The sequence below is a fragment of the Phyllobates terribilis genome, unplaced genomic scaffold, assembly GCF_046119375.1.
Source record: "Phyllobates terribilis strain yellow unplaced genomic scaffold, ASM4611937v1 Scaffold_5__5_contigs__length_657084704, whole genome shotgun sequence".
Classification (NCBI taxonomy): domain Eukaryota; kingdom Metazoa; phylum Chordata; class Amphibia; order Anura; family Dendrobatidae; genus Phyllobates; species Phyllobates terribilis.
This window is the reverse complement of record NW_027362765.1, coordinates 213410382-213471329: the sequence shown is the minus strand read 5'-3', so window position 1 is coordinate 213471329 and position 60948 is coordinate 213410382. Positions and strand designations below refer to the sequence as shown.

At 47.3% G+C, this 60948-nt stretch overlaps 1 protein-coding gene across 1 annotated transcript; it reads right to left on the bottom strand.

The window, feature by feature from the left end:
• Positions 1-2488: 2488 nt before the first annotated feature.
• Positions 2489-34675, bottom strand: ZHX3 (zinc fingers and homeoboxes 3). The gene is made up of 3 exons (XM_073683781.1): positions 34543-34675; positions 5312-8168; positions 2489-2978 (listed from the first exon to the last, which is right to left on the bottom strand). The coding sequence occupies exons 2-3, from the start codon at positions 8049-8051 to the stop codon at positions 2947-2949; spliced, it is 2772 nt and encodes a 923-aa protein (XP_073539882.1). The 5' UTR covers positions 8052-8168; positions 34543-34675; the 3' UTR covers positions 2489-2946.
• Positions 34676-60948: the final 26273 nt, after the last annotated feature.

Sequence of the window (60948 nt, the reverse complement as noted above, 5' to 3'; positions counted from 1 at the left end):
CTTTGATGTCTTTTATCCTACCTAAACTACTGCAGCAAGGAAGATCATGGTCCTCTCTCTATAAGTTCAGCCTTTACTGATCGCAGTATCCAATAAACATTTACTACAAGTGATTTACAAAATTTAAAAAAAGTTATTTTTTCTTTTCTTTGTTTCTATATAAAACACAAACCTAAAACTCAGCAAACCCATTCCTCTAGTTTACACATTTACATGATGTTGCCCTCTGAAAGTGCCCCTATTCCCATGAAATAAAATTTTCTAGATAAACACAAAAATATATTTCCCCCATACATGGCTTCTTAAATATACAATCCTATTATACTGCCTATGTCTACAACTTACACATGGGGAAAAGACACATTCACCAAAATGCGAGTAGCGTAATTAGCAAACTAATGCAAAAGCAATGCAACATGAAAAATATTTCTGCCCTAACTCCATCTACAACTTTGCAAATCCACTGACTCCCAAGTTGAAGAAGCCTTAACATTATTTATTTATTTTTTTTTATTAGACCTGTGTATATGTGCTTGTAGTATAGTGTGAGTGTGTTAATATACTCACCTACCGCTGCTCTCTACGGTGTCCAGCACCTTTCTGCTTCTCTTCTCAGTGACATCACCGGCTCACTTGTATGCTCTATGCATGAGCAAGAAGTCTCTTATAATGTAAGTCTATGGAGCTTTGTTCTGACACTCCATAGGCTTACACTGTAAAAGCCACTACCCGGAAACACAGAGAACAGTGACCCAAAGAGTCTGCAGAGGGGTGATGTCACTAACAAAAGGACAGAACAGCGCTGGATAACGGAGAAAGTGGCAGTAGGTGAGTATATGACAATACACACACTACATATACATACGAACAGATTTAAGGAAAAAAAACTTAATGGGTGTACTTTAAAATATGTTCAATATGCCTACCTGATACTGAGATCAACATCTCCCAATCACTCGTCAAGTTTCTGTACAGAAAACAGTCGAAATTTTCAATATAAAAGTGATAGTCTTCACCAGGAGTCTCAAACACGGGGGCTGCATGCGGCCCCCAAGGCTCCATTGTGCCACCCTCGGGCCCCTGAGACTATCGCGGCCCAATCCAGGAACCGCTGATGTCTGTGCTTCTTTTCAACTGAATGTGCATCATCGGACGCAGATTAAATTGAAATGTATTGCGGCTCAGAGACAGTCTCTCTGCACTGCAATACCAGTACCAGCCAATCAGAGGTCAGCAGCTGACGTCAGTATCTCCGTCGCAGCCGTGCATGATGTCACTTGCATGCGCCACCCCGACTGGAAGGGAAGGAGCGCCATTTGACTTTTTGAATGTAAAATTTGCTTGAATAACTAGCATTCACCATGTCGCATTTGGAGAGGCCCTGATGTGCCTAAACAGTGGAAACCCCCCACAAGTGACTCCATTTTGGAAACTAGACCCCTCAGGGAACTTATCTAGATGTGTGGTGAGCACCTTGAATCCCCAGGTGCCTCAAAGAAGTTTATAACGTGGAGCCGTGAAAATGTTTTTTAGCCCCAAATTTTTTTATTTTCAAAGGGAATAACAAAAGAAAATGGACCCCAAAATTTGTTGTACAATTTCTCATGAGCAAGCATATGTGGGGGAAAACTATTGTTTGGGCACACTGCAGGTCTTAAAGGAAGGAGTGACAATTTGAAACGCAGCCTTTGATGGAATGGTCTGTGGGTGTCATATCGAGTTTGGAGAGCCCCTGATGTGCCTAAACAGTGAAAAACCCCACAAGTGACCCCATTGTGGAAACTAGACCTCAAGGAATTTATTTAGATGTGTGGTGAGCACCTTGAACTCACAGGTGCTTCACAAAATGTTATAACATATCTGTAAAAGTGAAAAAAATATATATTTCCCCACAAAAATGTTGTTTTAGCCCCAAATTTTTTCAATTTCACAAGGATAGTAGAAGAAAATGGACCCCAAAATTTGTTGTGCAATTTTTTCTATGTATGCCGATACCCCATATGCGTACTATTACGCTCCAAGTCACAAAGGTGTTAAAATATACAACCTCTTTACAAATACAGGCTCCTATTGCTAATGAGCCCTTATAATTAGAGTGATCTGATACTGGTGGAGTGCCCAATAGAAAAAAAAGACCGTTCAAACAGTAGACAACTTAATATTATGCACTAACTTAACTTTCGAACCAACATTATCCAGTGTGGGGCAGCACGGTGGCTCAGTGGTTAGCAGAGTAGCATTGCAGTGCTGGGATCCTGGGGTCAAATCCCACCAAGGACAACATCTGCAAGGAATTTGTATGTTCTCCCCGTGATTGTGTTGGTTTCCTCCGGTTTCTTCCACACCCCAAAGACATCCTGATAGGGAATGTAGATTGTGAGCCCCAATGGGGACAGTGATGGTAATGTCTGTAAAGCGCTGTGGAATTACTGGCGCTATATAAGTGAGTAAAATAAATATTGTAATTTCCGGATCAAAAGGCAACATGTTTAGAACAAAATTCTATTTTAATGCTTTCTTTTGTATCCCGTGCATTAGCATGAGTAAAGGGAGGGAAAAAAACACTATTTACAACCAGTTAGTCCAAACAAGATTCTCTCTAGAAAGTTCTGTATTAAATCAGTTTAAGAATACTAAATGGTTATATTATTCTGTAATATAAATAAGCATCTGTACCGATACACATAAACAATAAACAGAACAGGGCATATAAAAATACAAAGCACTATAGGGGGGGCACAAAGCCAGAAACTGAAGTAAGAATGCAGGGTCTTCATTACGGTATATACACTGAGAAAATGGCTTGCACTGGACAGTTCTGCTCCTGGCACCAGGGTCCCTTTACTTCCTATGCAATGCCATTGTGGTAATTACAACTTGTGGGCAACAAACATTTTATAGCCAAAAGAATTGCCATGGAGTTGCTGCAGATCAGGTTCTTCTTGGCTAATTGTTAATTCCTTGTGTTCGGTCTGTTTCTAAAAGACAAAATTCAGTAAGATTATTGTAAGAAAATTCCTCATACTATTCACTTCCAATTAATTACACAATGGGACACAGAGCCCAGTTCCCACTTTTACCAAAACTGTATCACCCAAATTTGTTAAAGCAGATTTAGGCAAGTCTATAGAAACCAGGACCCCCACCATGTGGGGGGCGAATCCACACATCGGAGCAAACTAGTAAAAAAAAATATACAAAAATTCAAGAGATGTGAGGCAACAATGATGAGTAGCATTGCACAATATTTGATTCCTACTAGACTAAATAGGGCTCTTATGTGGATGGAACAGTGCGTAGTGTAGCCACTAAACATAGTGCTTGGTACTTTAAAGCGACCCTCCAACCTGGCACTCAAAAGTGACTATATATTTCTAAAGTGCAGTCACACTACCTAGTGCCCTCTTGTCCTCACTCTGCTTCCTTTGCAGAGACCAGCGTTTCAGACTTCATGCATCCAAGATGGCAGCGGCTGTGGCAAGTCTGAACCATGCCTCCCATGCCTTACCGATGCTTTGGTCTGACTTACTACCACACCTATTACACTGTGGCAGCAATCTTGGATGCAGGAGAATTGGAACGCTATTCTCAATGGAGGGCACCAGGTAAAGTGACTATACATGGCAAACTGTATAGTCACTTTTCAATGCCAAGTTGGAGGGTTGCAGGCAACTATCCTCAACCTCCCCTCTAAGTTACAGCAAGACTAACTAATGGAAAGGTGAGTATTACAAGACTAGAAAGAGCACTGGTACTTTACCAATAGGAACTCTACTCTGACTGGTGAGGTAGAGTTATGCAAAAACTCTTACTGTAGCTCTTATTCATCCTCGTCTGGACTACTGCAACGCTCTACTAATCAGTCTCCTTCTCACTAAACTCTCCACACTGCAATCCGTCCTGAATGCAGCAGCCAGGATCATATTACTCGCCAACTGCTACACCGACGCCTCTACCATGTGCCAGTCGTTGCACTGGTTGCCCATCCGATATAGAGTTCAATATAAAATCATCACTCTGACCCAAAAAGCGCTCCATGCTTCAGCACCACCCTACATCCCCTCTCTCGTCTCTGTCTACCACTCTACCCGTGCCCTCCGTTCTTCTAATTTCCTAAGATTAACATCCTCAATAATCTGAACCTCCAATTCCAGTTTCCAAAACTTCTCGAGAGCATTCTTTGGAATGTGTTACCCAGGACAAATACCCACAGTTTTAAGCGTGCCCTTAAAAACACATTTCTTTAGATTGGCCTATCGCCTCATACTTCTCTAACTATTCCCGTTTAGCCCATACAAAATTTTCTTCAAAACCAGGACCCTCGTATCATCTGTTCACACACCCTACATGAACTCAACAGCCCTCTGTGTCCGTACACATACTGGTTGGTAACCGGTTCATGCAGCATTACGTGAATACCCTAATTATTATATTGATGGCTGGACCGTACAATACAAGCAATTGTTGCCATACACCTTTCGTGTCTCCCCCATAGATTGTAAGCTTGCGAGCAGGGCCCTCACTCTTATTGTCTGTACAAGTTCCCTCTAAAATGTAAAGTGCTGCAGAATATGTTGGCACTATAGAAATAAAATATTTATTTAGTTATAGGGGAGAAAAAACTTCAAGCAAGCTGCGATATTAAGATTGCATATACAGCGGATGAAATAAGTATTGAACACGTCAATTTTCTAAGTAAATCACACCTGAGCAATGCATGCGACTAGTTTCTCCATACAGGAGGCATCTTGAAGCTGTCATCACCAACTAAGGACTTTGTACGAAGTATTAAATACACGTCTGAAAGCGTGTTCAATACTTTTTCCCTGTGTAATTTCTCATTATCACACAATTTATGGACATCTATAGTTTGATTTCTTTGCCAGCGTGGATTGGATGGGTTGTTCCCAACATCTGGTGAGAATGTGACGTCAAAAGCACCTTTGGAAATATATTTACTTAGAAAATTGTTGTGGTGTTCAATACTTATTTCTCCCGATGTATTTAGATGCAATGATTTTGTGGCTTAAAAAAAGGGACTGGGGTGGGGGAGAGATAAAGTTTTCCTCCCTATTGCTGTAACTACTATGTTCAGATTGTCAACGCTGAGTCAGCACAGAAAATAAGAACCAAAAAGCAGTGAATATGACCTTAATGTTAGGAAAGGCATTTCATTTACTTCTAAAACAATATGAAAGAGGAAATCCAAGCTACAAATGTACATATGTTTTCTGCTGGTAAACCACACTTATATGAGAATATCCTGCTTTATGAGGCATTTTGAAAGCGACAAACGACTGCATTTCCTTACCTAGCTGGACATCTGATGGCTGAGATGATACTAAATCCATACTGGTTTCCTGAGGGCTGGGCTCCCTGGACTTGCTGTTTTCTGATGGCTCTAAACACCTATCCTCCATTTTTATTGGCAGCTCTGTCTCTTGACAGACAGACTTGGTCTCATCACTACCCTCATCCAATGGAAGCGGTTTGTCTTCAGATTTTTCTGCAATCCAAGATCTGATTTCAGCAGCAGACATGCCAGTCTTGTCACACAAATCCTCAAGATCATCCTCATTCAAGGCATGCCTCTTATTGTAGTAATCCAAAAGTGGTTTTACGTACTGACGTTTAACACTCGCATAGACCTTCTTATAGTTGTCATACCACTTTAAATTGCCATTTTTATAAGAGTACCTGCTGTCCCCAAACCACCGTACAATTTCTGAGCGTGAAAGTGCCGTTTGCTCCACTAGACTATCATACTCCTCAGTTGATGGCCACTGGGTTTTAACAAACATTTGCTTTAAGTAATCTCGCTGTTTGGCGGTTTTTTTCATGGGTGGTCGACCTTTGTATGGTGTTGACGCCCTACTGCTGCCATTACTTGGAATTGTATAATCATATTTTGAGCTTTCGGCGTTGTCCACCGATTCAGTGACACGAAGAGCTTTTAAATTGATCTTGATTGGGTTCACTTTTCTCTCAGACGCTGGGGAACTATTTTCTACTACACGTGACACAGAGTCATCAAACACTTTATCCGCGATCTCCATCTCTTCAGCAGAAACCTCATCCTCCTCTTCTTCACACAGAACCTGCTCCCTCTTGAGTTCTTCAGCTACTTTCTTGCGTTTTTCTGAGAACCAGCCATCTATTTCCCGTCTTGTCATTTTAGTCTCAGTCCGTAACCGATTTACCTCATCCTCAGAAGGCTCACTATTTTGTGCAAAACTACTTTCTAAAGCTCTCAGTTGCTCTGGTGCCCTCTCTTTGTATCTTGTAACTGTGAAGTCTGGTGACTGATGCCATGACTGTCTCCTTGGGGTATGCGATGGTGTATGACTTGTTGGAAGTAGAAAATCTGTATCTGAATCTTTTACCATGGTATACATCATATCAGAGTTAGGGTCCCCGACTTGGTCGCTTGTGCCAGCCCCATAAATGGGTGGTTTGTTGCGGAAATGGTATCTTTTATCACTAAACCATTTCCTAACGTCTCTTGTTGTCAAGCCTGTAATTCTCGTCAGTCTTGAAACTTCACCTTGAGAAGGATATTGGCTTTTACAAAAGCTGCTTTTCAGAGAGCCAAGTTGCTGACGTGACTTTTTACAACGCGCCACTGGATCGTAAGCATTCGGGGATGGCATACTGGGAGATGTAGTCGTAACGGTCTGGTAATCAAAATCTAGTCCAGATAAGGATGCTGTACTGGCCTCAGTTGTGCACTCATCTGAGACTAAAGAGGACATGGTTATGGGCACTGAAGTAGCATGTCCTTGAATTCCATTGGTTAGAATGGGCTGAGCTACAAGTAAACCCCCAGCTCCCTGTGGCTGACTGACAAACTGGCCTGGAAGAGCAGCTTGGATGATCTGTTGAACATTACTTGCATTTGCTACAAGTGGTGCATTTAGAACAGTTATAGTTGGCTGTGGTACAGGCTGAGGAATGGACTGGATTACAGTATTAAACATTTTCTTTCTTGAGTCTTCGATCTCCTCAGGTGACCAACTAATGCCCTGTTTAAGTCTTTGTGCCGTAAACCAGATTTTGATCTGCTCTTCTGGATATTTTGTTACTACTGTTAGATAGCAAAGTTCAGCCTTTGTAGGGTAAGGGAACTTATTAAAAGAGTTTTTTAGAAAACTGTTTGAGTCCATGGATGAATTGTATGTAGGAATGCTACTTAAGGGAATCATTACTTTAGGGAGGGATTTGGCAGTGGGAAGTTGCGGACTTTGAGTTTTCTGGATAGAAGATTGTTTAGGCATCACTGGAGTAATTATGGTTGCTGGAAGTTTTGGCTGTATAACAGACTGTGGAGAGTTTAAAGATACTAACTGTGTCACTCCTGTTTGCAATACAGGAACTGTTCCTATTATGGAGCCATTTAATATTGTCGAATTGACTATGTTGTTCACACTACTTGTAGAAATAGACCCGTTCCTAAGTGACATGCGGCTTTTTTTCTCAAAATCATCCCCCGAGTGGTTTGCGAATGCTTTCTTTGTGTCTTGCTTGTTTTTCATAATTTTCATTATAGGCGTTTTACTAATTGATATGTCAGAATAATCATTGACATGTCTGTCAGCCCGATGGACACCCATATCCTGGTTGGTACCGACACTTTGCTCCACAACAGTGTAATTCTCATGCCTCGCCACAGTCCAGGAGAGATCACAGCTCCTAGAATGACTATCAGAGTTGTGAGATTCCAATTCCTTAGGATCTTTGACTAGAAAGCTGCATGCAATACAAACATATGAGGGATCATCTCTAAAGTCAAGGTGCTTGGTATTCATGTGTTCAACAAATGGCCTAGTCTCATTGGAGCCGTAGTTACAGTATTTGCAAAAATAGCTCATGCCATCAATGTTTTCATGCCCATTAGTCAGAATATCAGTTTCACTATCTATTAGATCTGTAGCTGGTAACATTCCCTGGGGGTCATCCTTGGAGTTTTCTTCAGATATTTCTGCATTATTGTCCAGCGCCAAGGTCTTGATGGGGATCATACATGGTGTGGTAGACTTTCTTTTGCTGGCCATAATGTTCTTTTTTTCCCCACAAAGCCAATAAAAGGGAAAAGAGAAATGACGATTTCGCTCAGAAATCAGGTGGATGGTCTGTGAGACATTACACTTGAACCGAGATGACACATAGACCTAAGATAGAAGCAAATATATTGGTTACCATTTATTAACCCTTCATACAGTGCAATATTCACATATTAGTAAATTAGGTAATGGAATCAATTCTATATTTGTACCTCTTATATTTCTTATAAGATATAAGTGTCTTGTTATTCAGAACATTAAAATGATCAATGAACATAAAGAGGTGGGTGGGTAAGTCCATGTTCACACATCATCTTATAAATGTTCCCCTGTGTAATGGCCGTGTCTGACCGTGCAGAAACATGGTCTGATCATACCGCATCTCCTGGGCAGGGGAGGAATCAAGAGTATACAGATATTACAGTATGGTATCACAGCTGATTCTTTCTCTGAGGTAAAACATTGCTTAAAAACAGGCAGGGAAATGTTTTACCTCACAAAAAGAATCAGCTGTGATCCCGGCTGTAATGTCTGTATATTCTTTTGCTTCATCTCCTACACAGGAGATATGGTATGATCAGACCATGTTCCTGCATTACACAGTACACAGCAGGGGCACATTTATAAGATTATCTCAGCACAGGAACATTATTTTTTTTTTTAATAACACTTATGATTGCGGAATTATGTCCAAAAACATTCTGATAGGAAGTTTAGATTGCAGCCCCAATGGGGACAGTGATAAGGTCAGTAAAACACTGTGGAATATGATTTAGCTATATAACCAAGTACAATAAATAAATTAATAAGTGCAACAAGTAACCGGCTGGTACCACTATGGCATCCTAATGATATATAAATATACTGTATATATAATTAATATTTAAAATATTTAATATATAATACACACACCTTTATACATAGAATTAGAACACACTTTTTTATTTTGTAAGTGTTATGCCACATGATCTGTTCTTTGGTCCTTTGCTTAATCATGTAAAGTCCATAGAAATGTAATGCACTACTGGGTTCAAGGATACAGATGTAAAGTACAGTCAATGTCCTTAGCTGTAGGCATCAGCTGCTTCCTGACAGTCCTATCAGTCCACATGGGGCTAATCTCAGTTACTGTCTGCAGGTATGGCTTCTCCTCGCTCTCCCTGTACACACTGGCAACAAATCATCAAGAGACAACCCTCATATCCCTCTCTCAGCGCAGGAACATGGCTGACTGACTCAAAGCCCTGGATTGCATCGGTGCTCTCATCTGCACAGACAGCTTTATGTAACCTCTGCCCTCACTGCTGGTATATAGTGTATTATGACTAAACACGGACATTTGGCCTGCAGTATAACAGTCATGTGTCAAGCATCTGCCTGAAATGAAAAGAAGGCAGTTCCTATTACCCCAGGTAGTTGTCTCAGTAAGGACATTAGCACCCGTTAACAGGATATGTGATAAAGGTTTTATCATTTGGGCCAACAGTCACTTAAAAGTGGGCCCAAGCCTCTGTTCCTTCTCATACATATCAAGAAGAAACCTTATACCTCTTCTCTCCGTCGAACGCAACATTTTGGTAATTGCAGCATACAACTAGCACTTTCCTCTGATATGTATGACACTGAACACATCCTGGCTGCAGTTCTCTCTCCCCCCACCTCCTACCTGGATGCAGGTTCCCCCCCCCCTCCTCCTCCTACCTGGATGCAGGTTCCCCCCCCCCCTCCTCCTCCTACCTGGATGCAGGTTCCCCCCCCCTCCTCCTCCTACCTGGATGCAGGTTCCCCCCCCCCCTCCTCCTCCTACCTGGATGCAGGTTCCCCCCCCCCCCCTCCTCCTCCTACCTGGATGCAGGTTCCCCCCCCCCTCCTCCTCCTACCTGGATGCAGGTTCCCCCCCCCCTCCTCCTCCTACCTGGATGCAGGTTCCCCCCCCCTCCTCCTCCTACCTGGATGCAGGTCCCCCCCCCCCTCCTCCTCCTACCTGGATGCAGGTTCCCCCCCCCCTCCTCCTCCTACCTGGATGCAGGTTCCCCCCCCCCCTCCTCCTCCTACCTGGATGCAGGTCCCCCCCCCCCTCCTCCTCCTACCTGGATGCAGGTTCCCCCCCCCCTCCTCCTCCTACCTGGATGCAGGTTCCCCCCCCCCCTCCTCCTCCTACCTGGATGCAGGTTCCCCCCCTCCTCCTCCTACCTGGATGCAGGTTCCCCCCCCCCTCCTCCTCCTACCTGGATGCAGGTTCCCCCCCCTCCTACCTGGATGCAGGTTCCCCCCCCCCTCCTACCTGGATGCAGGTTCCCCCCCCCCTCCTACCTGGATGCAGGTTCCCCCTCCCCTCCTACCTGGATGCAGGTTCCCCCCCCCCTCCTCCTCCTACCTGGATGCAGGTTCCCCCCCCTCCTACCTGGATGCAGGTTCCCCCCCCCCTCCTACCTGGATGCAGGTTCCCCCCCCCCTCCTACCTGGATGCAGGTCCCCCCCCCCTCCTCCTCCTACCTGGATGCAGGCCCCCCCCCCTCCTCCTCCTACCTGGATGCAGGCCCCCCCCTCCTCCTCCTCCTACCTGGATGCAGGCCCCCCCTCCTCCTACCTGGCAGCAGTTCTCTCAGGGCTTCTCCACTGATTCCCTAGGAGTAGTGGTATATCTTCTTCCCTCCCTAGTATTGGGATGTCAGTTGCAGGTCCCCCATAATTCCCATATCTGTGCATACAATGGCCACTGTGCAATGATCAATTGCCCCTGTGTTGGCAGTGCAAGAAAACCGAACACTTGCTGCTTGGTTTCCAAATAAATGTAAAAGTTGATTGCTGGGGATTCCTGCTACAATCAGCCTCTTATTGAGAGACGTTTTCAACAAAAGTAGGATTATCTACCCCAGAAACCAAGACAAGTTCAAATATAGCATGAAATAAAAGAAATAGTGAGTCAGTTGAAAACATTAATCCTACTGTTACCAAGCCCGCTGTTGTCACACTAGTCTGCAGGAAATATGCCTTCTATCGCCATCTGCTAGTTTGCCAAGCTTCACAAGTCAGATTGTTTGTTGGTGTATTTAGCATAGAGAAAGTGTACATACAGAAACCAGAAGACAACTGGTTACACTGCTGGCGGTATTCAGTGAACTGGGAGGTGGTGCACGATGGAAATAAAGTTTATGGATCATGCTTACCTCATCCGGTACCTTAGTTTCCCACACCCTTTTCCATATTTTACATTTTCACAGTGATAAAACAGCGCATTCAGTTATCAAGATCTGGAACAAGGAGGCTGTGTCATATAGGATTCAACCTGTCTGATAGTTTTGTTTTAAAAGGAGCTGTCCAGAAAATACTTTTAAAGGGAACCTGTATATATAGATTGATATGTGGACAACATGGTATAGTGAAGGAGAAGCAGAGCAAAATGATATACAGATTTGTTAGAAAAGATTCAGTAAAGCTGGTATTTTATTCATTGACATCCCTGGTGCTTCCATGTATACGAGTCCAGTGGGCGGTCCTACTAGTGACTGACAGCTAAATCTGTATGCAGTCATACAGGGAATTCTGTCAATCACTGGAAAGGACCAGCCACTGGACTTGCATGCATGGAAGCACTAGGGATGTCAATGAATAAAATACCAGCTTTACTGAAACATTTCCCACATATCAGTCTGATCAGCTCCTCCTGCCTGCAGATCAGATCCCATTTTCATCATGACAGGTTACCATTAAGTGAGACAAGCCGTTGCCAGATCAGTTTGAAAATTGCGAAAGGCCAAACCTAAGACATATGCACACTCTGCCGAGCCGAACATGCTTGTGTATAGGGGTTTGGTAGGAATAGTTGACAGTTATCGAAGAGTCAACTTTAAGGAAATTTTATTTATTGCAGTGCAGTCAACTACAGAAGAACATATACTGTAAGCTAGCCATACACATGCGTCTTGCCCGATTCTCTGATATACATGAATACTCAGCTGGGCTGCGCATGCACGCGTTTTCAAAAGTGAAAGAGGAGAAAGTCAGCCAGACACCTCTGGTGATTTCTTCCTTTAATCACTTCCCCCGAGTACAAATGAATTAAGTGTATAGATTCACACTGTGCAGCCTGTTTCTCCCCCGACATCATCTGCTGAAGGAGAAGCGGGAGGCCCCATACACATCAGGCTGGTCACTTCAAAATCAGTGTGAAAGATATCCAATGTGTATGGCTGGCTGCATTTGTAGAAAAACACAATGGGCAATAGTACTATCTAAAATTTGCTCTGTATAAAGCCAATTGTTGTTACCTTGGCTTCACTGAATCTGGCAGAGACAGTATGCCACAAAGACAATGGGAGAAGCATTGCTCCAGAATACAGTATATAGTGAGAAGTGAATCATCTATGCCGCTCCATTACACTATAAAAGCCAAAACACATATTCTGAAGTGAACGTGGCAGCAGAAATAGGAGAATTATCAGGAAGCGATTACTTAACCTAAAACAAAAAGGGAACATTCTCAGAAAACTAAACGTCAGGTCCCAGGAAAGTACAGACGCTTTCACCTGAACACTAAACACAGAATCACATTATGTAACAAAAAAGGCCCAATATTTCTGTAATTCCAAGTGACCAGATTGGAAAGAGATTGACACGCAGCCAAGTAACACCAGAACAGTGTGTTCTGCCATCTGCAGACTTTGCTTGGTTCAGTCATGGAAAAATACTGTGCAGAAATAAGCACGGTCACCGAGAATCTGAAGAGCCGACACTGAATATTATAGGAATCGTCATCAATACATGGATCTGGGGCGCAGGGCTCTGTTACACCAAGTGTTTACGCATCTATAGGGGGCGACCATCATCTTATCAGATCAGGGGTATGTTCGGAACCCCAGGAGGATCACATTAAAGCAGGCTACTAATGTGCGAAAACTGCTCGCAGTCACCCCCCATCCCCCACATCAAATTGTACCTTTGGCTGTGCCAAACAGCAGTGTTGTTTCTATAGAGGGAGGTGTGAATGTGCTTGGCTGACATTTCCTCACTGTTCAGTGGGTAGGAACAAAGTCAAAAGGCAGGATCTGACCAAAAATTCTTAGCAAGCCGGCTCGGAAAGATTCTCAATATAGTCTTATGCTGAATTCAACTATTCAGCCTTTCCTTTTTCATGTAAAATTGACTGAACCTGCAAAATATGGAAAAATAGGAGAAATCTACCAATTAGTTTAGCTACAAAATACACAAATGTAACTGGAGGCGCAAGTGCGCTGACGATCAGCAGACCCCTCTTCAACATAAGATTGTGAGAAGATTCTCAGATTAACCTACACCAGAGGGGGACAAAGTGCGGCTGAAGAGCTGAAAACAGTGGCCCACGGACAGGATCATGCCCTCGCCCACCGCCCGTTTCCCAATGTCACTGCTAGCCGCATCCTCAGGAAGAAGCCAGTGGTGAACACATTGGTGGAGGACGGTGCCGCCGGCTCCTTCTTCCACCAATCAGCGAGTGAGACAACAGACGCGATGACGTCATTACGTCGTGTCTGCTGTATGGAGAGTCAGTGCACCAGAGAGTTTTTATATGTTTGGGATGTTTACATGTATATAGGCGGCTGCGTGGGGGCTCATACCATATCTAGGCGGCTATGTAGAGGGGCTATGTGGGGACTCATACGGTATATAGGGGGATGTCAGCATACTTAATTCTGCTCAATATATAGTGATATCATTAATATTGAGCATAATTAATTTCAGCCTATTTGTTTGGCCCTCCACATCAGTCATGGTTTCTCATAAGACTTCTTGGGAAAATGAATTGCCACCCCTGACCTATAAAGTGTCCAGCTGAAGTCACTTTCCTTTCTAGATTTACACCCATACCTCTGACAACAGGGTGGGATTGTCTCAAATTACCGTTATACTTTGTGCATAGAGTTTTCAGCGAAGCAACCATCTTATGTAAAAGAGAAGCCTGGAAATCTATAGCACAATAAGGCTATGTGCCCACGATACAGAAATGCTGCATATTTTTTCCGCTTCTCCCTGGCAGGAAAAACGCACGCGTTTTTTACATGCGTTTTTCCCGCCAGGTAGAAGCATTTGTCAAGCGTTTTTGCATGTATTTCTGTATGCGGGTTATCAAGCGCTTTTCCAAGCGATTTTAGCATCACTTTGAAAAGTGCTTGACAACTTGGTCACACTATACAGTTATATGAAAAAGTTTGGGCACCCCTATTAATCTTAAGCTTAGTGTTTTATAAAAATTGGTGTTTTTGCAACAGCTATTTCAGTTTGATATATGTAATAACTGTTGGACACAGTAATGTTTCTGCCTTGAAATGAGGTTTATTGTACTAACAGAAAATGTGCAATCTGCATTCAAACAAAATTTGACAGGTGCATAAGTATGGGCACCCTTATCATTTTCTTGTTTTAAATACTCCTACCTACTTTTTACTGAGTTACTAAAGCACTTTTTTTGGTTTTGGAACCTCATTGAGCTTTGAACTTCATAGCCAGGTGTACGCAATCATGAGAAAAGCTACTTAAAGTGGCCACTTGCAAGTTGTTCTCCTGTTTGAATCTCCTCTGAAGAGTGGCATCATGGGCTCCTCAAAACAACTGTCAAAGGATCTGAAAACAAAGATTATTCAACATAGTTGTTCAGGGGAAGGATACAAAAAGCTGACTCAGAGACTTAACCTGTCAGTTTCCACTGTGAGGAACATAGTAAGGAAATGGAAGAACACAGGGACAGTTCTTGTCAAGGCCAGAAGTGGCAGGCCAAGAAAAACATCAGAAAGGCAGAGAAGAAGAATGGTGAGATCAGTCTAGGACAATCCTCAGACCACCTCCAGAGAGCTGCAGCATCAACTTGCTGCAGATGGTGTCACTGTGCATCGGTCAACTATACAAAGCACTTTGCACAAGGAGAAGCTGTATGGGAGAGTGATGCGAAAGAAGCCGTTTCTACAAGCACGCCACAAACCGAGTCGGCTGAGGTATGCAAAAGCACATTTGGAGAAGTCAATTTCTTTTTGGAAGAAGGTCCTGTGGACTGATGAAACCAAGATTGAGTTGTTTGGTCATACAAAAAGGCGTTATGCATGGCGGCAAAAAAAACACAGCATTCCAAGAAAAACACTTGCTACCCACAGTAAAATTTGGTGGAGGTTCCATCATGCTTTGGGGCTGTGTGGCCAATGCCGGCACCGGGAATCTTGTTAAAGTTGAGGAACGCATGGATTCCACTCAGTATCAGCAGATTCTTGACAATAATGTTCAAGAATCAGTGACAAAGTTGAAGTTACGCAGGGGATGGATCTTTCAGCAAGACAATGATCCAAAACACCGCTCCAAATCTACTCAGGTATTCATGCAGAGGAACAATTACAATGTTCTGGAATGGCCATCCCAGTCCCCAGACCTGAATATCATTGAACATCTGTGGGATCATTTGAAGAGGGCTGTCCATGCTCGGCGACCATCAAACTTAACTGAACTGGAATTGCTTTGTAAAGAGGAATGGTCAAAAATACCTTCAACCAGGATCCAGGAACGCATTAAAAGCTACAGGAAGCGACTAGAGGCTGTTATTTTTGCAAAAGGAGGATCTACTAAATATTAATGTCATTTTCTGGTGAGGTGCCCATACTTATGCACCTGTCAAATTTTGTTTGAATGCAGATTGCACATTTTCTGTTAGTACAATAAACCTCATTTCAAGGCAGAAACATTACTGTGTCCAACAGTTATTACATATATCAAACTGAAATAGCTGTTGCAAAAACACCAATTTTTATAAAACAATAAGCTTAAGATTAATAGGGGTGCCCAAACTTTTTCATATAACTGTATAAATCCATGCAACCAGCATGGATTTATAGTAGTGTGACCAAATTAGTTAAAAAAAGAATAAGAATGGTAAAAAATAAAGATTATACTCACCTTCCGATGTCCTCCCGGTGTTTTCTCTTCTGCGTCCGGTGTCTTGGGCAGCTCGCGGTGGTGTGAAGGATCTGTGGTGACGTCATTGAGTCATGTGACAGGTCACATGACTCAATGACGTCATGGCAGGTCCTTCACAACAACGCGACCCATACAGCAGAACAGACAGAGGGGAGAAAACACCGGGAGGACATCGGAAGGTAAGTATAATCTTTATTTTTTATTTTAAATTCTTTTTTTTTTACAGTTTCTATGGCACTCAGGTCTGGATGAGAGTCTCCTCTTCTCCAGACCTGGGTACCATCCGCGCATTGAACAGTGTGATATCCGCATGTGCAGATGCAGTGATGCGGATGTCACGCGGTCCAATGCAAGTCAATGGCGGCGATTACGCTGCGTGTCCGCAAAATTAATGGACATGCTGCGTATTTTTCCGAAATGATAATCCGCAGCGGAAATTTCCGCAGCATGTGCACAGCACATGCGGATTATCATTGGGGACCATGGGGCACATATTACCAAGCGTTTTTTAAGCGTCCTCGCTGCGGAAATTCCACGGCAAAAACGCATAGTGGGCACGCAGCTTAAGCGTCCGTTTATATGGGCCAACTGGCGGCATGATATGACTGTCAATCGGTAAACTTAATTGCCGGTCGTTTAAATGCCTGTATATGATGAACACTGAGCAATCTATACTACACTGCCATGGTTCTCGACAGTGGGAGTAATGTTTATAAAGGACGATTCACCGCTCACAATGATGACTTTTTAGCACTGTGTAAAAGATGATTTCATGATCGGCAGCATGTTTACACAGCAAGAGAATCGGGAAACAAGCATTTTTAATAACGTTCATTCGCGATTATCAGTGTAAATGCAGCTTTAGTTACAATTAAGTCATCAGGTATACTTCTTGTACCATCCTAGCTAATGTTACATTTTTATGTAAGACTGGAGCATCATTTTACTATCAAACACACATCAAATAAAAAGCAAAATTTCCCCTTTAAAGGAAACCACCAGTTTCTGTTCCATTTTGAACAGATCCATTTTTACTAAATCTGTCTCTGAGCACCTCTAGTTTTCTGAGTAAGAGTAGTAATTAAAACCAGGCCTTTTAAATGGATGACAATGGGTGACCAACCATTAGGTCATCTGCTTTCTTTAAGGCCCCGTCACACTTAGCGACGCTGCAACGATCCCGACAACGATATGACCTGTCAGGGATCGTTGCTGCGTCGCTATGTGGTCGCTGGTGAGCTGTCAAACAGGCAGGCTCACCAACGATCAGGGGAGCAGCGACATCGTGGAAAGAATCTTTCCACGATGTCCTGCTCCGGTTACCAGCCTGCTGAAGCAGGAGTAGGCTGGTAACCATCGGGTTACTAGGGGCACACGAGCACCTAGTAACCCGTTGTTTATCATGGTTACCACTCTGCTACAGTGAGCGGGAGGTTACCGCTCACTTTAGCAGGCTCGTAACCATGATAAACAACGGGTTACTAGGTGCGCGTGTGCCCCTAGTAACCCGATGTTTATCATGGTTACCAGCTTGATCACTGCTCCCGCTGGTCACACACAGCGATGTGTGCTGACCAGCGGGAGGGCAACAACCAAAAAATGGTCCAGGACACTTTGCAGCGATCAGCGACCTCACAGCAGGGGCCTGATCGCTGCAAAGTCTCACACATAGCGACATCGCTGGTGAGGTCGCTGTTGCGTCACCAAAACCGTGACACAGCAGCGATCCCGCTAGCGATCTCGCTATGTGAGACGGGGGCTTAAGACTTGTATATGTTTAGTTTTGCAGACTAGGTTTTCCAGTCTGTCCAGAAAACAGATAGCAGATGGAATTGATGCATACTGATGACATTTTAGTAAAAATAAAATCCATTCAAATGATTAGGTTCTGTAAATGAACATTTTATGATACCCAAATGGATCACAAAAATGGAAATAAAACTGCCCATTTACAGCTTTAGGTCACAGCTACTAGGCAAAATATTGCACGCAAATTATGGCAGCAAGCACTAATGCTATATGAGAAAGTATTATGTAGGGATGGGCATTCAATTAGTTTTAGGAGAATGTCACACAAAATTGGATTTTTTGTGACTGCGATAGCGTGGATGCACGACACTGCATGTACACGTGTGATCCCATGGCTATGCATTACATGCGACACCATGTTCTCCAAGGAAGATGCGATTCTTGCGCACGAAAAAATAGGGGTAGGAGGAAGGATCATGACATTTTGTGCTACCATTTTCTGCCATTTGAGATTGGTCACTAGTTTCAATCACTGACAATGGTAGAAAACTTGCCAATTTCTCAATGTTTCCAGCAAGCTAGCTGCCATCCAATATGTTAGAAGGCAGTAAAACGTGGGCAACATCTATCACGAATGACAAAGCTCAGTCTTCCTGGCGCATGGCTTCCTAATACATTCAATACATGCCAAGAATTTATTTTATAGGCCTCCTGTCTTATCAGAGACTAAATGTATCGGGAAAGAAACAGATACGCACTGGAGTCTCATGTTAAGTGTCAGGGGGAAAGGTCACTTGGGACAGAAAATCTAAGCAACGACTTCAATAACCAAATCTCACTTTATACTAGACCCAAATAATATCCTGCTAAAGCTACTGGTGCTGCCGGCTTATCTACCGTCACTCTACTCGTGGGGCTCCGATCTCAAGTTGTGTTTTTCCATCCTTGGTCTCAAACTCCCACAGTATAAATAAATGACAGTGCGCATGAGCAGATTGCTGCAGGAGGGCTGGAAGTAGTGAAGCATGTCGAAAATCTGACCCACAATCAGCCTGAAAGGCAAAAGGAAAGAGTGAAGCGGAACAGATTGAGCCTGGCGGACATCAAGCATTTGAGCGCATGGAGGCCCAGCTAACATGTAAAACTGAGGCACGAAAAGGCTACCATCATATTCCACAGGGGACACGAACAAGAGACTCCACCCGATAGCAAAACACAGTAAATAAAAAGATCACTATAAACCAGAATAAAACAAGAAAAAGAACGGTCAAAACAGCAAGAATTTTCTACACCAGATACTGAATATGTACAACAGAGTAAGACGCCACACGAACCCAACCGTCAATCAGGAGTCCTAAATACCTTCAGGTGTATCAGAAATGCCTGACTATTCACTGCAGGGATCGGAGGGTTCATACCTTCTCCGTCACAGGTGTCTGTGTCCCACTACATGCACTAATGTGGGTCACCTCCCATCTAGGGGCACCCATCCCCACTCCTTTACTATACACACCAGGGGAAAACTTTAAATTTATCAAAAGCGATCTTCAGGTTTTGGAAGGAGAATCTGACAAATGTAAATTTACAAGGTCAGCAGTAATCCATCACAAAATGGGGACATTTGTGGGACAAGAACATTCAGACGTTACGTGCTACCCTCTACTTTAGATTTATCTTTATGGTTTAGTTTGTTGGTAAGGGACCCCCATAGGAAGAAATATACATGTTCAAATGATTTATTGAACTCTTTGAGGGCAAGCCGCATTTTCTATACTTACATGCTATTCTAAGCCTCTAATGACCAAATCAAAGTTTTCCTCAACTGGGCTGGACTGACTGATAGTGATGGAACAGGACAATCTTACATGTATACAGCTGCCATCTATATCCCGCATACTCAGTAGGCTCAGTGTATTTCTCTGGTGGAGAAGGCAGAAACGGTCAATGGTAGGATGAGCAAGTTCATGACCAGATCTACATGACATTTAGACTACATTCACACACCCATTTCAGTTGTAAGGTCACGTTCACACGTTCAGTATTTCACATGTTCAGTATTTGTAAGTCAAAACCAGGAGTGGGTGATAAATACAGAAGTGGTGAAGTGTTTCTATTATACTTTCCCTCAGATTGTAAGCCAAAACCAGGAGAGGAACAAATACTGAGGTAAAATAGTGACCACATACTGAACGTATGAACATGTCCAACTGATTTCTGTATGAATCAACAAAACTCCATAAGTCTATGTGCTGTCCATTTAAAGGAAATCTGTCACCAGGTTTTTGCTGCCTCTTCTGACAGCATCATGATATAGAGGCAGAGACCCTAATTTCAGTGATATATCACTTATTGGGCGGCCTGTTGTATTTTTTTTTTTTTATAGAAAATCAGTTTTATCTGCTGCAGATTTATTAGTTCTTTGAGTACGGAGCTCTGTATAACCCCGCTGATAGCACTAACTGGCAGCTTTCTGCCTATGCACAGTGTACACAGAAAGCTACCAATCAGTGGTATCGGAAGGGATATACAGAGCTCATGAATATGGAGGACTACATGGCAGTAGGTTTACTAGTCCTCTAGTGATAATCTCCTGCTGAAGGGGCAATGTTTCTCCTAGTGGAGAGTGCCAAGAGAGCATGAGGAAATTTACAGGCCATTCAATGCGCCCCTTGGAATTTTTAATATGCAGAAGAGCATTGCTTGGCTTTTAAGTATCTTGATGCCATCTTGGAACTCTCCACATAAAGAAACTGTACCCCTAAAACCACATGTTGGAAAATCTCACCCCGCCAAACCAATTCTCTCCAGCTTTGCACTGATGAGGAAAAAATACCCCCAGATATGTGCCCACAGAGTGTATCTGGTTTGGCTTTTTAAATCTAAAGGCCCCGTCTCATATAGCGAGATCGCTAGCGAGATCGCTGCTGAGTCACGGTTTTGGTGACGCAACAGCGACCTCACCAGCGATCTCGCTATGTGTGACACTTTGCAGTGATCAGGCCCCTGCTGTGAGGTCGCTGATCGCTGCAAAATGTCCTGGACCATTTTTTGGTCTTTGCCCTCCCGCTGGTCAGCACACATCGCTGTGTGTGACCAGCGGGACCAACGATCAGGCTGGTAACCATGATAAACAGCGGGTTACTAGGGGCACACGCGCACCTAGTAACCCGTTGTTTATCATGGTTACGAGCCTGCTAAAGTGAGCGGTAACCTCCCGCTCACTGTAGCAGAGTGGTAACCATGATAAACAACGGGTTACTAGGTGCGCGTGTGCCCCTAGTAACCCGATGTTTATCATGGTTACGAGCCTGCTAAAGTGAGCGGTAACCTCCCGCTCACTGTAGCAGAGTGGTAACCATGATAAACAGCGGGTTACTAGGTGCGCGTGTGCCCCTAGTAACCCGTTATTTATCATGGTTACCAGCCTGCTCCTGCTTCAGCAGGCTGGTAACCAGGACATCGTGGAAAGATTCTTTCCACGATGTCGCTGCTCCCCTGATCGTTGGTGAGCCTGCCTGTTTGACAGCTCACCAGCGACCACATAGCGACGCAGCACCGATCCCTGACAGGTCGTATCTTAAGTTATGTGGCAAGGCTCCTGAAAGGGCTGATGAGGACTTTTAGGATTGCTACTTCCAACATATGGCACTACAGTCCATTTCCTCTCTGTGAAGAGGCCATTTGCTTATCTCTTGCTGATAAAACAGTGATTTTATAAAAAAAAAGAAAAAAAAACATCAAGCAGCCAAGTAAATGACACATTGTATGAATCAGGGTCTCTGTCTGTACATTATGCTGCTCTGAGATTAGGTGGAAAAACCTAGTGACAATTCCTTATAATAAACAGAAAGCACACGGACGTGTACAACAGATGTGTGACTGCAGCCTTATGAGAAGGTTTCTTGAAATGCATGCCGTTTTTTTTTTTTCTCCATCTTTGGCCATGAACCAATAAGTGATATAACACAGGCAGATTATGTCAATGGAGAAGTAAATTGCCTGAAAGGAATGTGATGTGTTTAGATGTGAAGACGTTAACTCAGGACAAACAGACCGGTCAGAATTAAAAAAGTCACTCACATGAATTGTGGGAGAAAAAGTTTAGTGACTGTTAAATCTAGTATATAAATTCCATTATGTTTTAGACCCGTGAAGTAGATTGGAACTGTGTACGTTGCCTACTGAAGACCAGCAGCCATAAGCTTTGCACCAATAAACTGTAAATTTACAGTAATGCTACATTTTTATATACCATTGGGCAAGAGCCAGTGCGTGATGGGCATCCCTATGGTAAACAATTGTATAACCCAATTGATATTGATAATCTATTGTCTTTGGACAGCTTTATGTTAAGCCTAGATACACAGTACATAATTTACGATGTATGTAGCACTGGACCAAAATATTTAGATTTTTTTATGCAGATTAACTTGCAGGTTTCGATGCATATTACAGCGTATTGCAATGAAAGACATTTGTGGTGAAAATCTGCAGCATTTCTGCAACAGATAAGACATTCCTGCAGTCCCATTCACTAACCTTACACTGCTCTGGGAAGTGGAATTTGGTCTGAATCCAGCCCAACAGGGGTGTCTGGTTTGTCAGCAACGTGAGTAAAGGAAGTTGGAGGAGGACTATAGGGTGTATTCACACGCTACAGATTTATTGCAAACATTTCTGCAATGGCCCCATTTACCTAAATCAGTCGCAGAAAATTCTCCAGCAAACCTGCCACATGAGAATATCCTAACTGCTAATAATATCCTGAATCACATCCAATTGTAATGAGGAAAGTATACACTTATTTTCCACAAATGGGAGACTTCTGCAGGATATCCATTCCATGTTTGTGTTATGCAGTAATAGTTCATGATATACTCCAGTTCCACCAAAAACTAAAGCGTAGTCCGCTACTTGGACAACCCCTTCTCAATCACTATGTTCCCCCTTATAAAATAATACCAGCTATACTCACCTCTGGTGCAGGCGATTTTGGTACAAACAGCCAACCAACTGATGTGTATTATTATTAAACGGCATGTATGCAAGTACTTGGATAAGAATACAGTAATTAACCAGAGCCAGCATGGGTTTGTAACTAATTAATCATGTCAGACTAAATTTCCTTCTATGACAATCACTGACTCAGTGGATTAGGGAAACGCAGTAGATATAATATATCATGACTTCAGCAAACCATTTGACAAAGTATCTAATACCATCCTTATTGAAAAAATGACCAACTATGGAATGTACATCCTGAGCATTTCTGCATCGTGGGCACATAGCCTAAGGTGGATTCATAACTGGCTTAGTGATCAGACTCAAAGAGCGGTCATAAATGGTTGCACATCTAGTTGGATGAATGTCTCAAGTGGGGTACCACAAGGCTCGGTCCTGGGCCCTGTGTTCAACATCTTTATCAATGATTTAGATGAAGGAATTGAGGGTAAACTGATTATGTTTGCTGATGACACAAAGCTAGGAGGGATAGCTAACACTAGAGAAGAGAGAGAGAGAGGATTCAAAAAGACCTAAATAAACTGGAACTGTGGGAAGCAACTAGAATGGTTTTTAACAGGGAGAAATGCAAAGTTCTACACCTGGGCAAGAAAAATTAAAAAAGCATATACAGAATGGGAGTAATCGGGCTAAGCAACAGCACATGTTAGGCTGTGTGCCCACGATGGGTATTTCATGCATTTTTGGTGCAGAAATTTCCGCAGCGTAAACGCATGATAAGAGCGTGGTAAGCCTTCTGCCATGGTCCCCTATGCAATTCCGCATTTTCAATGCCCATGCTGCGGACTTTTCTGCATTGTTTATGCTGCGCTCAAAAATCCGCAGCATGTCCATTAATTTAGCGGAAGCACAGCGTTTTCGCCACCATTGACTTGCATTAGAACGCGCCAATGCCGCAAGACTGCATCTGTACTTGCGTAATTGGCGCGTTCTAATGTGCGGATGGTACCCGAGTGTGGAGAAGAGAAGACTCTCCTCCACACCCAGGTACCATAGAAACTGTAAAAAAAAAGAATAAAATAAAAAATAAAGATTATATTCACCTTCTGGCGGCCCACGCTGCGGTCCTTCTCCTTTGCCGGCACATCGCGTTGGACTGTAGGACCTGCGGTGAAATCACAGTCATGTGACGGTAGGTCCTTCAGTACAGGACATCGCGATATCCCGGCAGCCAGGAACGAGCGCAGCAGCACACCCCGGGCCATCGGAAGGCAAGTATACATTTATTTTTTTATTTTTAACCATTCTAAAGGTCACAGTATATAAATCCATGCCGGTTGCATGGATTTATATAGTGTGACCAAGTTGTCAAGCACTTTCCAAGTGATGCTAAAATCGCTTTGAAAGCGCTTGTCAATCCACATGCGGAAACGCATGTGAATCCGCATGTATTACGCAGGAAAAAAGCATGTACAATCCGCATGCATTTTTTCTGCCAGGGAGATACAGAAATTTTCTGCATCGTGGGCACATAGCCTTAAGACTTGGGCATACTAATAGATCACAGACTGAACACGAGTGAACAGTGTGATGCAGCAGCAAAAAAGGCAAACCATTCTGGGATGTATAAGGCTGTGTGCCCACGATGCGTTTTTTAAGCGTTTCCGCAGCGGCAAAAACGCTGCAGAAATGCTTAAAAAACGCATGGTAGAAGGCCTGCCATGTTCCCCAATGATAATCTGCACATGCTGCGGAAATTTCCGCTGCGGATTATCATTGCGGAAAAAAACGCAGCACTACCAATTATTTTGCGGAAGCGCTGCGTTTTCGCCGCCATTGACTTGCATTGGAACACTTGGATACTGCATCACTGCATCTGTAGATGCGGAATCCAAACGTTTCAATGTGCGGATGGTACCCGGGTCAGGAGGACAGGAGACTCTCCTCCGGACCCGGGTACCATAGAACCTGTAAAAAAAAAAAGAATAAAATAAAAAATAAAATAGTATATTTACCTTCTGATGGCTCCCAGTCTCCTGGTCTTCGCTTGCCGGCAGATCGGGGTGGACTGAAGGATCTGCGCTGACGTCATAGTCATGCGACGGCAGGTCCTTCAGTGTACCGCGAGCTGCCGGCAAGCCAGGACGGAGCGAATAAAGACTGCGGGGGCCATCGGAAGGCAAGTATAGATTAATTTTTTTTTTATTTTTAACCATTCTAAAGGTCACACTATATAAATCCATGCCGGTTGCATGGATTTATATAGTGTGACCAAGTTGACAAGCACTTTCCAAGTGATGCTAAAATCGCTCGGAAAGCGCTTGACAGCCCGCATGCGGAAATGCATGTGAAGAACGCTTCACATCCGCTTGTCCCTGGCAGGAAAAACGCATGTACAATCCACATGCGTTTTTTCTGCCAGGGAGACGCAGAAACGCTCAGAAAAATTCCTGAGCATTTCTGCATCGTGGGCACATAGCCTAATAGAAGCATAGAGTCTAGATCATGTGAAGTAATTATCCCCATCTACTCCTCTGTGGTCAGACCTCATCTAGAATACTGTGTCCAGTTCTGGGCACCACATCTTAAAAAAGACATGTGGAAACTGGATCAAGTTCAGAGAAGAGCGTCCAGAATGATGACCAGTTTGCAAACAATGTCCTTCAAGGAACAGTTAGAGGATTTGGGACTGTTTAGCTTGCAAAAGAGAAGACTGAGAGGAGACTAAGGCTATGTGCCCACGATGCAGAAATGAAGCAGAACATTTCTGCAGCATTTCTGCATCTCCCTGGCAGAAAAAAACGCATGCAGATTGTGCATGCGTTTTTCCTGCAGAATACATGCGGATCCACATGCGGATTCACATGCGTTTCTGCATGCAGATTGACAAGCACTTTCCAGGCGATAGCATCACTTGGAAAGTGCTTGACAACTAGGTCACACTGTATAAATCCATGCAAACAGCATGGATTTATACAGTGTGAACCGTAAAAATTAAAACAAATAAAGCTATACTCACCCCCGGTGTGTGCAGCAGCGCTCGTTCCTGTCTGGTTCCCGGCTGCCGGCATATCGCGAGACACAGCGGTGAAGGGCCTGCGGTCACATGACTGTGACGTCACCGAAGGTCCTTCAGCGCTGCTGGCATTCAGAGAGAAGACGCCGGACAGGTGAGTATAAACTTTATTTGTTATTTTATTCTTTTTTTTACAGGTACAATGGTACCCAGGTCTGGATGAGAGTCTCCTCTCCTCCAGAACTGGGTACCATCCGCACATAGAGACGCATAGAAGCCGCTTGTAAAAATGTACAGTCGCGGTTTCTATGCGTCTCAATGCAAGTCAATGGCGGGAGTTCCGCTGCACTTCCGCAAAATTAAATGACATGCTGCGGATTTTTGTACGCAGCATAAACGCTGCAGAAAAATCCGCAGCATGTGCATAGAACATGCGGAATCCCCTTGGGGACCATGGGGTGCGGATTACCTAGCGTTTCATAAGCGTTTCCGCTGCGGAAATTCCGCAGCATGATAACGCTTGAAAAACGCTACGTGGGCACACAGCCTTAATAGCTGTCTACAAATATCTCAAGGGCTGTCACACTGTAAAGGGATCATCCTTATTCTCATTTGCACAAAGAAAGACTAGAAGCAATGGGATGAAACTAAATGGGAGGAGACACAGATTACGTATTAGAAAAAACTTTGACAGTGAGGGTGATGAATGAGTGGAACAGGGGGCCACGAGAGGTGGCGAGTTCTCCTTCAATGGACGTCTTCAAACAGGAGGCTGGATAGACATCTGTCTGAGATGGTTTAGTGAATCCTGCATTGAGCAGGGGGTTGGACCAGAAGACCCTGGAGGTTTCCTCCAACTCTAACACTATGATTCTATGTATAGGAGCCATCAAAACTTTCCCTGACAGATAAATACCGGGCAAGAGAAGGTTCGGGCAGTCTGAATTTTTTTGTGCAATCCCTTCATTCTCCCGGTAAGCAGCTGACTACTCCCCTTTCCCCACTGAAAACACATGAAAGGTTATTCTCATCCTGTTTACTCAAGAGTGCCCGGCTCCCCTGCCTCCTGCTCACTGGGAGAGTACATGCTTATTGTGATTGACAGTTCAGACCAGTGTCATCATCGTATTGCTGGCCCAAACTGTTTGCCTCTGATGTTGCTATATGACACAGCAGACGAGAGCAGCAGCACTGAAATGGTTCTGAATCAGGAGCTAACATCACAATCCAGTGATCGGGTCAGTTTCAGAGCAGTGCTTACAAGCACAGAACCAAAGAGCAAAGCACTGCACATGTTCTGCCATTGCGGCTAGACTGCAGCGTTGGCCAGTAACCTAAGCAATGAGCAGTTAGCCAAAATAAAAATACGTCATCTTGAAAGCAGCGAAGAATTTTAATAACAAGTAAATTACAAATTGCTTGTTTTTATAAGCACTTTTCAATTTTACCCATCTGAGAAGATGGAAATAACACTATAATACCTGGCAGAGTCGAACGTTTATGTGAATGGGAGGGATGGGAGTCTGGAGTGACAGCTCTACAGATCTATATTTTGTGGCAGCAATGCATGTTAGTCCTCTGTTACAGGTAAAGGTAAATAAAGTAACCTGCAAATAACTAAGAAATTTCACATTTCAGCCAAACTAGGGAAAGAAGAGCACAACGTAGCCTATGTATTTTGCAATAATTCTCATTTGATACATTCCTTGATTTTTGTGCAGTCCACAAGTAAACCAGGAGCTGGAGACAGAAATTGTACTCAATAGTTTCTGCTGACATCAGCAACCAGCAAAAAAGGACAACAGTCATTGGCTCCAATTCAGTACACCACATATACCAGAACCCTACACTGGGCAAGCTGGGATGTGCCGGACCTTACAGCGCTCTCTCCTGCATATAAACAACGGGCATCACTTGTTGTTCATCTCTGCTTAGATGGGTACAATTCTCCATCGTCTCTTCAGTTCACACCGCTCTATGCAAGTTGCCCAGGAGGTCATCTCCTACTAGTGACAGTGCTGTAATAAACTAAGACACTACATGTCATGGTATAGTGAAGGTCCAAAAAAAACAGGCTAAAACTGGACATTTGCATTACATAGCCATCCGGTAAGACAATATGGTTGTCACTCTTTGCTACAGCTAGGGGGCTCAGTGGTGGGGATAATCCTGTATAATATAAAGAGAAAATCAAGGCACTCCAAAGAGTTCCTTCTCTTCCTACTAAATATACTGACCGCTATCTCTCCTGAAGCCGGGCTTTTCTGTGTTCACTATGACAGAGCCGTTGTCCAAGTCCCAGCTAAACAAGGATTGGGAATCTGAAATTCCAACCACCCAATCCTTATGTCCCCTGATGTAAGCTGTTGGAGGACAATGGAGAGGCCCTCATACACGTTAGATGGCCAGCTGAAAGTGTCAAAACCCATCTGGTTTAGTTGAGATCTACTATGTGTGGGGGTCCTAAATTCCCATCTTAGACAACCACTGCACAGTAACCACAGTATATGCCATAAATGTATGAGATGTGTGTCCATTCTCTGGGAGCTGCATCTTATCTGGAATAGTGTCCCCAGAACCATATCTGGCAGTCTCTATGAATGGAAAGGAGGTCACGTAGGATATGTTTCCATTAACTTCTATGGCAGTTCCAAAAACATCCAAGTAAACCATGTTCCTTCCGCCAAGGGAGTGGCCTGCAAAGTAAAAACTGGGCCTTAAGTGATTCTTCTTCCTTGACGACAGCAGTGACAGACACCACGACTGTACCCTCATAATACACCAGAAGGCCCTATACCATGTTTGCAAGTAGAGTCAGTGGTCACTGACAGCTGGTAAGAAGGGACATCACTATGTCAAAGGAACAGACAGTTCTGGTTTAATTATCTTTCATATTACGCCAAGATTCATGGATGCCTGGGGTTGGCAGTGAAATGTTGCAGATATTGATTGAATTTTCCCTAGATCATTTATAAGGTTATAAGGGAGCAATTCCAATAAAACTGCTCCCTAAAATGTTTAAACTGTTTAATGTGACTGAACTTGAAAGGGCCTTAAAAATGGACTGTCAACCACTACTGGACAACTCAAGAGTAATCATTTCAGGATCCAAATTATAATAAAAACAACAGGTACACTACTCCTGCAGTGGCGCCATTCCAGAGATGATGGCGCTGCTGCTTCCGGCAGTGATGCGACATTGTTGTCGGACGCAGCCTTTCCATCCGCTCAGACGGAGTACTGATGAGCCGAATCCGACAAACGGCTGCTCTTTGGCTGTACCTGGCACATGACAACAATGTCACGTCGCCAGGAGCAGCAGCATCGCTGGAAAAGGGGAGTATCCATTGCTTTTATTTTATAAATAGGGTTCTGACTTGATTAAGTTGGAGTTGCCGGTAGTGGTGGACAACCTGGTTAATAGCAAGCCAACTTTTTACATTTTTGCTTCTCAGCAGCCAAAATGTTATTCTTTCACTGCAGTGTCTGCAAGATGCTTTGTTTTATTCAGAACAAAGTGTATTTTTAGCACTATTTTAAAAAGTACACATAAATCTACTATTTTTTTTTTGTTTTTAACTTTTTACTTTGCGATGCAAATGGAGAAAAAAAAAAGTTGTTTCATTTTTTTTTTTTTTTTTCTCTTCATGTTTCACACCAAGTTACCTGTGGAGATAATGTTCTATGTTATTATGGTAAAGTACCTAATGTCACTATTATTATCGACACCCCTTGAGAAAGCATACGTGAAACGCGCGTTGGGGGATCTTCTCTTGGATTCTGCACAGGCACTTTAACATTCATACATGTTATGTGGTCATGGATTGAATGTTGGACAAACAGTAACCTGGTCACCACTATTCAGTGTCTACTACTTAATGCTATGTGAATCTGGCAAATACCGTTCGCAGGTTTACTTACCTTTTGTAGCCACTTCTATATGTCCAAGTATATAGAATATGATTTGCCATATACCCTATATTTCTAGAACTGTGTTTATCCTTGGGAATTTTTTAATCTTTTATTTACCTTTTTTTAATCATATTTGTATTTTTTGTGTATTCAGTGTATCTGATGTCATAATTAAACAATATAATTTTTTTTTAACATCGTGAATTTAGTATGCAAGTCTGTGTAACTTATGCACGGTGATAAAATACCTAATGTGTATTTTTTTTTTGTTATATTATGATTTTTTTTTTGCAATGGGGAAAGTTCTTTGGGAACCAATTTTTAATTAATCTTTTTCTATTGCAACTGGTGCATTCGTAGGAGCCCCAGTTACAGAGTAAGGCCACAGCCCCACTATCAGTATTCAATCAGTATTTTTTTTCTCAGGAGTGGGAGCCAAAACCAGGTGAGGAACAATCAGAGAAAAGGTATAATAGAAACAAGTCACCAATTCTGCATTTATCACCCACTCCTGGTTTTGGCTCCCACTCCTGAGAAAAAAATACTGATCGAATACTGATAGTGGGGCCATGGCCTAAACCATTACATCACGCCTGATGATTGAACGTTATGCTTGTTCATCAGGTGACTGCCAGCCTGTTTAGATGAGCCAGCTTGTTCGCTGATTATTGACTCATCTAAGTAGGCCACTAGAACAGGTCATCAGTATAATGGCTCGCTCACATGAGAGTATAACACAGCCGAGTGCTATCCAATGTTTTATCAGATAGCACTCGGCCCAATGTTATAATATGGGGCAGTGCAGATCGGCTATTTTTTCACTCATGACGATCTGGCATGAGAAAAAAAAAAAAAAAGAAAAATTACAGTATGCTGTGAGTGGCTCCGGAATCCAGAGCATGCGCACCCATACAAGTTTATGGGTGCGAGTGAAACATCGGACCGCACTTGGATGTCATCCAAGTACAGTCCGACATCCACGGACTCAGACAATGGAGAAATGAAGTTCTCAGTCTTCTCCATACCTGTGCTCGGATTCTCGTATGCAAGAGTACCAGAACACACCAAGATGACACCCTGCTAAAACTCTGACATAGTTTGAGCAGTGTCATTAGCATAATAGGCCCGATTCTCTCACATAAGAGAATCATTGCTTGGATGACCCCGGCCTTAGGGCTCATTCAGACATCCGTAGCAATCGGTCCGAGCACAGCTCTCGACTTGAGCGTGACAGCTTGATATATTTCAATGAAGATGTCACACTCGGGTGACCCGCGGCCAGCCCATATATTGCGGTCCGATTTGCACAGACATCTGAATGAGCCTTTAGACAGAGTTCACACAAGCATATTTCACGATCTGTATATGGACCAAATGCCCGGATTGACCACCTGTCAGTGTCTATGAGGCTTTAAGCTCGGGTCAGGAGACTCACTATGAGATAGGTCTGTATACGGACAATAAAATACGTTCATGTGATCCTGGTTTTAGTCCGGCGGGAGACTGACGCCCCCGCCAATCCCTGTATTCAACTCCACACAGATGTAAAGAGGAAACACCTGTAAACAGGGGATATTCAAACTGTATGAAGGGTGAATATTATCAATCACTCTTTCCCATACAGTTTGCATCAGCTCATGCAGAAGGCTGAGCACAAATTGTGTTCAGCGTGTTTCGGGGATACGCACTCTCCTCATGGGCAGCTCTTGGCTGGAGGAGGGGACTTGGGTCAATACTAGACATCATCTCTGACCATGGGATCACAGACGCAGGCACTCGACGCATCCAAAAAGCAATCACCCAATTTGATCACATGACTATTTAGGGAAAGTTGTACTGCGGAGCCTAATAACCTGTTCCCATTCGCTTATCCTTGTGACCGACAACTACATGAAAACATATCCTTTAGCAGAGCTTGTTGTGAGAGTTGTGTAACTTCCTGGCATCAGAGTAGCCTGTGACGCCATGGAGGCCAGCGCTCCCTGAGGTGCCAGCACAGCCATGCCCGGCACACCATGGAGGACAGCGCTCCCTGAGGTGCCAGCACAGCCATGCCAGGCCCGGCTATAGGGCAGCACGCCATGGAGGCCAGCGCTCCCAGAGGTGCCAGCACAGCCATGCCGACCATAGGGCAGCACACCATGGAGGACAGCGCTCCCTGAGGTGCCAGCACAGCCATGCCAGGCTATAGGGCAGCACACCATGGAGGACAGCGCTCCCTGAGGTGCCAGCACAGCCATGCCAGGCTATAGGGCGGCACGCCATGGAGGACAGCGCTCCCTGAGGTGCCAGCACAGCCATGCCAGGCCCGGCCATAGGGCAGCACACCATGGAAGACAGCGCTCCCTGAGGTGCCAGCACAGCCATGCCAGGCCCAGCTATAGGGCAGCACGCCATGGAGGACAGCGCTCCCAGAGGTGCCAGCACAGCCATGCCGACCATAGGGCAGCACACCATGGAGGACAGCGCTCCCAGAGGTGCCAGCACAGCCATGCCGACCATAGGGCAGCACACCATGGAGGACAGCGCTCCCTGAGGTGCCAGCACAGCCATACTAGGCCCGGCTATAGGGCAGCACACCATGGAGGACAGCGCTCCCTGAGGTGCCAGCACAGCCATGCCCAGCTACAGGGCAGCACGCCATGGAGCACAGCGCTCCCTGAGGTGCCAGCACAGCCATGCCCAGCTACAGGGCAGCACGCCATGGAGCACAGCGCTCCCTGAGGTGCCAGCACAGCCATGCCCAGCTACAGGGCAGCACGCCATGGAGCACAGCGCTCCCTGAGGTGCCAGCACAGCCATGCCCAGCTACAGGGCAGCACGCCATGGAGCACAGCGCTCCCAGAGGTGCCAGCACAGCCATGCCCAGCTACAGGGCAGCACGCCATGGAGGACAGCGCTCCCTGAGGTGCCAGCACAGCCATGCCCGGCCATAGGGCAGCACACCATGGAGGACAGCGCACCCTGAGGTGCCAGCACAGCCATGCTAGGCCCGGCTATAGGGCAGCACACCATGGAGGACAGCGCTCCCTGAGGTGCCAGCACAGCCATGCCCAGCTACAGGGCAGCACGCCATGGAGCACAGCGCTCCCAGAGGTGCCAGCACAGCCATGCCCAGCTATAGGGCAGCACACCATGGAGGACAGCGCTCCCTGAGGTGCCAGCACAGCCATGCCCGGCCATAGGGCAGCACACCATGGAGGACAGCGCACCCTGAGGTGCCAGCACAGCCATGCTAGGCCCGGCTATAGGGCAGCACACCATGGAGGACAGCGCTCCCTGAGGTGCCAGCACAGCCATGCCCGCCCCGGCTATAGGGCAGCACGCCATGGAGGACAGCGCTCCCTGAGGTGCCAGCACAGCCATGCCAGGCCCGGCTATAGGGCAGCACGCCATGGAGGACAGCGCTCCCTGAGGTGCCAGCACAGCCATGCCCGGCCATAGGGCAGCACACCATGGAGGACAGCGCAACCTGAGGTGCCAGCACAGCCATGCCAGGCCCGGCTATAGGGCAGCACGCCATGGAGGACAGCGCACCCTGAGGTGCCAGCACAGCCATGCCAGGCCCAGCTATAGGGCAGCACGCCATGGAGGACAGCGCACCCTGAGGTGCCAGCACAGCCATGCCAGGCCCAGCTATAGGGCAGCACGCCATGGAGGACAGCGCACCCTGAGGTGCCAGCACAGCCATGCCAGGCCCAGCTATAGGGCAGCACGCCATGGAGGACAGCGCACCCTGAGGTGCCAGCACAGCCATGCCCAGCCATAGGGCGGCACACCATGGAGGACAGCGCACCCTGAGGTGCCAGCACAACCATGCCCAGCCATAGGGCAGCACACCATGGAGGACAGCGCTCCCTGAGGTGCCAGCACAACCATGCCCAGCCATAGGGCAGCACACCATGGAGGACAGCGCACCCTGAGGTGCCAGCACAACCATGCCCGGCTACAGGGCGGCACACCATGGAGGACAGCGCTCCCTGAGGTGCCAGCACAACCATGCCCAGCCATAGGGCAGCACACCATGGAGGACAGCGCTCCCTGAGGTGCCAGCACAGCCATGCCAGGCCCGGCTATAGGGCAGCACGCCATGGAGGCCAGCGCTCCCAGAGGTGCCAGCACAGCCATGCCCAGCCATAGGGCAGCACACCATGGAGGACAGCGCACCCTGAGGTGCCAGCACAACCATGCCCGGCTACAGGGCGGCACACCATGGAGGACAGCGCTCCCTGAGGTGCCAGCACAACCATGCCCAGCCATAGGGCGGCACACCATGGAGGACAGCGCTCCCTGAGGTGCCAGCACAACCATGCCCGGCTACAGGGCGGCACACCATGGAGGACAGCGCTCCCTGAGGTGCCAGCACAACCATGCCCAGCCATAGGGCGGCACACCATGGAGGACAGCGCTCCCTGAGGTGCCAGCACAGCCATGCCCGGCCATAGGGCAGCACACCATGGAGGACAGCGCTCCCAGAGGTGCCAGCACAGCCATGCCCGGCTACAGGGCGGCACACCATGGAGGACAGCGCTCCCTGAGGTGCCAGCACAACCATGCCCAGCCATAGGGCGGCACACCATGGAGGACAGCGCTCCCTGAGGTGCCAGCACAGCCATGCCAGGCCCGGCTATAGGGTGGCATAGCACAGTACTCGGGCAGGGACACAGGCTGGAACCAGCCCTTACACGGCTCTGCTCTGACTCACAACTGTGACTGACTCCATAACTATCCTGTTACCTCCACTACCTCCTGCCCACACACAACTGCTGTGGTCCAGCCCCCTACAACTCATCTTCAGGACTATCGACCCATCCCCACCATATGTACAACAGACAAATAACGCGCACACAGAGCTGTCCGCCTCCTGCGGTAATGACCAACACACAAGTCCTTATCACTAGCACTCACCGACTGCCGGTGTCACAGCCTCTCCGCTCCCCTCTATCGACAGTTTCAGGGCCCGGGAGGAGGCGGAGCCGCCAGCGAGGAGAAAGCCCAGTCCTAAACGCTGATTGGCTATGTGCGAACCACGTGACGTTCTCACACTGGGCAGGGCAAACTCAAACCAGCGCCAACCGCCGCCAGTATAGAGCGACCATGTGACTAATATGGGAGGGGCGAGCCTCGCGGTGCTTACAATGATGGCCACGCCCAAAGTTTATCCCTACAAAGCTTTATTTAAAAGGAAGTTGAGACACGGCCATGTGTGTGTGTTTTGGAGGAATGCACCTAGTGTTGCCGTGACGAGGGACGTGATTTCCAGAAATCTGACACTATAGTAAAAGTATCCCATTTTCCATGATATTATATTATCTCTGCCGACTCCACCTGCAAGTACCCAACCTGTAGGATATTCTGCTAAAGGGTTCGCACTCTGTCCGCACACAATCGCGGTCTTAGGGGCCGATTCATTAACTTGCACTTTTTTTTCTTTTTGCTGTTTTCCCCTCTATCTGTTTAGAGCCTTTTTTATGCTCTTTGCTCTGTTTTCGTCACTTTAGGCGTGGACAGCCAATTCCTGATGTCGCTGGATTTATCAGCTTTGCTCCTACTGTGGGTTTGTGTGATGTATAGAAAATTCTGCAAGTCAATAATTCACTGCCGAGTTCAAAGCATAGGACACAGCCCCACTATCCGTATCAGGACACGGCCCCACTATCAGTATCAGGACACGGCCCCACTATCAGTATCAGGACACGGCCCCACTATCAGTATCAGGACACGGCCCCACTATCAGTATCAGGCCACAACCTCACTATCAGTATCAGGCCACAACCCCACTATCAGTATCAGGCCACAACCCCACTATCAGTATCAGGCCACGGCCCCACTATCAGTATCAGGCCACGGCCCCACTATCAGTATCAGCCCACGGCCCCACTATCAGTATCAGGACACGGCCCCAGTATCAGGCCACAACCCCACTATCAGTATCAGGCCACAACCCCACTATCAGTATCAGGCCACAACCCCACTATCAGTATCAGGCCACGGCCCCACTATCAGTATCAGCCCACGGCCCCACTATCAGTATCAGCCCACGGCTCCACTATCAGTATCAGGCCACAACCCCACTATCAGTATCAGGACACGGCCCCACTATCAGTATCAGCCCACGGCCCCACTATCAGTATCAGGCCACAACCCCACTATCAGTATCAGGCCACAACCCCACTATCAGTATCAGGACACGGCCCCACTATCAGTATCAGCCCACGGCCCCACTATCAGTATCAGGACACGGCCCCACTATCAGTATCAGCCCACGGCCCCACTATCAGTATCAGGCCACAACCCCACTATCAGTATCAGGACACGGCCCCACTATCAGTATCAGGACACGGCCCCACTATCAGTATCAGCCCACGGCCCCACTATCAGTATCAGGCCACAACCCCACTATCAGTATCAGGACACGGCCCCACTATTAGTATCAGCCCACGGCCCCACTATCAGTATCAGCCCACGGCCCCACTATCAGTATCAGGCCACAACCCCACTATCAGTATCAGGCCACCAGTATCAGGCCAGTATCAACCCCACTATCAGTATCAGGACATGGCCCCACTATCAGGACACAGCCCCACTATTAGTATCAGCCCACGGCCCCACTATCAGTTTCAGCCCACGGCCCCACTATCAGTATCAGGCCACAACCCCACTATCAGTATCAGGCCACCAGTATCAGGCCAGTATCAACCCCACTATCAGTATCAGGACATGGCCCCACTATCAGTATCAGGCCACAACCCCACTATCAGTATCAGCCCACGGCCCCACTATCAGTATCAGCCCACGGCCCCACTATCAGTATCAGCCCACGGCCCCACTATCAGTATCAGGCCACAACCCCACTATCAGTATCAGGCCACAACCCCACTATCAGTATCAGCCCACGGCCCCACTATCAGTATCAGCCCACGGCCCCACTATCAGTATCAGGCCACAACCTCACTATCAGTATCAGGCCACGGCCCCACTATCAGTATCAGCCCACGGCCCCACTATCAGTATCAGGCCACAACCTCACTATCAGTATCAGGACACGGACCCACTATCAGTATCAGGCCACAACCCCACTATCAGTATCAGTCCACGGCCCCACTATCAGTATCAGCCCACGGCCCCACTATCAGTATCAGCCCACGGCCCCACTATCAGTATCAGGACACGTCCCCACTATCAGTATCAGACCACGGCCTCTCTATCAGTATCAGGCCACTGCCCCACTATCAGTATCAGGCCAAAGCCCCACTATGAGTATCAGGCCACGGCCCCACTATGAGTATCAGGCCACGGCCCCACTATTAGCATCAGGCCACGGCCCCACTATTAGTATCAGGCCACGGCCCCACTATCAGTATCAGACCACGGCCCCACTATGAGTATCAGGCCACAACCCCACCATCAGGCCACGGACCCACTATCAGTGTCAGGCCATGACCCCACTATCAGTATCAGGCCACGGCCCCACTATCAGGATAAGGCCACAACCCCACTATCAGTATCAGGCCACAACCCCACTATCAGTATCAGGACACGGCCCCACTATCAGTATCAGGACACGGCCCCACTATCAGTATCAGCCCACGGCCCCACTATCAGTATCAGGCCACAACCCCACTATCAGTATCAGGACACGGCCCCACTATTAGTATCAGCCCACGGCCCCACTATCAGTATCAGCCCACGGCCCCACTATCAGTATCAGGCCACAACCCCACTATCAGTATCAGGCCACAACCCCACTATCAGTATCAGCCCACGGCCCCACTATCAGTATCAGCCCACGGCCCCACTATCAGTATCAGGCCACAACCTCACTATCAGTATCAGGCCACGGCCCCACTATCAGTATCAGCCCACGGCCCCACTATCAGTATCAGGCCACAACCTCACTATCAGTATCAGGACACGGACCCACTATCAGTATCAGGCCACAACCCCACTATCAGTATCAGTCCACGGCCCCACTATCAGTATCAGCCCACGGCCCCACTATCAGTATCAGCCCACGGCCCCACTATCAGTATCAGGACACGTCCCCACTATCAGTATCAGACCACGGCCTCTCTATCAGTATCAGGCCACTGCCCCACTATCAGTATCAGGCCAAAGCCCCACTATGAGTATCAGGCCACGGCCCCACTATGAGTATCAGGCCACGGCCCCACTATTAGCATCAGGCCACGGCCCCACTATTAGTATCAGGCCACGGCCCCACTATCAGTATCAGACCACGGCCCCACTATGAGTATCAGGCCACAACCCCACCATCAGGCCACGGACCCACTATCAGTGTCAGGCCATGACCCCACTATCAGTATCAGGCCACGGCCCCACTATCAGGATAAGGCCACAACCCCACTATCAGTATCAGGCCACAACCCCACTATCAGTATCAGGACACGGCCCCACTATCAGTATCAGGACACGGCCCCACTATCAGTATCAGCCCACGGCCCCACTATCAGTATCAGGCCACAACCCCACTGTCAGTATCAGGACACGGCCCCACTATTAGTATCAGCCCACGGCCCCACTATCAGTATCAGCCCACGGCCCCACTATCAGTATCAGGCCACAACCCCACTATCAGTATCAGGCCACAACCCCACTATCAGTATCAGGCCACGGCCCCACTATCAGTATCAGGCCACAACCCCACTATCAGTATCAGGACATGGCCCCACTATCAGTATCAGGCCACAACCCCACTATCAGTATCAGCCCACGGCCCCACTATCAGTATCAGCCCACGGCCCCACTATCAGTATCAGGCCACAACCTCACTATCAGTATCAGGCCACGGCCCCACTATCAGTATCAGCCCACGGCCCCACTATCAGTATCAGGCCACAACCTCACTATCAGTATCAGGACACGGACCCACTATCAGTATCAGGCCACAACCCCACTATCAGTATCAGTCCACGGCCCCACTATCAGTATCAGCCCACGGCCCCACTATCAGTATCAGGCCACAACCCCACTATCAGTATCAGGACACGGCCCCACTATCAGTATCAGACCACGGCCTCTCTATCAGTATCAGGCCACTGCCCCACTATCAGTATCAGGCCACAGCCCCACTATGAGTATCAGGCCACGGCCCCACTATGAGTATCAGGCCACGGCCCCACTATTAGTATCAGCCCACGGCCCCACTATCAGTATCAGCCCACGGCCCCACTATCAGTATCAGGCCACAACCCCACTATCAGTATCAGGACATGGCCCCACTATCAGTATCAGGCCACAACCCCACTATCAGTATCAGCCCACGGCCCCACTATCAGTATCAGCCCACGGCCCCACTATCAGTATCAGGCCACAACCTCACTATCAGTATCAGGCCACGGCCCCACTATCAGTATCAGCCCACGGCCCCACTATCAGTATCAGGCCACATCCTCACTATCAGTATCAGGACACGGACCCACTATCAGTATCAGGCCACAACCCCACTATCAGTATCAGTCCACGGCCCCACTATCAGTATCAGCCCACGGCCCCACTATCAGTATCAGGCTACAACCCCACTATCAGTATCAGGACACGGCCCCACTATCAGTATCAGACCACGGCCTCTCTATCAGTATCAGGCCACTGCCCCACTATCAGTATCAGGCCACAGCCCCACTATGAGTATCAGGCCACGGCCCCACTATGAGTATCAGGCCACGGCCCCACTATTAGTATCAGCCCACGGCCCCACTATCAGTATCAGGCCACGGCCCCACTATCAGTATCAGGCCACAACCCCACTATCAGTATCAGGACATGGCCCCACTATCAGTATCAGGCCACAACCCCACTATCAGTATCAGCCCACGGCCCCACTATCAGTATCAGCCCACGGCCCCACTATCAGTATCAGGCCACAACCTCACTATCAGTATCAGGCCACGGCCCCACTATCAGTATCAGCCCACGGCCCCACTATCAGTATCAGGCCACATCCTCACTATCAGTATCAGGACACGGACCCACTATCAGTATCAGGCCACAACCCCACTATCAGTATCAGTCCACGGCCCCACTATCAGTATCAGCCCACGGCCCCACTATCAGTATCAGGCTACAACCCCACTATCAGTATCAGGACACGGCCCCACTATCAGTATCAGACCACGGCCTCTCTATCAGTATCAGGCCACTGCCCCACTATCAGTATCAGGCCACAGCCCCACTATGAGAATCAGGCCACGGCCCCACTATGAGTATCAGGCCACGGCCCCACTATTAGCATCAGGCCACGGCCCCACTATTAGTATCAGGCCACGGCCCCACTATCAGTATCAGGCCACGGCCCCACTATCAGTATCAGGCCACGGCCCCACTATGAGTATCAGGCCACAACCCCACCATCAGGCCACGGACCCACTATCAGTGTCAGGCCATGACCCCACTATCAGTATCAGGCCACGGCCCCACTATCAGGATAAGGCCACAACCCCACTATCAGTATCAGGCCACAACCCCACTGTCAGTATCAGGCCACGTCCCCACTATCAGGATAAGGCCACAACCCCACTATCAGGATAAGGCCACGGCCCCACTATCAGGATAAGGCCACTGCCCCACTCAGTATTATGCCACTGCCCCACTATCAGTATTATGCCATGGCCCCACTATCAATATTAGGCCACAACAGCAATTAGGATAAGGCCACGGCCCCACTATCAGTATCAGGACACGGCCCCACTATCAGGATAAGGCCACGGCCCCACTATCAGGATAAGGCCACGGCCCCACTATCAGTATTATGCCACGGCCCCACTATCAGGATAAGGCCACAGCCCCACTATCAGGATAAAGCCACGGCCCCACTATCAGGATAAGGCCACGGCCCCAGTCAGTATAAGGCATGACCCCACTATCAGTATTATGCCATGGCCCTACTATCAGGATACGGCCACGGCCCCAATCAGTATAAGGCCATGACCCCACTATCAGTATTATGCCATGGCCCCACTATCAGGATAAGGCCACGGCCCCACTATCAGGATAAGTCCACGGCCCCAATCAGTATTAAGCCAAGACCCCACTATTAGGAGAAGGCCACGGCCCCAATCAGTATAAGGCTATGACCCCACTATCAGTATTATGCCACGGCCCCACTATCAGGATAAGGCCACGGCCCCACTATCAGGATAAGGCCACGGCCCCAATCAGTATTATGCCATGGCCCTACTATCAGGATACGGCCACGGCCCCAATCAGTATAAGGCCATGACCCCACTATCAGTATTATGCCATGGCCCCACTATCAGGATAAGGCCACGGCCCCAATCAGTATTAAGCCAAGACCCCACTATTAGGAGAAGGCCACGGCCCCAATCAGTATAAGGCTATGACCCCACTATCAGTATTATGCCACGGCCCCACTATCAGGATAAGGCCACGGCCCCAATCAGTATTATGCCATGGCCCTACTATCAGGATAAGGCCACGGCCCCACTATCAGATAAGGCCACGGCCCCACTATCAGGATAAGGCCATGACCCCACTATCAGGATAAGGCCACGGCCCCACTGTCAGGATAAGGCCACGGATGCACTATGAGGATAGGGCCATTATCCCACTATCAGGATAAGGCCACGGCCCCACTATCAGGATAATGCCACTGCCCCACTATCAGGATAATGCCACGGCCCCACTATCAGGATAAGGTCACGGCCCCACTCAGTATTATGCCACTGCCCCACTATCAGTATTATGCCACGACCCCACTATCGGAATAAGGCCACGACCCCACTATCAGGATAAGGCCAAGGCCCCACTATCAGGATAAGGCCAAGGCCCCACTATCAGGATAAGGCCATGGCCCCTCTATCAGGATAAGGCCATGACCCCACTATCAGGATAAGGTCACGGCCCCACTATCAGGATAAGGCCACAGCCTCACTCTCAGTTTTATGCCACGGCCCCACTATCAGAATAAGGCCATGGCCCCAATCAGTATAAGGCCATGACCCCACTATCAGGATAAGGCCACGGCCCTACTATCAGTATTATGCCATGGCCCCACTATCAGTATTATACCACGACCCCATTATCAGGATAAGGCCACGGCCCCACTATCAGTATTATGCCATAGCCCCACTATCAATATTATGCCACGACCCCACTATCAGGATAAGGCCACGACCTCACTATCAGGATAAGGCCACGGCCCCACTATCAGTATTATGCCACGGCCCCACTATCAGTATGAGGCCATAACCCCACTTTCAGTATTATGCTACGGCCCGACTATCAGTATTAGGACACTGCCCCACTATAAGTATTAGGCCACGACCCCATTCAGTATAAGGTTACGTCCCCACTATCAGTATTACTACACGGCCCCACTCAGTATAAGGTCATGGCCTCACTATCAGTATGAGGCGACAACCCCACTATCACCATTAGGCCACGGCCCTTCTATCAGTATTAGGCCATGGCCCCACTATCACTATTAGGCTATGACCCCACTATCACTATTAGGCCACGACCCCACTACCACTATTAGGCCACGGCCCCACTACCACTATTAGGCCACGGCCCCACTATCAGGATAAGGCCACAGCCCCACTATCAGGATAAAGCCACGGCCCCACTATCAGGATAAGGCCACGGCCCCAGTCAGTATAAGGCATGACCCCACTATCAGTATTATGCCATGGCCCTACTATCAGGATACGGCCACGGCCCCAATCAGTATAAGGCCATGACCCCACTATCAGTATTATGCCATGGCCCCACTATCAGGATAAGGCCACGGCCCCACTATCAGGATAAGTCCACGGCCCCAATCAGTATTAAGCCAAGACCCCACTATTAGGAGAAGGCCACGGCCCCAATCAGTATAAGGCTATGACCCCACTATCAGTATTATGCCACGGCCCCACTATCAGGATAAGGCCACGGCCCCACTATCAGGATAAGGCCACGGCCCCAATCAGTATTATGCCATGGCCCTACTATCAGGATACGGCCACGGCCCCAATCAGTATAAGGCCATGACCCCACTATCAGTATTATGCCATGGCCCCACTATCAGGATAAGGCCACGGCCCCAATCAGTATTAAGCCAAGACCCCACTATTAGGAGAAGGCCACGGCCCCAATCAGTATAAGGCTATGACCCCACTATCAGTATTATGCCACGGCCCCACTATCAGGATAAGGCCACGGCCCCAATCAGTATTATGCCATGGCCCTACTATCAGGATAAGGCCACGGCCCCACTATCAGATAAGTCCACGGCCCCACTATCAGGATAAGGCCATGACCCCACTATCAGGATAAGGCCACGGCCCCACTGTCAGGATAAGGCCACGGATGCACTATGAGGATAGGGCCATTATCCCACTATCAGGATAAGGCCACGGCCCCACTATCAGGATAATGCCACTGCCCCACTATCAGGATAATGCCACGGCCCCACTATCAGGATAAGGTCACGGCCCCACTCAGTATTATGCCACTGCCCCACTATCAGTATTATGCCACGACCCCACTATCGGAATAAGGCCACGACCCCACTATCAGGATAAGGCCAAGGCCCCACTATCAGGATAAGGCCAAGGCCCCACTATCAGGATAAGGCCATGGCCCCTCTATCAGGATAAGGCCATGACCCCACTATCAGGATAAGGTCACGGCCCCACTATCAGGATAAGGCCACAGCCTCACTCTCAGTTTTATGCCACGGCCCCACTATCAGAATAAGGCCATGGCCCCAATCAGTATAAGGCCATGACCCCACTATCAGGATAAGGCCACGGCCCTACTATCAGTATTATGCCATGGCCCCACTATCAGTATTATACCACGACCCCATTATCAGGATAAGGCCACGGCCCCACTATCAGTATTATGCCATAGCCCCACTATCAATATTATGCCACGACCCCACTATCAGGATAAGGCCACGACCTCACTATCAGGATAAGGCCATGGCCCCACTATCAGTATTATGCCACGGCCCCACTATCAGTATAAGGCCATAACCCCACTTTCAGTATTATGCTACGGCCCGACTATCAGTATTAGGACACTGCCCCACTATAAGTATTAGGCCACGACCCCATTCAGTATAAGGTTACGTCCCCACTATCAGTATTACTACACGGCCCCACTCAGTATAAGGTCATGGCCTCACTATCAGTATGAGGCGACAACCCCACTATCACCATTAGGCCACGGCCCTTCTATCAGTATTAGGCCATGGCCCCACTATCACTATTAGGCTATGACCCCACTATCACTATTAGGCCACGACCCCACTACCACTATTAGGCCACGGCCCCACTACCACTATTAGGCCACGGCCCCACTATCAGGATAAGGCCACGGCCCCACTATCACTATTAGGCAACGACCCCACTATCAGGATAAGGCCACGGCCCCACTATCACTATTAGGCAACGACCCCACTATCACTATTATGCCACGGCCCCACTTTCACGATAAGGTCACATTCCCACTATAACTATTAGGCCACGGCTCCACTATTACGCCACCGTCCCACTATCTCTTAGGCCACGGCCCCACTATCACTATTAGACCACGGCCCCACTATTACTATTAGGCCACGGCCCCACTATCACTATTAGGCCACAGCCCTACTATCAGTATTAGGCCACGGCCCCACTATCAGTATTAGGCCATGGCCCCACTATCAGTATTAGGCCACGGCCCCACTATCAGTATTAGGCCACGGCCCCACTATCAGTATTGGGCCACAGCCCCACTATCACTATTAGGCCATGGCCCCACTATCAGTATTAGGCCACGTCCCCACTATCAGTATTAGGCCACAGCCCCACTATTAGTATTAGGCCATGGCCCCACTATCAGTATTAGGCCAAGACCTCACTATCAATGTTAGGCCACAGCCCCACTATCAGTATTAAGCCATGGCCCCACTATCAAGATAAGGCCACGGCCCCACTATCACTATTAGGCCACAGCCCTACTATCACTATTATGCCACAGCCCCACTATCAGGATAAGGCCACATCCTCGCTATCACTATTAGGCCACGGCCCCACTATCACTATTAGGCCATGGCCCCACTATCAGTATTAGGCCACGACCTCACTATCAATGTTAGGCCACAGCCCCACTATCAGTATTAGGCCATGGCCCCACTATCAGGATAAGGCCATGGCCCCACTATCACTATTAGGCCACGGCCCCACTATCACTATTAGGCCACAGCCCTACTAACACTTTAGGCCACGGCCCCACTATCAGGATAAGGCCACATCCTCGCTATCACTATTAGGCCACGGCCCCACTATCACTATTAGGCCATGGCCCCACTATCACTATTAGGCCACGACCTCACTATCAATGTTAGGCCACAGCCCCACTATCAGTATTAGGCTTTGGCCCCACTATCACTATTAGGCCACAGCCCTACTATCACTATTATGCCACTGCCCCACTATCAGGATAAGGCCACATCCTCACTATCACTATTAGACCACGGCCCCACTATCACTATTATGCCACGGCCCCACTATCACTATTAGGCCACTGCCCCACTATCACTATTAGACCACGGCCGCACAATCACTATTAGGCCACGGCCCCAATATCAGTATTTGGTCAGTATTTTTTTTCAGCAGTTGGAGCCAAAACCAGATGAGGAACAATCAGAGAAAAGGTATAATAGAAACAAGTCACCAATTCTGCATTTATCACCCACTCCTGATTTTGGCTCCAACAACTGAGAAAAAATACTGACCGAATACTGACCAAATACTGATAGGGGGGCCGTGGCCATACAGTGAAATCTGTATCAAAACCGGCATGTTAGGGCAGGGTCACACCAGCATAGATTCATCCAAGAGAATGGGCCGATTATGCTAATCACACACCCGATTCTCAGATGTGGAGAAAAAAATGTCTCCATCTTCTCCATTCCGTCAGTCCATGGAAATCGAACGTCAGATGTCATCCGAGTGCAGTCCGATGGTTTCCATGCACTCACTGACTTGCATGGCCGAGAGCAATCCAACTATCAAATCAAACTCGGACACGCTAACATTTTTTTCCCAGGACAGATTCTGTCCAAGGAAAAAATCAGACATGTGTGCGGCCCCATAGACTAAGATTAGTCCAAGATTGGTCCAATGTTTTGTCTGATCGTACTCGTACAGATAATATGCTGGTCCGCACCTGACCTAAGCATGCGAAAATTGTAGTGAAATCCATAATGGATTTTCAAGCTATGTTCTCACCAGGGGCAGATATACCATTGGTGCAACCTGTGCAGCTGCACAGAGGACCAAGAAGTAAGGGGGTCCAACTAAACGTCCAAATCAGGTGGTATTTTGCATTATGCCAAGCTATTTGACTGCAAGGCCACGGTCACATGTTCAGTATGTGGTCAGTGTGTCACCCCAGGCCTGGATGGCACAAATATTAAAGGCTGTGTCTAAGAGCAGGAGGGAGGTTCCCTGGTCAGGGACCATTAGCATGCAGCACCTCCTGTCCTAGGCCAGTAGGGGGAGCTGGCTGCCCCTATAAAAGCTGGAACTGGGGCAGGGTTAGAGAGACCAGAACCCACTTCTGAAGTGACCAGAAGGGTTCCTTAGAGGAAGGGACAGGTCAGCAGCAGCTGAGGAGTCCGGGAGGCAGAGGAGGAACAGCAAGCCAGGGACAGAGGTGACGAGAGCCGGTCCTGGCTGAGAGAATCACACAACCGGACATTGGGGTCCGAGGCTGTCAGGGTTATAAGCCCAGCAGCAGAGAACCAACCCGCGAGGGATTTCAGGTCCCTTGGCCTAAGAAGCCTGGAGGCTCCGCCACACAGAGGGACCAGTACAGCGAGGATAAAGCAAAAGGTACCCAAGGCCCGAGTCGCAAGCCATACAGGCTAGAAGTACACGGCCTGCTCAGGGACGTGGGCTATTACACCACGAAAAGGGGGATAGTCAGAAAGAGCATAGAGAGAACGGTAGGCCTACACACTCACCCTGACCAGTGGGGCTCGCCCGAATGCTCCAGATACCCAGGCCCACTCCTAACTGGTACTCCTGTTGGGTCAGTAATAACATCTGCAATAAAGACCCTGGACTGTTTGAAGCGGACTCTGAACTCTTACTATTGCGGCCTGCACTATCACCCCCAGCATCCACCTACACTGCCCAGAGGCTACACTCTTCCTGTGGGGAGTTATCCTACCCCTGTGCTGCACACCAACACCAGCCTCAGCGGTCTGCCTCGCAGCGGCGGTTATCTCTGATCACAATCCACGGGTGGCGTAGTCGGACATTCCCAAATCTATAAATAGACTGCCACAGCATTTGGTCTGACCTCCATGAGCCACGGGATCGGGTTGCCACTACTACCCACAGCATCGCACAGAAGCCCGGTCCCAGGTGCCCCAAGGCCCAGGGGGCGAGTCATCACTATTTTACCTCAGTATTTGTAAGCCAAAACCAGGAGTGGAACAGTTTGAGGAAAAGTATAATAGAAGCACGTCACCCCTTCTGTATTTATCACCCACTCCTGGTTTTGGCTTAAGGCCCCGTCACACTTAGCGACGCTGCAACGATCCCAACAACAATATGACCTGTCAAGGATCGCTGCTGCGTCGCTATGTGGTCGCTGGTGAGCTGTCAAACAGGCAGGCTCACCAACGATCAGGGGATCCTGCTCCTGGTTACCAGCCTGCTGCAGAAGCAGGAGCAGGCTGGTAACCATGGTAAACATCGGGTTACTAGGGGCACACGCGCACCTAGTAACCCGTTGTTTATCATGGTTACCACTCTGCTACAGTGTGCGGGAGGTTACCGCTCACTTTAGCAGGCTCGTAACCATGATAAACAACGGGTTACTAGGTGCGCGTGTGCCCCAAGTAACCCGATGTTTATCATGGTTACCTGCCTGATCGCTGCTCCCGCTGGTCACACACAGCGATGTGTGCTGACCAGCGGGAGGGCAACGACCAAAAAAAGGTCCAGAACATTCTGCAGCGATCAGCGACCTCACAGCAGGGGCCTGATCACTGCAAAGTGTCACGCATAGCGACATCGCTGGTGAGGTCGCTGTTGCGTCACCAAAACCGTGACACAGCAGCGATCTCGCTAGCAATCTCGCTATGTGAGACGGGGGCTTTACAAATACTGAGGTAAAAAAACTGACCAAATACTGATAGTGTGAACGTGGCCCAAAGGTACTATATATTGTTCTTCTGTCTATATCCACCCCTAGTTGCCTCGATGAGTATTGGGTGAGTTTTTGATGTTGAATGTTTTCTGCACCATTTCTACACTTACTAGGCAAATTAGGTTACTTGTATTTTTTCATTGCATGTTTAAGGCTATGTGCCCACGTTGCGGAAATGAAGCAGAAAATTTCTACTTCATTTCTGCATGTGCTCACCTGGAAAAACGCATGCGGAATTTCGCAAGCGTTTACCGCGCGTTTTCAACATGCGGAATTGCCTTGCTTTTTTTTATTGCATTGCAAAGGCAACTCCGCATGCAGAAACGCAAAATTAAATGACATGCTGCGGATTTTTTTGCGCAACAAAAACGCAGCGGAATAATCCGCAGCATGGGCATAGAACTTGCAGATTCTCATTGGGGACCATGGGGTGCGGATTGACAAGCTTTTTACAAGCGTTTCCACTGCGGAAAATCCGCATCAAATATGCTTGTAAAACGCTACGTGGGCACATACCCTAAGGCCACGTTCACACTACCAAAACAACGAGCGGGTGATAAATACAGAATTGGTGACGTGTTTCTATTATACTTTTCCATTGATTGTTCCACTCCTGATTCTGGCTTACACATACTGAGGTAAAAAACTCACGAAATACTCAATGTGTGAACGTGGCTTTATTATGGTTTTTGATTCTTTTTGGTAAGTCATGTTTTAAATTAAGCTGCATTATTTTTGATACTTCCAGATGTTTGGCTTTGACAAAACTTTATTGATACACTCGTGTAGATTATATGCTTTTTTAGTTCTGTGTAAAAAAAAAAAATCTGCAAAAACTCATCGCGGTAACTCATATGTAAGATAAGCTCAACTAACACTACTGGCCTGTGACCATGTGCAGTAGAAGCTCAGTCCTCCTTCATATGTAGGAAGATGTGCTCCACTAATACTACTGGCCTGTGACCACGTGCAGTAGAAACTCCGTCCTCCTTCATATGTAGGAAGATGTGCTCCACTAATACTACTGGCCTGTGACCTTGGGCAGTAGAAGCTCCGTCCTCCTTCATATGTAGGAAGATGTGCTCCACTAATACTACTGGCCTGTGACCATGTGCAGTAGAAGCTCCGTCCTCCTTTATATGTAGGAAGATGTGCTCCACTAATACTACTGGCCTGTGACCATGTGCAGTAGAAGCTCCATCCTCCTTCATATGTAGGGAGATGTGCTCCACTAATACTACTGGCCTGTGACCATGTGCAGTAGAAGCTCCGTCCTCCTTCATATGTAGGAATATGTGCTCCACTAATACTACTGGCCTGTGACCATGTGCAGTAGAAGCTCCATCCTCCTTCATATGTAGGAAGATGTGCTCTGCTAATACTACTGGCCTGTGACCATGCGCAGTAGAAGCTCTGTCCTCCTTCATATAGAGGAAGATGTGCTCTGCTAATACTACTGGCCTGTGACCATGTGCAGGATAATCTCCATCCTCCTTCATATGTAGGAATAAGTGCTCCACTAATACTACTGGTCTGTGACCATGAGCAGTAGAAGCTCCATCCTCCTTCATATGTAGGGAGATGTGCTCCACTAATACTACTGGCCTGTGACCATGTGCAGTAGAAGCTCCGTCCTCCTTCATATGTAGGAATATGTGCTCCACTAATACTACTGGCCTGTGACCATGTGCAGTAGAAGCTCCATCCTCCTTCATATGTAGGAAGATGTGCTCTGCTAATACTACTGGCCTGTGACCATGCGCAGTAGAAGCTCTGTCCTCCTTCATATGGAGGAAGATGTGCTCTGCTAATACTACTGGCCTGTGACCATATGCAGGATAATCTCCATCCTCCTTCATATGTAGGAATAAGTGCTCCACTAATACTACTGGCCTGTGACCATGAGCAGTAGAAGCTCCATCCTCCTTCATATGTAGGGAGATGTGCTCCACTAACACTACTGGCCTGTGACCATGTGCAGTAGAATCTCCGTCCTCCTTCATATGTAGGAAGATGTGCTCAACTAACACTACTGGCCTGTGACCATGTGCAGTAGAAGCTCCGTCCTCCTTCATATGTAGGATAATGTGCTCCACTAATACTACTGGCCTGTGACCATGTGCAGTAGAAGCTCCGTCCTCCTTCATATGTAGGAAGATGTGCTCCATTAATACTACTGGCCTGTGACCATGTGCAGTAGAATCTCCGTCCTTCTTCATATGTAGGAATAAGTGCTCCACTAATACTACTGGCCTGTGACCATGTGCAGTAGAAGCTCCATCCTCCTTCTTATGTAGGAATATGTGCTCCACTAATACTAATGGCCTGTGACCATGTGCAGTAGAAGATCCGTCCTCCTTCATATGTAGGAATATGTGCTCCACTAATACTACTGGCCTCTGACCATGTGCAGTAGAAGCTCCGTCCTCCTTCATATGTAGGAAGATGTGCTCCACTAATACTACTGGCCTGTGACCATGTGCAGTAGAAGCTCCATCCTCCTTCATATGTAGGAATATGTGCTCCACTAATACTACTGGCCTGTGACCATGTGCAGTAGAAGCTCCGTCCTCCTTCATATGTAGGAAGATGTGCTCCACTAATACTACTGGCCTGTGACCATGTGCAGTAGAAGCTCCGTCCTCCTTCATATGTACGATGGTGTGCTCCACTAATACTACTGGCCTGTGACCATGTGCAGTAGAAGCTCCATGCTCCTTCATATGTAGGAATATGTGCTCCACTAATACTACTGGCCTGTGACCATGTGCAGTAGAAGCTCCGTCCTCCTTCATATGTAGGAATATGTGCTCCACTAATACTACTGGCCTGTAACCATGTGCAGTAGAAGCTCCGTCCTCCTTCATATGTAGGAATATGTGCTCCAAAAATACTACTGGCCTGTGACCATGTGCAGTAGATGCTCCGTCCTCCTTCATATGTAGGAAGATGTGCTCCACTAATACTACTGGCCTGTGACCATGTGCAGTAGAAGCTCCGTCCTCCTTCATATGTAGGAAGATGTGCTCCACAAATACTACTGGCCTGTGACCATGTGCAGTAGAATCTCCGTCCTTCTTCATATGTAGGAACATGTGCTCCACTAATACTACTGGCCTGTGACCATGTGCAGTAGAAGCTCCATCCTCCTTCATATGTAGGAAGATGTGCTCCACTAATACTACTGGCCTGTGACCATGTGCAGTAGAAGCTCCATCCTCCTTCATATGTAGGAATATGTGCTCCACTAATACTACTGGCCTGTGACCATGTGCAGTAGAAGCTCCGTCCTCCTTCATATGTAGGAATATGTGCTCCACTAATACTACTGGCCTGTAACCATGTGCAGTAGAAGCTCCGTCCTCCTTCATATGTAGGAATATGTGCTCCACTAATACTACTGGCCTGTGACCATGTGCAGTAGAAGCTCCGTCCTCCTTCATATGTAGGAAGATGTGCTCCACTAATACTACTGGCCTGTGACCATGTGCAGTAGAAGCTCCGTCCTCCTTCATATGTAGGAAGATGTGCTCCACAAATACTACTGGCCTGTGACCATGTGCAGTAGAATCTCCGTCCTTCTTCATATGTAGGAACATGTGCTCCACTAATACTACTGGCCTGTGACCATGTGCAGTAGAAGCTCCATCCTCCTTCATATGTAGGAAGATGTGCTCCACTAATACTACTGGCCTGTGACCATGTGTAGGATAATCTCCATCCTCCTTCATATGTAGGAATAAGTGCTTCACTAATACTACTGGCCTGTGACCATGAGCAGTAGAAGTTCCATCCTCCTTCATATGTAGGTAGATGTGCTCCACTAACACTACTGGCCTGTGACCATGTGCAGTAGAAGCTCCGTCCTCCTTCATATGTAGGAATATGTGCTCCACTAATACTACTGGCCTGTGACCATGTGCAGTAGAATCTCCGTCCTTCTTCATATGTAGGAAGATGTGCTCCACTAATACTACTAGCCTGTGACCATGTGCAGTAGAATCTCCGTCCTTCTTCATATGTAGGAATACGTGCTCCACTAATACTACTGGCCTGTGACCATGTGCAGTAGAAGATCCGTCCTCCTTCATATGTAGGAATATGTGCTCCACTAATACTACTGGCCTCTGACCATGTGCAGTTGAAGCTCCGTCCTCCTTCATATGTAGGAAGATGTGCTCCACTAATACTACTGGCCTGTGACCATGTGCAGTAGAAGCTCCATCCTCCTTCATATGTAGGAATATGTGCTCCACTAACACTACTGGCCTGTGACCATGTGCAGTAGAAGCTCCGTCCTCCTTCATATGTAGGAAGATGTGCTCCACTAATACTACTGGCCTGTGACCATGTGCAGTAGAAGCTCCGTCCTCCTTCATATGTACGATGGTGTGCTCCACTAATACTACTGGCCTGTGACCATGTGCAGTAGAAGCTCCATCCTCCTTCATATGTAGGAATATGTGCTCCACTAATACTACTGGCCTGTGACCATGTGCAGTAGAAGCTCCGTCCTCCTTCATATGTAGGAAGATGTGCTCCACTAATACTACTGGCCTGTGACCATGTGCAGTAGAAGCTCCGTCCTCCTTCATATGTAGGAAGATGTGCTCCACAAATACTACTGGCCTGTGACCATGTGCAGTAGAATCTCCGTCCTTCTTCATATGTAGGAACATGTGCTCCACTAATACTACTGGCCTGTGACCATGTGCAGCTGAAGCTCCATCCTCCTTCATATGTAGGAATATGTGCTCCACTAATACTACTGGCCTGTGACCATGTGCAGTAGAAGCTCCGTACTCCTTCATATGTAGGAATATGTGCTCCACCAATACTACTGGCCTGTGACCATGTGCAGTAGAAGCTCCGTCCTCCTTCATATGTAGGAAGATGTGCTCCACTAATACTACTGGCCTGTGACCATGTGCAGTAGAAGCTCCATCCTCCATCATATGTAGGGAGATGTTCTCCACTAATACTACTGGCCAGTGTCCATGGGCAGTAGAAACTCCATCCTCCTTCATATGTAGGAAGATGTGCTCCACTCACACTACTGGCCTGTGACCATGTGCAGTAGAAGCTCTGTCCTCCTTCATATGTAGGAAGAAGTGCTCAACTAACACTACTGGCCTGTGACCATGTGCAGTAGAAGCTCCGTCCTCCTTCATATGTAGGAAGATGTGCTCCACTAATACTACTGGCCTGTAACCATGTGCAGTAGAAGCTCTGTCCTCCTTCATATGTAGGAAGATGTGCCCCACTAATACTACTGGCCTGTGACCATGGGCAGTAGAAACTCCATCCTCCTTCATATGTAGGAAGATGTACTCCACTAATACTACTGGCCTGTGACCATGTGCAGTCGAAGCTCCGTCCTCCTTCATATGTAGGAAGATGTGCTTCACTAATACTACTGGCCTGTGACCATGTGCAGTAGAAGCTGCGTCCTCCTTCATATGTAGGATGGTGTGCTCCACTAATACTACTAGCCTGTGACCATGTGCAGTAGAAGCTCCATCCTCCTTCATATGTAGGAATATGTGCTCCACTAATACTACTGGCCTGTGACCATGTGCAGTAGAAGCTCCGTCCTCCTTCATATGTAGGAAGATGTGCTCCACTAATACTACTGGCCTGTGACCATGTGCAGTAGAAGCTCCATCCTCCTTCATATGTAGGAAGATGTGCTCCACAAATACTACTGGCCTGTGACCATGTGCAGTAGAATCTCCGTCCTTCTTCATATGTTGGAACATGTACTCCACTAATACTACTGGCCTGTGACCATGTGCAGTCGAAGCTCCGTCCTCCTTCATATGTAGGAATATGTGCTCCACTAATACTACTGGCCTGTGACCATGTGCAGTAGAAGCTCCATCCTCCTTCATATGTAGGAAGATGTGCTCTGCTAATACTACTGGCCTGTGACCATGCGCAGTAGAAGCTCTGTCCTCCTTCATATGGAGGAAGATGTGCTCTGCTAATACTACTGGCCTGTGACCATATGCAGGATAATCTCCATCCTCCTTCATATGTAGGAATAAGTGCTCCACTAATACTACTGGCCTGTGACCATGAGCAGTAGAAGCTCCATCCTCCTTCATATGTAGGGAGATGTGCTCCACTAACACTACTGGCCTGTGACCATGTGCAGTAGAATCTCCGTCCTCCTTCATATGTAGGAAGATGTGCTCAACTAACACTACTGGCCTGTGACCATGTGCAGTAGAAGCTCCGTCCTCCTTCATATGTAGGATAATGTGCTCCACTAATACTACTGGCCTGTGACCATGTGCAGTAGAAGCTCCGTCCTCCTTCATATGTAGGAAGATGTGCTCCATTAATACTACTGGCCTGTGACCATGTGCAGTAGAATCTCCGTCCTTCTTCATATGTAGGAATAAGTGCTCCACTAATACTACTGGCCTGTGACCATGTGCAGTAGAAGCTCCATCCTCCTTCTTATGTAGGAATATGTGCTCCACTAATACTAATGGCCTGTGACCATGTGCAGTAGAAGATCCGTCCTCCTTCATATGTAGGAATATGTGCTCCACTAATACTACTGGCCTCTGACCATGTGCAGTAGAAGCTCCGTCCTCCTTCATATGTAGGAAGATGTGCTCCACTAATACTACTGGCCTGTGACCATGTGCAGTAGAAGCTCCATCCTCCTTCATATGTAGGAATATGTGCTCCACTAACACTACTGGCCTGTGACCATGTGCAGTAGAATCTCCGTCCTCCTTCATATGTAGGAAGATGTGCTCAACTAACACTACTGGCCTGTGACCATGTGCAGTAGAAGCTCCGTCCTCCTTCATATGTAGGATAATGTGCTCCACTAATACTACTGGCCTGTGACCATGTGCAGTAGAAGCTCCGTCCTCCTTCATATGTAGGAAGATGTGCTCCATTAATACTACTGGCCTGTGACCATGTGCAGTAGAATCTCCGTCCTTCTTCATATGTAGGAATAAGTGCTCCACTAATACTACTGGCCTGTGACCATGTGCAGTAGAAGCTCCATCCTCCTTCTTATGTAGGAATATGTGCTCCACTAATACTAATGGCCTGTGACCATGTGCAGTAGAAGATCCGTCCTCCTTCATATGTAGGAATATGTGCTCCACTAATACTACTGGCCTCTGACCATGTGCAGTAGAAGCTCCGTCCTCCTTCATATGTAGGAAGATGTGCTCCACTAATACTACTGGCCTGTGACCATGTGCAGTAGAAGCTCCATCCTCCTTCATATGTAGGAATATGTGCTCCACTAATACTACTGGCCTGTGACCATGTGCAGTAGAAGCTCCGTCCTCCTTCATATGTAGGAAGATGTGCTCCACTAATACTACTGGCCTGTGACCATGTGCAGTAGAAGCTCCGTCCTCCTTCATATGTACGATGGTGTGCTCCACTAATACTACTGGCCTGTGACCATGTGCAGTAGAAGCTCCATCCTCCTTCATATGTAGGAATATGTGCTCCACTAATACTACTGGCCTGTGACCATGTGCAGTAGAAGCTCCGTCCTCCTTCATATGTAGGAATATGTGCTCCACTAATACTACTGGCCTGTAACCATGTGCAGTAGAAGCTCCGTCCTCCTTCATATGTAGGAATATGTGCTCCAAAAATACTACTGGCCTGTGACCATGTGCAGTAGATGCTCCGTCCTCCTTCATATGTAGGAAGATGTGCTCCACTAATACTACTGGCCTGTGACCATGTGCAGTAGAAGCTCCGTCCTCCTTCATATGTAGGAAGATGTGCTCCACAAATACTACTGGCCTGTGACCATGTGCAGTAGAATCTCCGTCCTTCTTCATATGTAGGAACATGTGCTCCACTAATACTACTGGCCTGTGACCATGTGCAGTAGAAGCTCCATCCTCCTTCATATGTAGGAAGATGTGCTCCACTAATACTACTGGCCTGTGACCATGTGCAGTAGAAGCTCCATCCTCCTTCATATGTAGGAATATGTGCTCCACTAATACTACTGGCCTGTGATCATGTGCAGTAGAAGCTCCGTCCTCCTTCATATGTAGGAATATGTGCTCCACTAATACTACTGGCCTGTAACCTTGTGCAGTAGAAGCTCCGTCCTCCTTCATATGTAGGAATATGTGCTCCACTAATACTACTGGCCTGTGACCATGTGCAGTAGAAGCTCCGTCCTCCTTCATATGTAGGAAGATGTGCTCCACTAATACTACTGGCCTGTGACCATGTGCAGTAGAAGCTCCGTCCTCCTTCATATGTAGGAAGATGTGCTCCACAAATACTACTGGCCTGTGACCATGTGCAGTAGAATCTCCGTCCTTCTTCATATGTAGGAACATGTGCTCCACTAATACTACTGGCCTGTGACCATGTGCAGTAGAAGCTCCATCCTCCTTCATATGTAGGAAGATGTGCTCCACTAATACTACTGGCCTGTGACCATGTGTAGGATAATCTCCATCCTCCTTCATATGTAGGAATAAGTGCTTCACTAATACTACTGGCCTGTGACCATGAGCAGTAGAAGTTCCATCCTCCTTCATATGTAGGTAGATGTGCTCCACTAACACTACTGGCCTGTGACCATGTGCAGTAGAAGCTCCGTCCTCCTTCATATGTAGGAATATGTGCTCCACTAATACTACTGGCCTGTGACCATGTGCAGTAGAATCTCCGTCCTTCTTCATATGTAGGAAGATGTGCTCCACTAATACTACTAGCCTGTGACCATGTGCAGTAGAATCTCCGTCCTTCTTCATATGTAGGAATACGTGCTCCACTAATACTACTGGCCTGTGACCATGTGCAGTAGAAGATCCGTCCTCCTTCATATGTAGGAATATGTGCTCCACTAATACTACTGGCCTCTGACCATGTGCAGTTGAAGCTCCGTCCTCCTTCATATGTAGGAAGATGTGCTCCACTAATACTACTGGCCTGTGACCATGTGCAGTAGAAGCTCCATCCTCCTTCATATGTAGGAATATGTGCTCCACTAACACTACTGGCCTGTGACCATGTGCAGTAGAAGCTCCGTCCTCCTTCATATGTAGGAAGATGTGCTCCACTAATACTACTGGCCTGTGACCATGTGCAGTAGAAGCTCCGTCCTCCTTCATATGTACGATGGTGTGCTCCACTAATACTACTGGCCTGTGACCATGTGCAGTAGAAGCTCCATCCTCCTTCATATGTAGGAATATGTGCTCCACTAATACTACTGGCCTGTGACCATGTGCAGTAGAAGCTCCGTCCTCCTTCATATGTAGGAAGATGTGCTCCACTAATACTACTGGCCTGTGACCATGTGCAGTAGAAGCTCCGTCCTCCTTCATATGTAGGAAGATGTGCTCCACAAATACTACTGGCCTGTGACCATGTGCAGTAGAATCTCCGTCCTTCTTCATATGTAGGAACATGTGCTCCACTAATACTACTGGCCTGTGACCATGTGCAGCTGAAGCTCCATCCTCCTTCATATGTAGGAATATGTGCTCCACTAATACTACTGGCCTGTGACCATGTGCAGTAGAAGCTCCGTACTCCTTCATATGTAGGAATATGTGCTCCACCAATACTACTGGCCTGTGACCATGTGCAGTAGAAGCTCCGTCCTCCTTCATATGTAGGAAGATGTGCTCCACTAATACTACTGGCCTGTGACCATGTGCAGTAGAAGCTCCATCCTCCATCATATGTAGGGAGATGTTCTCCACTAATACTACTGGCCAGTGTCCATGGGCAGTAGAAACTCCATCCTCCTTCATATGTAGGAAGATGTGCTCCACTCACACTACTGGCCTGTGACCATGTGCAGTAGAAGCTCTGTCCTCCTTCATATGTAGGAAGAAGTGCTCAACTAACACTACTGGCCTGTGACCATGTGCAGTAGAAGCTCCGTCCTCCTTCATATGTAGGAAGATGTGCTCCACTAATACTACTGGCCTGTAACCATGTGCAGTAGAAGCTCTGTCCTCCTTCATATGTAGGAAGATGTGCCCCACTAATACTACTGGCCTGTGACCATGGGCAGTAGAAACTCCATCCTCCTTCATATGTAGGAAGATGTACTCCACTAATACTACTGGCCTGTGACCATGTGCAGTCGAAGCTCCGTCCTCCTTCATATGTAGGAAGATGTGCTTCACTAATACTACTGGCCTGTGACCATGTGCAGTAGAAGCTGCGTCCTCCTTCATATGTAGGATGGTGTGCTCCACTAATACTACTAGCCTGTGACCATGTGCAGTAGAAGCTCCATCCTCCTTCATATGTAGGAATATGTGCTCCACTAATACTACTGGCCTGTGACCATGTGCAGTAGAAGCTCCGTCCTCCTTCATATGTAGGAAGATGTGCTCCACTAATACTACTGGCCTGTGACCATGTGCAGTAGAAGCTCCATCCTCCTTCATATGTAGGAAGATGTGCTCCACAAATACTACTGGCCTGTGACCATGTGCAGTAGAATCTCCGTCCTTCTTCATATGTTGGAACATGTACTCCACTAATACTACTGGCCTGTGACCATGTGCAGTCGAAGCTCCGTCCTCCTTCATATGTAGGAATATGTGCTCCACTAATACTACTGGCCTGTGACCATGTGCAGTAGAAGCTCCATCCTCCTTCATATGTAGGAAGATGTGCTCTGCTAATACTACTGGCCTGTGACCATGCGCAGTAGAAGCTCTGTACTCCTTCATATGGAGGAAGATGTGCTCTGCTAATACTACTGGCCTGTGACCATATGCAGGATAATCTCCATCCTCCTTCATATGTAGGAATAAGTGCTCCACTAATACTACTGGCCTGTGACCATGAGCAGTAGAAGCTCCATCCTCCTTCATATGTAGGGAGATGTGCTCCACTAACACTACTGGCCTGTGACCATGTGCAGTAGAATCTCCGTCCTCCTTCATATGTAGGAAGATGTGCTCAACTAACACTACTGGCCTGTGACCATGTGCAGTAGAAGCTCCGTCCTCCTTCATATGTAGGATAATGTGCTCCACTAATACTACTGGCCTGTGACCATGTGCAGTAGAAGCTCCGTCCTCCTTCATATGTAGGAAGATGTGCTCCATTAATACTACTGGCCTGTGACCATGTGCAGTAGAATCTCCGTCCTTCTTCATATGTAGGAATAAGTGCTCCACTAATACTACTGGCCTGTGACCATGTGCAGTAGAAGCTCCATCCTCCTTCTTATGTAGGAATATGTGCTCCACTAATACTAATGGCCTGTGACCATGTGCAGTAGAAGATCCGTCCTCCTTCATATGTAGGAATATGTGCTCCACTAATACTACTGGCCTCTGACCATGTGCAGTAGAAGCTCCGTCCTCCTTCATATGTAGGAAGATGTGCTCCACTAATACTACTGGCCTGTGACCATGTGCAGTAGAAGCTCCATCCTCCTTCATATGTAGGAATATGTGCTCCACTAATACTACTGGCCTGTGACCATGTGCAGTAGAAGCTCCGTCCTCCTTCATATGTAGGAAGATGTGCTCCACTAATACTACTGGCCTGTGACCATGTGCAGTAGAAGCTCCGTCCTCCTTCATATGTACGATGGTGTGCTCCACTAATACTACTGGCTTGTGACCATGTGCAGTAGAAGCTCCATCCTCCTTCATATGTAGGAATATGTGCTCCACTAATACTACTGGCCTGTGACCATGTGCAGTAGAAGCTCCGTCCTCCTTCATATGTAGGAATATGTGCTCCACTAATACTACTGGCCTGTAACCATGTGCAGTAGAAGCTCCGTCCTCCTTCATATGTAGGAATATGTGCTCCAAAAATACTACTGGCCTGTGACCATGTGCAGTAGATGCTCCGTCCTCCTTCATATGTAGGAAGATGTGCTCCACTAATACTACTGGCCTGTGACCATGTGCAGTAGAAGCTCCGTCCTCCTTCATATGTAGGAAGATGTGCTCCACAAATACTACTGGCCTGTGACCATGTGCAGTAGAATCTCCGTCCTTCTTCATATGTAGGAACATGTGCTCCACTAATACTACTGGCCTGTGACCATGTGCAGTAGAAGCTCCATCCTCCTTCATATGTAGGAAGATGTGCTCCACTAATACTACTGGCCTGTGACCATGTGCAGTAGAAGCTCCATCCTCCTTCATATGTAGGAATATGTGCTCCACTAATACTACTGGCCTGTGACCATGTGCAGTAGAAGCTCCGTCCTCCTTCATATGTAGGAATATGTGCTCCACTAATACTACTGGCCTGTAACCATGTGCAGTAGAAGCTCCGTCCTCCTTCATATGTAGGAATATGTGCTCCACTAATACTACTGGCCTGTGACCATGTGCAGTAGAAGCTCCGTCCTCCTTCATATGTAGGAAGATGTGCTCCACTAATACTACTGGCCTGTGACCATGTGCAGTAGAAGCTCCGTCCTCCTTCATATGTAGGAAGATGTGCTCCACAAATACTACTGGCCTGTGACCATGTGCAGTAGAATCTCCGTCCTTCTTCATATGTAGGAACATGTGCTCCACTAATACTACTGGCCTGTGACCATGTGCAGTAGAAGCTCCATCCTCCTTCATATGTAGGAAGATGTGCTCCACTAATACTACTGGCCTGTGACCATGTGTAGGATAATCTCCATCCTCCTTCATATGTAGGAATAAGTGCTTCACTAATACTACTGGCCTGTGACCATGAGCAGTAGAAGTTCCATCCTCCTTCATATGTAGGTAGATGTGCTCCACTAACACTACTGGCCTGTGACCATGTGCAGTAGAAGCTCCGTCCTCCTTCATATGTAGGAATATGTGCTCCACTAATACTACTGGCCTGTGACCATGTGCAGTAGAATCTCCGTCCTTCTTCATATGTAGGAAGATGTGCTCCACTAATACTACTAGCCTGTGACCATGTGCAGTAGAATCTCCGTCCTTCTTCATATGTAGGAATACGTGCTCCACTAATACTACTGGCCTGTGACCATGTGCAGTAGAAGATCCGTCCTCCTTCATATGTAGGAATATGTGCTCCACTAATACTACTGGCCTCTGACCATGTGCAGTTGAAGCTCCGTCCTCCTTCATATGTAGGAAGATGTGCTCCACTAATACTACTGGCCTGTGACCATGTGCA

Bases quoted from the DNA above. Each gene is read 5' to 3' on its own strand.
- ZHX3 (XM_073683781.1), bottom strand. From the start codon at position 8,051: ATGGCCAGCAAAAGAAAGTCTACCACACCATGTATGATCCCCATCAAG. The intron at 2,979-5,311 runs GTAAGGAAATGC...TTTGTCTTTTAG, and splicing joins GCCATCAGATGTCCAGCTAG to AAACAGACCGAACACAAGGA.